The 71,699-nt window shown below is 42.8% G+C and overlaps 3 protein-coding genes across 6 annotated transcripts in view; 1 reads left to right on the top strand and 2 right to left on the bottom strand.

Moving 5' to 3' along the window:
• Idh3a (isocitrate dehydrogenase [NAD] subunit alpha, mitochondrial) overlaps positions 1-25,587 on the bottom strand; it is a 29,696-nt gene extending 4,109 nt beyond the window's left edge. Inside the window, exons 1-9 of the mRNA XM_037412186.2 lie at positions 25,442-25,587; positions 24,149-24,292; positions 22,397-22,569; positions 21,498-21,627; positions 19,165-19,298; positions 15,336-15,438; positions 7,441-7,505; positions 7,249-7,330; positions 3,178-3,330 (exon numbers count right to left, since the gene is read on the bottom strand). Coding sequence (XP_037268083.2) covers positions 3,178-3,330; positions 7,249-7,330; positions 7,441-7,505; positions 15,336-15,438; positions 19,165-19,298; positions 21,498-21,627; positions 22,397-22,569; positions 24,149-24,292; positions 25,442-25,468 — 1,011 coding nt within the window. The 5' untranslated portion in view covers positions 25,469-25,587. The remainder of the gene's footprint in view (positions 1-3,177; positions 3,331-7,248; positions 7,331-7,440; positions 7,506-15,335; positions 15,439-19,164; positions 19,299-21,497; positions 21,628-22,396; positions 22,570-24,148; positions 24,293-25,441) is intronic.
• A 194-nt stretch (positions 25,588-25,781) lies between these two features.
• Positions 25,782-31,800, top strand: mRpL24 (mitochondrial ribosomal protein L24). Its single transcript, XM_037412188.2, has 5 exons — positions 25,782-26,159; positions 26,489-26,584; positions 26,757-26,857; positions 28,255-28,391; positions 31,624-31,800. The coding sequence occupies exons 1-5, from the start codon at positions 25,887-25,889 to the stop codon at positions 31,758-31,760; spliced, it is 744 nt and encodes a 247-aa protein (XP_037268085.2). The 5' UTR covers positions 25,782-25,886; the 3' UTR covers positions 31,761-31,800.
• Positions 31,801-42,314: 10,514 nt separating this feature from the next.
• On the bottom strand, positions 42,315-64,727 carry LOC119160148 (katanin p60 ATPase-containing subunit A-like 2). 4 transcript variants are annotated; one of them, XM_075865216.1, is made up of 17 exons: positions 64,589-64,727; positions 64,048-64,105; positions 63,914-63,984; positions 63,674-63,834; positions 63,545-63,584; positions 62,443-62,578; positions 62,041-62,097; positions 59,919-60,014; positions 55,574-55,672; positions 54,884-54,947; positions 54,233-54,351; positions 53,989-54,083; positions 53,701-53,808; positions 53,119-53,299; positions 51,605-51,707; positions 50,691-50,819; positions 42,315-42,447 (listed from the first exon to the last, which is right to left on the bottom strand). In XM_075865216.1, exons 2-17 carry the CDS (start codon positions 64,099-64,101, stop codon positions 42,443-42,445), a joined length of 1,518 nt encoding a protein of 505 aa, XP_075721331.1. In that variant the 5' UTR covers positions 64,102-64,105; positions 64,589-64,727; the 3' UTR covers positions 42,315-42,442. The 4 variants fall into 4 exon arrangements, with proteins under 4 accessions (XP_075721331.1, XP_037268753.2, XP_075721332.1 ...); XM_037412856.2 differs by lacking the exon at positions 42,315-42,447 and having other exon boundaries at positions 50,524-50,819; XM_075865217.1 differs by lacking the exon at positions 42,315-42,447 and having other exon boundaries at positions 50,524-50,819; positions 62,443-62,521.
• Between the last annotated feature and the right edge of the window lie 6,972 nt (positions 64,728-71,699).

Genomic DNA, 71,699 nt, shown 5'->3' with positions numbered 1-71,699 from the left:
TAGACCATTATTGATGATGAGTAAATCAATGAGTGTGCTGTTTACCCATGGGTGTGGCTAATGCAGAGTACGTTGACATTTACAAGGTGAACAACGAGGTGCACTACATGCTATAATGAGTGCTTAGTTCATTTATAATGCCAATGCATGTGTAGCTAACCATGAAGAAAGTGGTCATTCGTGATATGTAGGCTTGTGCGAATATTCTAATGAATAAAGGGTATTCGAATTTAAATTATTGAAAACTTCGAAGCATTCGGAATGAACGAATATGTGTACATCAATCCACATGTAACCACCTAAAAAGGTGGTTTCACTGCAGTGTAAGAATGCTAAGCCGTGAAAGCACCTACCCAAAGAAATTAGCTCTGCCGCGAAGCCTCTCTTCCAATTCAAAGGGGCCCGGCAACACTTATTGAGCATGGTCATAAAACTCTGCCGATCGGTAGTCCAGGCTACTGAGAACACGTGAGGCAAATATTATAGTGCAGCATGGGGCCTGATATTCACAATAATTCTCGAAGTCGGCTAAAAATTGTTCTCTTTTCTCAGCAAATGACACTACAAGCTCAAAAATCACTTGTCACAGTCATTGGCAGATTCAAGCATGGTGCACTCGGTCGTTATTGGGGCTGCCGCTTGTCCACGCGTACGTGCGTCATCGCACTGAAACGCCGCGGATTCGAAGAAAAAATAAAGGATAAAGAAAGGGTCACAAGGGTTACAAGGCACAAGTGACATTTTTTTGCCCCGTGCCATCCCTCTCTACTTAGCTTCCAGCTCTTTTGTTGAGACGAGAAGAGAGAATGCAATTGCAGCATGCGACAAATATTTGGAACTCTGCTTGTACTGGACTGATTCTAAAAATCAATTCATCATTTTATTAAGCTTGAAAGCTTGTTATGACGGCTTACGTGCTCCAAGTATGATGATGATGTTTGGTGTTTTGTGGCGCAAGGGCCATTTGATGGCCAAAGAGCACCAGTTCATGGGACTGCTCTAAGTATAGTAAATTTTAAAATGTTACGTATTTTACACGTTATCACTCGCATCCTATAAAAACTGAAATCCCGCTACTACTCAAGGTTGTTTTGACTTCGCTACTTATAATGAAAAAAAAAAAAAAAAAAAAAACCCACTGTGCAGGTTAGTTAGGTCATGATAAATATTTCCATTTTTTCTTATATGTAATACATTCCATTTGAATTCGATTCAAAATTATTCGACCAAAGTCACTATTCACTTCGAACCTAAAATTAACTATTCGCACAAGCCTAATGATACGCAATCAATCCAATTACATTTTTCATTCAAGTACTCTTCCATGTATCACTCTCTATTAATACAAATATGTGCATGTACTTCACTGCTTTGCTTTCTCAAAATTAAACATCTTATTTTTATGGCTAAGAAACAATAACAAGATGGGCACCATGCAGCCAAAAGGTTCAGCAAGTTCTTTGATAGTCTACTTCATAACATTCTTTCAAGTTTTACCAGTCTATTAGTCTATTTTGTGCTGCACAAAACAAAGGCAGCAACATTTTTCCAATACAGACACTTCGTGTAGCTTAAAACCATAGCTTCCACATCTATATCTTTCATATCATTGGGACAAGCTTTCACAAGAAATCTTGGAGGCGTTGGAAATAGCAAGGCTCGGCAGCAGGTGTCTGAGTTGCCTTGACAGGCAAAGAAATCGATTATTGGTCAAATGGTTGTATGCGCAATGTGTATGGTTAGCAGCGGCAATGTTGATAGTTCGTTCTTTTTATGACAGGTTATCATGGCTTTTATCATTTTTCCATCTTTATTTTGTTATAATATATAGCATTATGCACTGTTAACAAACTTTGTTTTAAGTCAGCACTGTGGTTTGTGTCCTGCTTTTTTTTTTAGCACTGTTTTTATATTTGCCATGTCGTACTAACACACCCAAGCATCTACTTTAGTCACAGGATAAGTATGTATGCGCAGATATACAATCCACGAGTCCTCAGCAAAATACGAAACCATTAAAGGGGCCCTGCAACACTTTTTCAAGTAGCCATGAAATGCGTTCACTAAAGGAGGATTGCCTTATGAATTCACTGCCGAAAAGTTTTTTAGAATTCGTCCAGTACAAGTGGAGTTACAAAGATTTGTCGCAAGCTGCAATTACATTCTCTCTTCTCTCATCCCGACGAAAGTGCTGGGAAGCTAAGCAGGGAGGGATAGCACGGGGAAATAAATGCATCATGCGCGCCTCGTGACCTTGAGCACTTTTTCTCTCTCTCTTTCTTTTATCGAATACATGGCCTCCAAGTGCTATAGCGCGCATGTGTGAGAAAGTTACAGTTTAGTGTGGCGGCCCCACAGTGTGACTGAGCATGCCATGCTCAAATCAGCCAATGGCTAATACAATTGCTGTGACAAGTGATTATTGAGCTTGCAGCGTCATTTGTCAAGAGAAGAGAAAGCCATTTATAACTGACTTTGAGAATTTCTGAATTTCAGGCGCGTGCTGCATCGTAATGTTTGGCTTGTGTGTTCTTGGAAGCCTGGACTATAAATCGGCATCGTTTTAGTGTCCTTCTATTAGTGTTATTTTAGTTTCGTTCTTCTGGTGCACGTATGCGGGCATAGGTTCGAATCTTACTTCTGTCTCTAAAGGAGCAGACAGTCTTGTTGGCTAGAGCTGCACCAACTAATAAAAATCCGCTGGTGGTTTATTTCCAGCTTTTTTAAAGCACACACAAAAAAAACTCAGTGCGACGTATAAGCACTGATAAGATGCAATCTGGTATACTGAATGTACTCAAAAAGTGTTGGAGGGCCCCTCTAATGCAGCTGTTCAGAACTGCACGTGAAATCGGATATACGCAGGCTGCAATAACATGCAGCACTCGATAAGTGGAGTGACTCCCGATGTCCTGAAAACGAAGTTAATGAAACCCTAGTGGCCACTTCCCTCTAAAACCACCCTAAAGCCACCTTATGATGGCTGCATTTAACATTTTGCAGCAGCATCGGTGGAGTTTGAGAGCATTTTTGCCGTTTTGGAATGGCTTGGCATAGCAGTTTGCTGATGCAGCACTTTGGAGCCACTGGTGCAGCTATACTGTGCCTCACTGATTTAAGAACCCCATGTCTACGTGTAAATCTGCTTTTGCAAGGTATAGCTCATTGATCTTTCACCTTTCCTTCTCGAATTGTGTCGAAGCAGGCAGCCTCGATGACATCAGCAAAGTTTGTGAGCTTCATGTGGCGCAGCATCATGACGGCACTGAGCAGAAGTGCAGTTGGGTTAGCCTTGTTCTGGCCAGCAATGTCCGGTGCTGTTCCATGGACCTGTAAACCATTAAAACACACACTTCCCATGAGTGACACTGAATTGCATAAGCATGGTATGTCATAAGTATAACCAACTGAATAAGTACACCTTTCCTACAAGTACATAAATAAAAGCAGTAACTTTCTTTTCCTCAAACTTAATTAAAACCAATTTTTTAATTATTCCAGGACTGTGTTTGTTGACAACCTTCTCATATGTAGTAACGTAACCAGGCTTCCTGGATGTTAAAGCAGATTAGTTAGAATTAAACAAAATATGTCAAATACAAGGTATGACTTAGAAGCGCTTTTCTTTCCCGAATGTGTGTGTGTGTGTGTGTGTGTGTGTGTGTGTGTGTGTGTGTGTATGTGTGTGTGTGTGTGCGTGTGTGTGTATATATATGCCAATGAATAACCTTGAATTCAACCAAAGCATGACAGCTAACTTTAACACAGAAATGCATGGACTATCCTTGAGTTGGTCTTATAAAGAAAAAGATTAGGTTTAACCACATGTGCAATCAGCACCAGGAGCACTTTTTGTATCCTGTACTTTGGCATAAAGAGATCAATAAAGCAAGCCTCTAGGTGTGAGATGGTCTAAATGAATTTGGAAGACCAAAGAAGGCCAAAGGGTGCGACATCAAGCGTCGTGATAAATTGGTAGAGTGTGCCAAAAAACTAGTTTATGATAAACCACTATCTTGTGGAAAGTGTTATGTCAGGCAGACGGGCCGGTGTGTAAACAATAAATTGTTAGATCATAAGGCATCTTTGGGAAGGACACCTGGTTCAAATCTTTCGTTACACTGGAGGGAGTGCGGCTGCGCGCTCTTGCTGTCTGGGGGCTCGCAAGAATAAAAGGCAAGATTGCACGAGAAATAGAGGAGGGATATTTTATTAATAGATTAGGTGACACATGCGTGGCGAGGCCCTCCATCACGTTACATGACACCGAGATGGATTACTTGAGTGCATGCCACTAAAACAATTTTTTTTTTTCTGGGAATATGACATGTGACTGTCGACCTGTATATATATGTGTGCGCTTTTACGAATAAATTTAGTTGATAGTTTGCGCTTGTCCTTCTCTTGTGTTTATTTGTGCCATATCTCGTTAAGAATGAACGAACTCGCTCAAAAGTCACTCTGCAAAGAAAACATTCAAGACAACAAAGGCAACACCACTCTTTCATCTCAGCAAAAGGAACTGAGGTCTGCTGGCATACTCCTTTCAGAGTGAGCACGGAAATCGGATCCTGCTTTACAATAGCACTTTAGTGTGTTCTTTGCAACATTATCACATATTGATCATTGGTTTAACTTTGTCAATTCTAGATACAAATAGGCATGCAAATTTAGTTAAGTAAGGTTTCATGGCCCAAGAGACTTTACTGTGCCAAAGAGGGTGAAGACAAAAGTTTTACTATAAGCAGCTCCAGCTGCAGTGCTTAAAACTCATTCAAACACTCTATCACGTAAAAAAAAAACAAATCAAACCGGTCACAGGTTGCACAGCACATGACCCCCTAAAGCAAACATAGGGTTAAGTGACATGTTAAACTTATACAGCAAGCACACTGAAGTGCTTTTGCCTACGTCCTCCCATATATGGACACATAACCAATATGTGCAACACTGCTGGTGGTTCATGGCATTTATCACATCTCGTCTGTTCCTCTTCTGGTAATAAGTAATTATACCTGATGTGAGCGTCTCCCGTTCGAAATCGACAAAGTATTACTAAGACGAACCATTCTGATGGTAGGGAGATGATTTAGACCCCACCCAAAAGTTTTGAAGAAACCCGACGTTTCGAAACCGACTTGGTTCCTTCCTCAGGGGTGACTGCGGAGACTCCGTAGCAGCGGCATCTTCAAAGCCCTCGCGGGGTGGATAATGACCCCCCCCCTCTCTCTCGTTTTGCCATGGCACGCTGTCCATGTGTATACACTGGGGGAAGGGTTCTGAGAGAGCGGTTGATGTTATGGGCTGTCCTCTGTAAGTGCCACGACTTGAGTAATAACCTTCTCCTCCAGTTTGGCTTGCTTTCAAGGATGGCCGTCGCTTCGAAATTTATCCGGTGATCCAACGTCTCAGCATGTACGGCGACTGCGCTGCGCTCTTTGCAGAACTTCTGCACATCGTTAGTGTGTTGTTTCAGTCGTTCCGGTAGATTTTTCGTTTCACCGATATATGAAGAGGGGCACTTGACGCACGGAATTTTGTAAACGACACCGGGGGTCCTGTCAATTGTTGGCTGGTCTTTCGGGCGGGGGAGGAGGCGGCCCAGCGTACACGAAGGCACGTGCGCAATGTGAACCCCTTCCTTCTTGAAGATCCGCGCCAACATCTCGCTGGTTCCCTGAACGTATGGAACCGGTACGCGTTTCGGGGGGCTGACAATTAAGGTTGATTGAGGTTTTCGTATCCTCTGTTGTTCTGCGCGGCAGGTGGCGGCTTGAATGAAGTTTTTTTGGGTATCCGTTTTTTCTGAGGTCCGCAATTACGCGGGCCTCTTCTTTCTTTCGCTCTGTGTCGTTGGTCTCTTCTTTCTTTCGCTCTGTGTGGTTGGAGCATAAGTTCTTAGCTGATGGTAGCATTCTGATGGTAGCCTCTCCTCGAATTATCCTGGACAGCTCTGACAAGTTGGAGTTTATTGTACCATTTTATTTTCCATTCACATAACCCATTACGGGTTGGTACCATACGATGAGCTTGAATTCAACACTTAACAGATACGTTACCATTTTCAGTACAGCAGACTCGCAGTAAACGGAAATCTGTTAAACTGAACTGCTGCTTAAATGTAACGCGTGCTCCAGACGAGATTGGTATCATGCTTGCATTCTCCTCCCTTGTTCACCTCTCGGTAAATGGAACTCTTGCAAAACACAACCTATTTTCCAGTTCCTTTCAAGTTCCGTTTATTGGGAGTCTGTTATACTGAGATGTTTCACTGCTGCTGCATACTTATTGTACACTCCTTATATTTCTGGGGATCCCAATATGACTAGGAACACAGCAAAAGCCTATTATCTGACCTTTACTTAGGCATGATATCAATAATGGCTGCTTGTACTGAGAGTGCGCGTTCAAGGTCTTGAGAGCACCAGAAGAGTCTGTCAAACCATCAATTTCTTAGTGTTTGGCACTCGCGATCTTCCGTACTGCCATCCACAAAGCATAATACTCAGCAGTGCACACTTAGACTAACAATAAAGCATGCAAAGCATCAGCAAAAGCATCCCAACACCCACTAGCTCTTGCAAACATTTTTTTTATAGCTCGGTGTGGCATCTAAGTACAGTTGACAGGTGTCGTTTTCGAATTTATACAGAGTACTTTTCTATACCCAGCATTGTAGACTCTCCCGAGTCTGTTTGTATTATACAAAGTACTTTTCTATATCCAGCATTGTAGGTGCTTCCGAGTCTGTTTTGCAGTGAAGCTGATATTCTGTCCCAATTGCTGAAAAATATATTCCCTCTCAATCTTGCAAATAAACGGTGTCTTTATGAATTACTTTGGTCATGTAAAGAGGCAGAACTGATAAGGCAAATCAAATATTTTAAGAGAGTGGCGTGTGTCTGTGTGATAGCGATGGGCTGCGGTATAAACATGGATAATAAGTCTTTGTTGGTAGTTAGCGTTTGGGCATTGTTTTATGCTTTCGTTTATGTCCGTATTGCTTGCATTACAAATTGTCACCGATGCGAACCCAACAGCCCAGATAGCCACAATTTTTCTTAATTCTGCATTTTTTTATTATCTTCAGAAACGAAACAGAAGGGAAACTGTTAAATATTATTCTTACATGAAGTAGAGCTTGAGTAGAAATCTGTTGCACTATTGTCAGTCAAAATTAACGAACTACACTACTCTGAATAAAAAAATATATATACAGTGATAAATGCGTCCCATAAAATGCCTCACCGATTCAAAAATAGCACCATCGTAGCCGATGTTCCCACTCGGTGTCACTCCAAGCCCTCCAACAAGACCAGCGCACAAATCACTGCAAAAAGAAATACAGTACAGCTGTAGCGATCCACTCAGCGTGATCATATAAAGTGTATGTGGAAGCATGCGCAACCGAACAGCCCTCATGATCTGGCCCACACTTACCTAAGAATGTCGCCATAAAGGTTAGGCATCACAAGAACATCAAACTTGGATGGATCCTGGACCATCTGCAAATTTATAAAACGTGCAAGTGCAAATGAAATTATAGTGAATGTCTGTGTTTCCTTCTCACACAAGTAACACACAGCGGTGAGCACTGTTAGGGTGAACCCGCGAGCGAGTGGCCGATGGCACTGTCAGTGCCGGGTAAGAACCATAACTATCATCTTCACTGTGGAAAATAGGTAGGAAATCTCAGAACATGCCTAGACCGTGTAAACTCCAAGTTGACTTGAAAGAAGTATCATGTGAATGGAGTACAGAGTGAACACGCGCAGCAGCGATACCCTAACATGAACTTTATCAGTATCACGGTAACTTGTAGGAATTGAGGCTAGTCTGTCGCCATTATGCGAACTTGTTCCACCTTTTTCTGTCGTTCTCATGTCCTAACATGACTCTCCCCTTTTCGGCAGTCCGTCAGTGCTGGAAGAGCGGGAGTGACGTTGACCCCTCTCACCCAGTACCGGATCATACTGGATCTCGACTGTGGCACCACCTTGCAAGACATTTTCACGCACGTGCACTCTCGGCGTGTCACCCCTTTTGCTCATTGAGACGTGCTCGCGGCACCCTTGGTGTTGTACTTTGGCCCAAGGTGTGGATAAGCCACATTTGCTTTCTCGCCGCCTTTTGCAGCGGGCGCTTTACTGCGTTTTTGGTGTTGTCGCAGGCAATAAAGTGTTGCGACTTGATTAAGAGCAGTACTGTGTACTTGCTGCGCTGCACTCGATGCCTTAGCTGTCCGAATACGCATGTGCAGAGGCATTAGTCACGCAAGGTGACGCTGAACGCGGCCCTGCCGCTTGCTAAGACTGAACCCATGCTAGTGGCCATACCCCTGCGGGATAAGTGTACCCTACAAACTTTAAATTGTAAAAATAAATCTTAGTCACACAGGTACAACTTTGCCATTGTGGATTTCAGATAAAAGGATAAATTGCATTGTCAGCAGCATTTCAAGCCTTCATTATGAAGTTATGGACTCTTTAGTGTGAAGCTGCAGACTCGGTAATGAGGCTAAGGAGCCTCAATCACATATATACATACTTGCCAAGTTCAAGGATCCTGAATCCGGGAGATTTCCGCAATGGGGGGGAGGGGGGGTGCGCTGAATTATTCTCTCTTTTTTTTTTTGGCACCACAAAACCCCAAGGTCAGACGAACAAACAAAAACAACAGCGCAATAAACAAGAGGGGTGAAAAGGGGGGTTTCAATTGCAAGCGCCAACATCAGCGTTGCGGTCTGGGAGTGGCCGAACACACGAGGATAGGGTTTCCCACTAAGGTGAGTCTCAAAGGATCAAACACAACTAGCAAAATCTATTTTTGTTGAAACAACTCACGTAATTCTTCACACCTTAACGGACGGGACGGCGCAGCTGGCTGCCGCAAAAGTGCGTGTCAAAGCTTTGCTCACTACTAGATTCTTTTGACAGGAACGCCAAAACGCGTCTGGCCCCTTTTTATTGAGATATCAATAATATGGACAGTTCGCTGGTGTTTTGCTGTCGCCGGCACCGCAGTAATTCACGCATCTATAATATTGTCACAGGTAATGGGTATGAGCCAATAACTGTAGGTGGAATCCCTTGGAAGTGAAGAAGGAAGAGGGCTTTTGCTTCCTGGTCTGAGGGCAAGCAAGACTTGATTCGTCGCTGTCTGTTATTACGTTCGCGGCACTGGTGGAGGTGCTGGGTAAATGCGCCTCGGCTGCAGATTTTCAGCCGACACATTGAGCTACTTGGAGACAGCTACAGCTCCCACGACAAGAAGCAGTCGCCCCCTGCGAGGACTATCTCCCGAATACGGTCCCCTCTCTCAAGACGAGATGGCAACTTCAACTACCAACCAGGCGAGTCATACCAACGACGCCTATTCTTTTCTCCCGCATGTTTTTCATGCGCCGCAAACACCACGCTCATTTCATGGAGACATTTATGAAGATGTTGATGACTGGCTTGACCACTTCGATCGAGTTGCCAACATCAACTAATGGGATGAAGCTCGCAAGCTGCGGAGAGTTTACTTTGCGTTAGAAGACTGCCAAAACGTGGTATGAGAATCATGAGGGTTCCTTTGCGACGTGGCATGAGTTCAGCCGACAGTTTCGTGATGCATACCGCAGCACTGAAAGGAAAGAGAGAGCAGAGCAGGCTATCTCGTCTCGGAACCAACGACCCAACGAGAGAGTTTAGATGTTTGTCGAAGACGTGCTTTGACTCTTCAAGCATGCTGACCCTGCAATGTCCGAGGAAAAGAAGGTGCGGCATTTAATGCGTGGGGTAAAAGAGCAGCTCTTCGCCGGACTCGTGTGCAATCCACTGACGACTGTGGCAGAGTTCATATATGAGGCAACCACAATGGAGCGTACTCTCCAGTATCGGTCGTCACAGTATGAACGCCACGACGTGACCCCTGCTGCATGCTCTATCGGGGCTGACAGCGAGAGGCATGCCCTCGCAGAGTTCATAAAAAGTGTCGTGCGGAACGAGCTGGCCAACTCCAAGCAGCGGGACCCCAACCACTCGTAAGTGCTCTCGCAGACTTAATCCGAAATGAGATCCGACAGGTGGTCACCCCACTCGCGCCAACAAGGCCTGAGGCCCCTGTGCCGACTTATGCGGCGGCTCTGCGATCTCCTGCACCACATGGCCCTGATCCCACCATGGGGACAATGAATCAGGCTAGCCATCGATTCCAGGGCACCTCTTCGACTCCGCCACCCGCCTCAAGGTTTCCGAGTGCACCAACTTATCGTCCGTCTGGATCGCGGCAGAACGCCACAAAGGCCAGCGTGTGGCATATGTCAGATAACCGTCCACTCTGCTACCACTGTGGCAAAGCGGGTCACGTCAACCGTAATTGCCAGTACCGCCAACTTGGTTTCCGTGGCTTTCACCCTGATGCTCGGTGCCCGCGTTACGGTGAGCGTCCCCGCGACATCGAAGCGTACCTTACAGGCCAGCAAGCTCCTCGCCTTGGTCAATGCCCCCAATCACGATCACCATCACCTCGCCGCCCCACGTCACCTAGTACTCCCTCGTCATCTTATGCTCCTTTCAGAGGCCGGTCACAGAGTCCCTACAGGGGAAACCAGAAACCGCGGCTCCTGGGGGTGAAGCCGCGTCCCAACGAACTGTCAAAGAGCCTCCCTCGACGTAAAGACCCGACGAAAACCGTCCTGATTTTCCAGTCGTTTCCGAAAGTTATAAGACTGTTTCCGCCGACATCACCGTACACGTCGATAATCACGTCGTCACTGCCCTCGTCGACACCGGCGCCGATTACTCGGTTATGAGCCGCACCCTGGCATCCCAACTGAGGAAGGTAACTACCCCTTGGCAAGGACCCCCGTTGCGCACGGCAGGGGGCCACCTCGTCACGCTGACTGGAATGTGCACAGCCCGTGTTTGAGTCTGTGCTTTGACGTTCACAGGGTCTTTCCTCGTATTACCTGCGTGCTCCCGTCCACTCATTCTGGGACTGCACTTTCTTCGCGAACACGGCGCAATTATTGACCTACGAGACTTGCAGGTGTCGTTCGAAGACTTGTTTCATCCTGAACCGGAAAACGCCCGCTCATCGAAGGCTGCCCTACGTGTATCCTCCGAATCTGTTACTCTGCCTCCCCAGCAGCCTTTTTATCAACGTTGAATGTGACCAAGACGTCCCCGATGCTGTAACTGCAGAAGGAAATTTGTCCCTACTTTTTGCACAACAAATCTGCGTTGCCCGAGGTATTGTTCAGCCCAGTAGAAAGCAGGCTTGCCTATTAGTCGCGAATTTCAGCGAGGAGTATCGCCGACGTCCCTGGTCCCTCAACATTATCTGCTCTTTCGTCATAAGACGATTCCGCCATGACATTCGCAAGCACTCTCGACGTAAACCAGGGTCTACCGTCCGCACAACTGGAACATCTTTTGAAGCTACTCGGCTCATTTCGGGACTGCTTCGCTACGACATCGAAAGTTAACCAAACACCGCTTGCCAAGCATTGTATCATCACCGAGCCTACCGAGAGACCCATTCGACAGCATGCCTACAGAGTCTCGCAAAAAGAACAAGACGTTATACGCCAACAGGTCCAGCAGATGCTCAAGGACGATGTTATCCAGCCATCGACCAGTCCCTGGGCGTCCCCTGTTGTGTTAGTAAAGAAAAAAGATGGTACCCTGCGATTTTGCGTCGACTACCGAAAGTTGAATAAGATCACGAAGAAAGACGTGTATCCTTTACCACGAATAGACGACTCGCTGGACCGCATTCGCAATGCTCGTTACTTTTCTTCCTTGGATCTACGCAGCGGCTATTGGAAAATATCTGTTGATGAACGCAACCGCGAAAAGACCGCCTTCATTACTCCTGACGGACTCAACGAGTTCAAGGTCCTTCCCTTAGGCTTATGCTCGGCGCCAGCTACTTTTCAAAGAATGATGGACACGGTTCTTTCTGGGCTAAAATGGCAATCGTGTCTTGTCTACCTTGACGATGTGGTCGTCTTCTCGGACACGTTTGAGCAGCACGTCCAGCGCTTACAGGCAGTTCTTCAGGCGATTCAAACAGCTGGACTTTCTCTCAAACCTGAGAAATGCCACTTTGCATTCGAGGAACTGAAATTTCTTGGTCACGTTGTCAGCCACGCCGGTATACACCCAGACCCTGAGAAAACGAAAGCTGTTGCCGCATTTCCTGTCCCAACGAACAAGCGCGACTTCCGCCGATTTCTGGGACTCTGCGCATATTACAGACGCTTCGTCAAAGGCTCTTCTAAAACAGCTGAACCGCTAAATGAACTTACGAAAGACGGCGTACCGTTCGTTTGGGGTCATGATCAGCATCACGCCTTTGACACACTACGAAACCATCTCCAAGCCCCACCTGTACTCGGTCACTTTGACGATAACGCTGCCACAGAGCTACACACGGATGCCAGCAACGTCGGACTTGGAGCTGTACTGGTTCGATGGCAAAATGGCGTAGAGAGCGTGATTGCCAATGCAAGTCGAACACTATCATCTGCAGAGAAAAACTACTCTGCAACAGAAAAAGAATGCTTAGCCGTTGTTTGGGCTATAACAAAGTTTCGCCCTTATTTATACGGTCAACCATTCAGGGTAGTTAGCGAACACCATTCTTTATGCTGGCTCGCCAACCTCAAAGACCCTTCCGGTCGTCTAGCACGCTGGAGCCTTCGGCTGCAAGAATTTGACATTAGTCATTCACAAGTCAGGACGCAAACACACTGATGCTGACTGTCTCTGACGTGCGCCAATTGGAAGTACGAACGCGGACGTTGAAGAGGATGATACATTCCTTTCCTCTGTATCAGCTACCGACTTGGCTCAACAACAACGCGATGACATGGAGCTAAGCCCGCTGATTGACTACCTCGAAGGCCAAAAACGCAGCCTTCCTCGAAACTTCGCACGTTCGCTGGCCTCGTTCTGCATCAGGGATGGAGTCCTCTATAAGAAAAATTTCAACCATCCCCAGGCTACTCACCTACTGGTTGCGCCGACCTCGCTTCGGGACGATATTTTACATGCTTGTCACGACGAACCATCATCAAGACACCTTGGCTACACGCGCACATTGGAAAGAATTCGTCGCTCATACTACTGGCCCCGCCTCGCGAAGACAGTCAAGCAGTAGGTCCGCACAAGTCGCGACTGCCAACGCCGTAAGACTCCACCTGTCTGACCAGGAGGACTACTACAGCCTATCGCCACGCCGAAGACACCGTTCCATCAAATTGGCATTGACTTGCTCGGCTCATTTCCCACCTCTTCGTCTGGAAACCGATGAATTGTGGTTGCCACCGATTATTTCTCGTACTGCCGAATAGCGTTGTGGTATGCGTCCAGTGTTTCTTTCTTGCGTGAAAGCCTGTGTACAAGAGAGTACAACCACTATATGGCAACTTTGCAATTGTTGGTGTAGTTACCCTTTAACGCCGCCTTATAGGAAACAAAGTCCCTGCCCGAAGCTACCGCAGCCGAAATCGCACAGTTTTTCGTCACTAGCATCGTACTTCGTCACGGAGCGCCAGCTGTGATAATTACTGATCGTGGTACAGCTTTCACCGCAAGAGATGCTCCAAGAAGTGCCGAGACTAAGTGGTACAGAACATCGGAAAACCACGGGTTATCACCCCCAAACAAGCGGACTCACTGAACGGTTGAACAAGACCATTGCAGATATGCTGTCAATGTATGTGGCCGTTGATCACAAGAACTGGGATGATATACTCCCTTACGTAACTTTTGCTTACAATACAGCAGTCCAAGAGAGTACAGGTTTCACCCCATTTCGCTTAGTTCATGGTCGAGAGGTCACTACAATGCTCGACGCAATGCTCCTTCCCAACAACTTGAGCATGTTCAACGCGGACGCTGCATTGTTCGCTCAACGCGCCGAGGAGGCCCGTCAACTCGCCCGATGCCGTATTCAGGCTCGCCAAACTGCCGACGCACACCGCTACAACCTTACACACCGAGAGGTTACCTTCCAACCAGGGGATGAAGTCTGGGTGTGGACTCCCATCCGACAGCGTGGTCACTCTGAAAAGTTGCTTAGGCGCTACTTCGGCCCTTACAAAGTTCTGCGCCGACTCAGTGACGTTACGTATGAAGTTCTCCCTGTGGGCACCTCAAGACGTTCCCGTCGGTTTCCACAAAGTGATGTGGTGCACGTGTCAAGGCTCAAGCCATATTTCTCACGTCATCCATTGAATGTTGACTAACTTACCATGCAATGACTATTTTTTTGTCACTTTAGTTTCTTTTTGATTGTCTTGTGTCCTAACTCCTTTCTTTATTGAGTACTTCTATGACACCAGCCCATTTGTTCCCCTTACGACGGACTTGTTGGGTTCCATGGTAGCATCTTTTCTTTCTCATTTTTTTCTCAACGCTCATTACCAGCATCGAGCCGATGCTTTTCGAGGAGAGGGAATAATGTCACAGGTAATGGGTATGAGCCATCAACTGTAGGTGGAATCCCTTGGAAGTGAAGAAAGAAGAGGGCTTTTGCTTCCTGGTCTGAGGGCAAGCAAGACGTCGATTCGTCGCTGTCTGTTATTACGCGGCAATATGTATAGTATATATGAACACTCAAGAAAAAAAAAGAAGAAAAGCTGCCTGGATTTAAGGACATTATGCCTAAGGAGATAAGAGCAGCATGCTTCCATGCTGCCGTTCATTCCAGGGGAAAGAAGTGAGATCCCCATGCCATGCTCCGTCCCTTGTTTTCCTTATCTTCAAGCACGCTATGTTCGCTGTTCTTAAACTCCTGGCCCATAAGTTGTTCCGGGGACATTTCTAGCAAACACAAATGTTGTATAGACCATGTTACTAAAGGTGCCTTGTTTTTTTTTGTTTTTTTTTTGGGGGGGGGGGGGGGTTGGCACCAATGTGAAATTTGAAGACTGTTATGAGATCAACCAAGTTAAAGAACAATATGCCTGAAAAAATAGAGCAGCGCATCCCAACTCTGCTGTTTATTCCAGCGAAGAGAACCAAGATGCCCATGCCATAAGCCATCCCTCCCTTTTCTCTACTTTTAGTGTGTTATGTCCACTGTTCTTAACACTAGTCATATTAAAAGGCAACTGAATTATTTTATCCACTCTCAATGAAATGCGGTATTTCAGTGGAATTACTGGGCTTACAGTCGTCCAACAAAGCAAGAGGCAAATATATTCGGAGAGGCGCTGTTTTAGCCCCAGGTAAATTTGTACAACTGCTGTTAAAAGTACCACAGATCCGCAATGTCTCACCCCCTTTTTTCTGATGAAACAGACCTGACAGAGACATAATTTGAAGCCTGAGACTCACATTGAGGCACAGTGTGTCGAGGTACATCTCATTGTACTTGATGGAAGGGTTTCTCTCAGCAGCTTCTCGACAACAGTGTAGGAAAAGGCCATCAGACATCCGCCTGCATGAACGTGAGGCAGACAGAAAAAAAAATTTAAAAGACAGGTTCAATCCCCGATCACTCGCCTGACATACCAAATATTAAAGTCCTAATCACTGTTAACATTGTCCAATACAGGGCATCAACAAACACATTGCAGACAGTTGAAAAAAAAAAATGATGCTATATTTTTTCTCACTGCTAAGCTTGACACAAAATGCACTAACCTGCCAACTGTTTTCAGTTGCATAATATAAAAGTTGTTGAATGTTCAGATGTTCCCCCACAAAAAATTATTGGCAGACTATTTGGTTGTGACCTACAGAGCCTGAATATGTACAGGCATCTACAGTGGCACACTCTTGCTAGGTCAGCACCATTGCCCATGTTTCCTTATGCATTTCTTGAAGTGATGATTGTGGGGGTGCTAACACCCTCTGTAAAGTTGCTTGGGCCTCGTGGCGCACACGTGTTTTGTAGATAGGCCGCATTGAGGATTGATAACCAGGGTAGGTGGCACAGTGATCGCATGGGATCGTCACCGCAATCATCATCATCGTTATGGTTAGCGCGGTAGCACTAGAAGTGACGCCTGGCGGCGAGGCGAGGTAGCCTAACAGAAATGATTGGCGAGTCTATTTGGTGTGTGGTGGTTGGCGCGAACGGTCGTCTTTCGGCGGCGGGACTGTGGGGACAGCGCTGCGGGCAGTTTCCCCATAAGCCCTCATGGTCAGTCGAGCGTTGGCGGCACCGCGGCTTTCGCGCTACCTTGTGTTTGTTGTTATGTTTGATTGAGTGTATCAGAATATTGTGTATGGTCGTGTTTAGCACATTGATCAGTTGTGATGTATTTCGATTTGGCTGACAATATCGTTGATGACAAAGTAATTGAAAATAAATGTGTTGTTTGACTTGGGTGCGACCATGTCTGCTGTGTCTGCACCAAGAGCGTGGCGCTCTCCACCTTGAAACCCTACATGATAGACTAAATTTAAACATCTGTTAAAATAACACATGATAGAATAAATTTAAACATCTATAAATACACGAGTCATGGTAGTAGAAGTGGCTGAATTGTGAAACAACAGGCTACTTTTGTAAGCACTTTTCTTTACTATAATTTCTATTATTGTTTTACTTTCTCGCGAACACTCATTATTTACCCAACCAAAAAATTTTTGTCATTGTTTGGTTAAGTGGGCGGGTTGGTTTTTGGAACTAAAAATTACAAAAACATCAATTTTGTAAATGCTCATTTTTGTTTCTGCAAGCATTTTTCCATCTCTCTGCAAATTTTCGCCTGAACACGTGTAGCTGCAATGAGACAAGCTACGGATAGGGGACGTTAATTGTGCATGGTACGACTGTGTGCTGCTGGAACATTAGCTAGGCTTCTGCGTCAGCCGTACATAGGATGGACCCTCTACAATATTGAGGCCTGTTTATCGCGGCATCTATGGCACGTACAACAATCATTCCTTTTGCATTGAAACCACAATTGTGTAGAAAATTGAAGTATGGAAATTAAATTTTGTGCACAGCCCTTTTTAATTACCTAATCACCAAAAGTGCAACTGGAATGCAAGTGCTTTTCAAAGTGCAAAGTTCATTCTGCATTAAAAATTTTAACAATTTCCCCAAACCCTAAAAAGATCTGCTAGTTATATTTCAATCTTAATTTATTAAGCTATGTTTATATTTCAAAATGACATTTTAAATTAGGCACTTTCTATTCTACCATGGCCTAAAAAAAACGGGGCAGGGGTGAATTCGAGTTATCTTGGATCAAAGTAAGTTAGTAAAGATTGATCAAAGTTGATGAATAAATAAAGAAAAAAATAGATATCTAAGCTGTCTGCGTAATAATCAGGAACATGACGGGGGTAATATTCCAATAAGAGATGCTGAGATTTCGATATTTTTCAGTGGTGCTAATGTGTCTAATGTGGCAAGTCAAACAATATACCAAATGCTATATTCATAGCACTACAAAGGTGATGTGTATAAATTCATGGAGACGGGCATAGAACCTGCACATTCATTTATTTCTATATATGGTGATGTATTACTGAGAGAATGAAATTATGTACGAAGTCTACTCATACATAGTGATGAAATAAAATCTGTGACCAATAATAACCTTTTTTTTTGACATTTTTCACCCATTTTTTACTAAAGAAATGTAATATAAGCAGTCGCTCTTTTTTTAGATGCGAAAGCATCTAATGTGAGGGGCAGAGTCTGTTTTGCAGTGTCCCCACCCACACTGCCCATCCACAACTCTCTCTCATTCTCTTCCCCTATGCAGGTGTGCACTACACACCTCCACTCTCCCCCACTGCTCTCCCCCACAGGTGCAGCGCTGCAGATCGTTAAACATAACTGTCTCTCACTCTCTCTCTAACACTACACCGGTAGGTGGCGCAAGTGTCGCGGCACAGTATAAAGCGAGCCTTCGATGTGCTTCCATCATTCTTTCTCTGCAACAGTGTGCGAAACGCCACGAACAACGTCAACGTCGGCGCTAATTGCAGCAACAGCATTACCGCCGCGGAGCAGGGAAATGCTCGGGAAGCTGACTGTACACGTCAGCACCGGACCCCAAACTTCGGGCCAGGGAAGCCAACGTAAACCTCAGCAGGAATTTTCCATGGAAGCAACATGAGCTCAACACGCCGAAGTAGAACGCTACACTTCACCAACCACAACGCCATCGTCTTTAAAATACCGCATGCACCGACGCTAGCAATCACATACAATCTCTAATTAAAGACGCAAGGTCTTGCACTAACGTCTCCTCTCTTCTTAATACATTCACTCACTCTCAACTTTCATCGAGTTGTGTTGTCAAGTGAAACGAAGCCAAAACTCGATGTGCACCCTCCGCAATGTTTTTGCATTCGATCATCGCTTGCCGTACGGGGAGAAGATGAGTAATTTTTTTTATTTCGCAAATGAGTTGATTAACTCTGAAAGCCCCATATCCGTTCAACCACAAGACAAGTGCATGCTGTCAATCCATGTGCTCCTTCACACATTTCTCTCCACAAGCTCGAGCTGAAAACTATTCTCATGGCGAATTCCATTGAGATAACAGGAGTAGAGGGGCAGTGAGAACAAGGCCTCTCGATCTGCCACTGGAATGCAGCACACTCCCGGGGAGCAGGTGAGAGGGTGACGAGTGGGGAGACCATGTGATCGAAACATTCCAGCCCCGGCATATTCTCTGCGGGGCAGCAGCAAAATACATGTGAAATCGGTCAGCCACTTGTTCTTCATTATTCCACTACATATTATGCTTGCGCAACGACACATTCCGCAGACGTCCAACTGTCATTGTCGCCACCAGTACAAATTAGCAGTGTGAACCTACACATGATTGCTACCATTGCCGCCGCCCTCGCCGGCTGAAGAAAAATTCGGAGACTGACGTTCAAAGGTCATGTGACTCGTTGACAGTACCTACTCCGCTCTTCAGGCGAGAGCACTACAAACTGCTCCTGGCTGCTCACGGCGCAACAAAAGCGCTCTCGCTTTACCAATAGATGACAATGCTCTTATACTCCTGTTTGACCACTGAAACACGCTGACTGTGAAGCCAGCACTTTCAGCATACACTTGAGTGCTCATGCTCTCCCAATGAAATCCGCCATTAGTAAACAGCAGCTACAGCTGGGACGCAAATGCAGCATGTTTTGATGAGCCTACTGTTGTAAGCTGATACTGCAAAAGTAAAGGAATGCTCACATGATGTTAGCTTTGTGCACAGCAGTAACCATGCTCCGGTTATTTGCTTTGGCATACTCGAATGCATAGTTGGCAATGTTTCTTGATGCAGGCTCGGTGATCAGCTTGATACTCTGCACCACTCCTGGCACAATCTGCATCACAATGTAAAATTCAGAGTAAGTAACAATCTCTTTGGAAGGAGGGCTGTAGGAAGCACATGCGTTGAATGATACAAGCAGGAAGGCTAGTTGGTGCATTGTGAAAAAAAAAAAAAAGACGATGCACATGAAGGAAATCACAATAGATGGGGCAATTAAGAACTAATCATTCTCATCGAATGTAAATAAATACATGGCACACAGACACAATGGCAAGAAAAAAAAACTGCGCATGCACACATAAAAATTGATTTAAAAAAAATTACGTATATACACAAAGCAGATGCTGATGATGGAGCAAAGCACTGTGTAATGGATTGTGAAAATCCATGAAATAATTATACAATGTTTATAACACACATATATAAATGTTCATTGTTTATGACTACGTAGTTTTGGATTTTAATTTCCTTAAAGTTTGAGTGCTCTGTGATCAAACATAAGAAAAGACTAGGTTGTGCAGCCGCTTTCTTGGCCTTTGGGTCTGCTAGTTGTCAGTGTTCTATTTTCCCGAACCCTTCAGGTTCCATTTACAGAGAGTCTACTGTATTAAAAATTTCGAAGTATGTGAAATGAAAGAATGAATTTATATTAGCATAAAACCTGTTGAAGAGGTGGTTTCACTGTAGTGAAGGAGTGCTATACCGAGAATACACCTGAGGAGAATTCGCTTTGCTGCAAAGCTTCACTTCAAGGTTAAACATTTTACTCTGACATCGATTCGCCATTTTTAAAGTTAAAACGCTTCTTATACTGGCTTATACACTCTAAGTGTAGTAATTTTAAAAGGTAAGGTACTTTACAGGTTGTCACTTGCATTCTACCGAAAGAAAAATCCTGCCATTTTTCAAAGTTGCTTCCGTTTCTTTGAACCAAGAAGATACATATTTGCACATGTAATGTTTAAATAAGAAAAAAAAATTGTGCAGGATATTTGGATCATGACAAATGTGCTGATTTTTGATTGATTGATTTGTGGGGTTTAACGTCCCAAAACCACCATATGATTATGAGAGACGCCGTAGTAGAGGGCTCCGGAAATTTTGACCACCTGGGGTTCTTTAATGTGCACCCAAATCTGAGTACACGGGCCTACAACATTTCCGCCTCTATCGGAAATGCAGCCGCCGCAGCCGGGAATCGAACCCGCGACCTGCGGGTCAGCAGCCGAGTACCTTAGCCACTAGACCACCGCGGCGGGGCCTGTGCTGATTTTTCTTTACATGTGATATATATACGGTATGAATTTGCTTCAAAATTATTCGACCAAATCACTATTTGCTTCAAACCTAAAATTTATTATTTGCACAAGCCTTTTGATAAAAGTCGCACGAAAGAAGAACAAAGACGGAATTAGCAGAAAAACACTTGTACTACGTTTAAGTACATTTTTTTCTTTTGTACAAACACTTTATTACAGCACTAAAGATTAACGAATTGTCCCTCTGTTGCTGTTCCACTTAACAAAGGGGCAACTACATTAGCAAACGTTCTTCCATTCCCATATACACAGAATGTTGTGACAAAATCTGGCCTAAACCTTCGTTGCTAAGTGGATCCCTGCAGAAATCCCAGCGTTCCCTATATAATGTGTTTGGCAGTACTGTGCCATTGCTGAGAAGAACATTAGCATGTGTGTGCACATGCTTTGTACCCTCTCCTCCAAATAAACAATAAAAAGAAGAAAAGGGTAACTGCAAAAGCTGGGGTGATATTTGAACAGGAAGGTGGGCATGCTGAATTGGGCAAGTCAAGAGGAAACACTCGATTAAAAAAAAGCGTGGGATATTCGTTTCAAAGGGTATAACAGGAGGTAGGCATTTGAGTGAATTGTGGTTGCTTCACAATGATATGCCGATTCTCCTGCCCGTAATTTCATGGTGATAAGCAGGGTTAAAATTTCTTAGAAGTAAGGCTTTCTTGTTTTTGGTTTTCGTTGTGTATGTACCGTATCTGATGCATTCAAGATGGATTCCTTTCATGTGCCGTATCATAAAGAGTATGTCTGAATAAGTCACAGTGAACTAGATATGTTTTACACAATGTTGCTTTTGCACTAAACGAATTTCCAGCGTTGTACCTTTCTCATGGGATAAGCAAATAAAAGTACCTATATTCAATGTCTGCTCCCCAATTTTCTACACTGTAACCCATGAAATAAGAGGCTGAGGGGATTGTACAAAGAAAACTCACCTCATGTTCAATGCCACTGTATTCTCCCTCTGTGTTTTCACGGATCGTTACAACATCCACATCCTTGTATGGTGTTTCAAAGCCCTCCAGTGAACGGCATGGTCTCACATTAGCATAAAGACTAAATGCCCTGAAAAGGTGTGAACATAGCATAAAACCATGAGGCATAACAAAAGAAATGAAAATAACAGGAGCAAACTAAATATTAACACAATTTGGCCAGTCTTTTCAGCTATGTTGTTATGTTTCAAAGCTCAGAGTCTGGTCACGTTTACAGAAATGTAGTGTTTAAAAAAAATGGGACAAAATAAGATGCAGCTATGCACAGACGAATTGCAACACTACCGTGCGTACACAGAGAATCTGTTTCTCTAGAGAAATTTAGTTGAAAGTGGTGTCCTGTATGTGCATCGCTCCTTCCATAGGTGTAGTAGTCTGCATCTTTCACCTAAGAACAAAGGTTTTATAGTTTTCTTGCACTTGGGCAGTGTGGGAAAAAAAAAGTTATGAAACTCGCACTTGCTTCCTCTAAAAGTGCATGTAGCTCTTATTTCTTCATTTATAACGACAATTTAGTAACCTTATTAGATGCTGTTTAGCTATTCCAGAAGCATAATTGACTAACTTGCAAGAACTTCGCATTATTTAGCGCCCATTCAGATAGAACTTCAACAATGCTGGCAGTAGCCTTTCCTTAGACCTGGCGAGTTGCAGTGGCCAGTAGGGGCCAGGAAAGAGGGTCTTTCACATGATAATCCGTCAACTGCATGGCTTTATTACAGTCAATTATATAGGGAGTATGCTCATACAAATGATTTGAAAGAAGCACAAAGAAGCAACTGTGAAGTACACAATTATAAAAAACAACAAAATACAAAGGTAAAATAGACCACACTTACTGTCTCAGTGCGAGGTTGAGAGAGCGATGGCCTTTGCCAATAGGTGTCATCAGAGGACCTTTGAGGCCAATCTTGTTCTTGTTCACAGAGTCAATGGCTTTCTGTGGGATGCCAAACTTTCCATCCGGCCCCTTCACTGGTGTGACGTCCACAGTTTCCCATTGGATTGGCACCTGAGAGTACAAGCGAATTGTTACTCCTTTTCGACGAGTAACTGAAGTGGCAGTTCACTCTGCTCTTACGGGAATAAAAAAAAAGAACTAGTACAACTTCCCCCTTCGCTTTGCCTCCATGTCATGTATTCCCGAGTTTAACGTCCTTGAGATGAACTTCCATACCGATGTGCTCCGCTATTGATCGTTCTGCATACTTCCATGCACTACATGTACTTCCTAAGGATATACCTCATTGTAAGACATTCTTCAAGTTGCCATTCGGTTCGCATTACAAAGCTTGCGGAGCTATATAACACTCTCTTCCCCCTCCCTTTAGGTGATTTTGCCTGCTATCATAAATTATTAATTCTTGCCAGAACCATGCCAGAACCATGACATGATTATGACAGATGCCATAGTGGAATATTTGAGAAATTTCGACCACCTGGGGTTCTTCAGCGTCCACCTAAATCAAAGCACACGGGCCTCCAGCATTTCACCTCCTCCGGAATGCAACTGCCATGACCAGGATTCGATCCCGTGGCCTTTAGACCAGCTGCCGAGCACCATATAATCACTCAACTACTGTGGTGGGTAAGTTACCACAAGATTTTTTTCGTGCCCATGTCTTGCTATTTTTATTTTCCATATGCTTTGATCTGCAAGTAGCTCATATTTTTTGTGCCCGATTCATGTATGTACACATATATTTTGTTTTGCGAATACAGTTATTGTTATTTTCAAATTGCCCTCTTGCCATAACACTCATCTGCTGCAATGGGTGAATGAAATAAATAAAAACTGCCCAGCCAAGTGTTGCTGGGCGGTTTTTACTGACAACTACTAACAAATTTTGTGTAGCATCGGAAGCCGAGTTCATTAGTTAGATGAAACTGCCCACAATGCTACCTACAAGGAGCCCCCCCCCCCCCCCTCTCTCTCAGCCTACAAAATTATTTGCACAAATTAAAAGAGCTATCAGCTTTTGCAGGACACCAAGTAAGGAGCACCTCCAAAATCAGATGATGCAAAAAGCCGGGGTGTTTTCTAGACAGAGTGGACCAAGAATGAGTTTAAATGATTAGAAAAAAAAAAAAAAAAGAGGGTGACCTTAATTTTAGGTCTGGCAGTCCCAGACCACCAATTTCCCATGGGGTGGGTGCCCTCCCGAGCAACTATTAACTTCATTCGTGTCTGTAACCAGTAGGTGCCTGCTGGCAGCAATTCTCTGCCTCCCACAGCAGCGGATGCTCAATTATTTCACCAAGGCAGTGGTAGGTTAAGGTATGCCCAGGGTCCTTCGCAGAACCTTGTGCGGCTCCCCTTCGAGATGAGTACCGAGAAACAACCGAGCGCCAGGACGGTGTACTCCTCTACCCATTGGAAAAAAACAGGTGAATTTCCAGTCGACATTGGGAATCGAATGCAGTACCTTCAGCATTGGAAGCAGACACTCGAACCATGTAGCCACTGCTGCAGTGAACATGATCTACCGTGTGAACATAATCTTACACTGAAGAGTTAGCAGGATTTGAGTGGTGTTACATTGAATTCCGTTCTATACACAAGATGAAGCAGCTCAGATTTGAATACTTACTCCGGCTGTTTTGAATATATCTTGTACTGCACTGGAGATTTCAGGACCAATTCCGTCTCCAGGAATAAGTGTCACCGTGCGAATTTCAGTGGATGCATGCCGCTTTGCAGATGCTGCTCCAAGAGTACGCTGAAGCAAGGTCTTCTGCAATGAGTGAAAAAACATAACAATAGTAAGGTATTCCATTTCAACATCACAGCATGTCTTTTTGATTACACATGATGTTTACTGTTATTCAACAAGACTTTTTTTTTTCATTATTCACACATGAAAAATAAACTCAGCGAGCCATCTTGTTCGTCATGTTGTGCTTGATCACTACCATGAAGTTGAGGTCCCTTTTTGTCACATTAATTTGCTTTCCAATTCATCCGTCTCAAAGCCAGATCTTTATCACCATTCTCAGAAATTCTGCATTTTAATAATCTGCCGTCAGCAATTACTAATACATCTACTAGCTGCCAATGAGAGGTATTGCTTTTCTCTATTACATATTCGGGAATGGAAGGTACTCAACGGAAACATTTTCCTTTATCAGGCACACAGGTGATAAAAGTATATTTTCTGATAGATTAACCACGCTCGCCACTACTGATCGGTGCTACAGTAAACTATAACCTCTGAAAAAAGAAAAAAAAACTAACGACAAAACAATTTAGTGAGCAAGAACAACTGGTTCGTTTTCGCTCTGGCATGGCGTGCCAGATGTATGACCTACTCGTCACGATCGCTCGCAAAATACGCCCTTCCCTAACGCAGCAGTTCAGGCGAAGTTATTTCAGCGAAGCGCGCATATCTCATCATCACCGCCAGCCGACGCAACGGTGGTTGAAGTCATCCCGATTACGTAGGTCGGAACGTAATTACCTGAGCGCCGCTTGTTGTCTCATGAGGTCACATAAAGTTCGAGGCAACAGTCAAGCAGCCAAGGCCGCTGACCTTGGGGCGGGGTTAATCACAAAATCGTGAATGACTAGTGCGCGTCCATCACTCCGCGGTAACATGATCGGCACAAGTATGTGGGGCTCCATTTACGCAACAGAGCGCATATAACAAGTGATGAGCAACTATAAGCGTTTCGATTCTATTTACCACGAGAAAACATGTCCAGGGAGCAAAAATTGCGGACAAATGTCATAGAAAAGTCACAAAGTCACCATAAGGTCAGCCGGTTCGAGAGAAGGCGCTAGGATAGTTTTATTTGTGAGTTAAAAGTCGTCACGGCTGCATTAAATGCAACTCGGCGTTAGGCGTCGTAAAGACAGCGAGTGTAAGCAGCCAAAAGGTACTCACCGAGACATTTCTTAACACACCGGGCATCTTTAGCGGCGAAAGCTCCCGAACTGCAAGAGCACGAGTTAAAAAAGAAACTTGCCGTCCCCTGCCGTTTTACTTCGCGCTTTTGCTTGGCTACAAAAGTAACTACAAGCTACACACATTTCAACGCCATTGCACATTTAAACCAATTTATTTTACAACGCAATGCAGTGAATGAAACCAACATCAGTAGCACTGCTTTATTGAATTCACTTATTTGTAACATATTTAATTGGCCTGCTGTTATTTTGTAACTTGTGAGGCCTGTTTGGATTGTTTAGATGTCCTTAGCCGAATAGCAGTCATTTTTCATAGCTGGTTCAGCAACACTGAAACAAGCATGGATAAGGTTGCTTTGCTCGCCGCATGAAGCGCCTGCATTTTCATTTATCCTTCTGAAAATTCGGAATTACCTGTAGAAATGCGGCTGACGTCAATTCTTCTGAAGGCATCTAAGCTACCGAAGGACTATGCAAATTTCCCGGAATCGTACGTGAAGCGAGTGATGGCTCAAGTGGAGTGGCGAACACCCAAGGGACCGCAGTACCGTCGTGCTGTGATCCAGCGCAAGAAGTACTACTTCGGATTGTCACGTCCCTGGCAGGCGGACTTCTGGAAGGAAAACATGCCTGGGGTCCCCAGCAAACACGTCTATGTCGAGCCTATCGTGTGGACTGTTTTTAGAGGCGATCGGGTGCGTCACTTCTGAAAATTTATCAACTTTGCGTCGTCGCTTGTCGATGATCGCGTTGTAGTTTCAGTTATTCATTGCAGTAACGTCGACTTCCTTCATGGTATTGCAACAAACTTATTTCGGTGGGTTGCATGGATGGAAGAATAGGAGGACTGGTGATTTTATCGTTTGTGGGGGCGTCCGCAACTAGCAGTTTCTATGCTTTATTTTTCAGATTGCGATCTTGCCCAATAGCTGCACCTCGGAACAGATGTGCTTTTAATGTGGAGTTTGGGTTAACAGGTATAGTTTAGTGGTGCTCCATGGCGTTTCTTCTTTATTTTGCACAGGTTGAAATCCTTGTTGGAAAGGACAAGGGAAAACAAGGAATTGTGAACTACATCGTCAAGGAACGAAACTGGGTTTGTGTGGAAGGGCTGAACTGCGTAAGTACAACCTCAGTGACCTGGAAGACGTAGTACTTTCCGTCTGCACTTGTTCGACCTAGTTGCGATTAGATGTTGGAGTATCAACATAAGTTCTGGAGAAGCGATGGCATGCTATCAAAATGTACGGGGCATTACATTGTATTCCCTTTCATGTTTTTTTTTTTTTCAGGAGTTCAAAACTGTTGGCATCGGTAAGAATATGCAAGCCCTGAAGACTGAGATGCCTCTGCTTGTCACATGCCAAGTTGCATTGGTGGATCCTACAGATAAGTGAGTGTTTATTTGTCAAGCAGGCTGGGTCCACTGTATAAGAGGGACATATTTCTATTATTTAAACAATGCAAAATATGAGGACGCTGAAGAAGCAAACGAAGCAAGCCACACTCGCAGCACTTTGCATAGTATTTGTGTGTGCTTTTACGGCATAACTGTTGTGGTCGAAGCTTGCTGTGTGTCATACATAGACAATTATCATCATCATTGAACTGACACATTCTCAATGACCGCCAAAGCATTTTGTACACGTGGTTAATTAAGAAGCCGAAACATGCCCACCAATTCCGCTGTGATCCAACCTTGCACGACTTTGTGGAAGGTGCACTAATTTTTTTCGGCATTCTCATATTTGCTGCTGCTTTCTGTAATTATCATTTTAAAAAAATATATCATGCTAGTCGACGCCCTCATCTTGCTAAGGCCAACTCGGCGTGTTATGCGACTCTCTCTGTACTTCAAACTTTCTGTTGTCTTCCAGTATCCAAGTTTAACTCTTATGTTTGTTGCATCAGTGTGTTGCCTATAAATTGTGGAGCATCCAACTTTCAGTGACATCAGTCCTATTCTGTGACAATTTCTCTTTGCTAACTTGTTCTGTCAGTATCTAAAGGTATGTTAGCATGTTTACATAATTATGAGTACAAATTGGAGCAACTGACTGGAGGAGGACAGAAGAAAGCACACAAAGTGCTGAACTCCCAACAACTTCTTTCTTTGGAAAGCCTTCGCTTTTATACAGTTACACACTGCTGCAACAGCCATGCACAGAACATCATCTTTTAAAGAAAAAAATATTTCCTGCCCAAATAGTTTGGCATGTGGTGCGATATCTGCATTTTGTGAAAATGCTATAATATGAGTGTTTTGGTCTACACCCACGTGTGCTATGGTAAGCGGAGAGCCACCCTTCATATCTGTATAAAAGCAATGGCTTTCCAAAGAAATAAATTGTTGGAAGTTCAGTGCTCTGTGACCTTTCTTTTGTCTCCTCCTGTCGGTTGCACTGATTCGCACTGATAATCATGTGGCACCAACACGCCCAATTCTTTTGGTTACATTGTTTTCAGCCATATAATTGAGGCTGCAATGCTGACAAAGGCCTAGCACTGTGAAAGTGAATCTAATCCTCTCTTTACTGATTTGCTTCAAGGAGTATAGCAGATAAGCAGCTCACTGGCATGGTATGCATGATGATACATGCAAGGTTTGTGAAAACAAGAGTTTATGGAATCACTTTATGTGAAGTGTCTGCTACCTGCTGTTTAAATAGGAGCTGGATGATATTGACCTTCACAGATGCGACATAGGTATAGCGACTTCACATTACCTTTTGCCAAAATCTTATGCGACTCAAGAAAGTATGTTCTTGTCTTCTTACTTTTCTACTTCAGCAAGCCAACAAAGGTTGAATGGCGATACACAGAAGATGGTGAAAAGGTCAGGGTATCTGTACGTTCTGGCCGAATCATACCCATTCCCCTGATGGCTGAAGAAACATATGATTATAAGTCCAAGAGTGCTTATGCTGGTAAGTAAATTTTAAGACGTCGCCATCACAAAGCCATTGCATTTATACCCAAATTACTGATCTAGCAGATAATTACCCAGTTTGAGATGATTGGAAAGTGCATGTCAGTTTTAGTTATTGGTACTTTGTCATTAGCATAACTTGAGTGTTTTGATATTGAATCTTTAGTGACATCTTCTGTATGGTCGACTTGCTGAAAGTGGTACTAAATTTGTCGGTGTGATATGAAGTAAAGTTTTTTAAGAAGGCTCTGTATGGGGCCTTTTTTTATCATTCTTCAAGACATGCACATGGCACTTTCCAATTGTGAACATCTGCCCACTCCAATTACAATAGTTTTTCATTCTAATAATTAGTGTGGCATGTGCAAGTTTGTTTTTGGCAATTGTTCGCTGCTAACGCATTTCTTTGTCTGCTCACCTGTCTGCTACTCAACTTTCCAAGCAAAATTATTGTCTCAGCATTGAAAACATCTCATCCACAGCATATTCTTGTTTGAGCATATTTTCAAGTGCTCTATATCTTGTTCACAAAGATTTTTTGAGACACTGAAGCCACGTAGAAACATTATTTATCCACAGACTGAACAAGCAGTCACAGGTTGATGATCAGATGTTGCTTTTATGTGCATGTCCTGGCGTGATGTAGTTTCATTCTTCATGCTGGGGGACAAACCAAGGATAGAATTCAGTTTTGAAAGTGGGTTTTCCTGATTCCACACCTCAGGCTCACCAACATTACTAATGGCATTGGTGATGTTTGTGCATAGATTGAATGACATTGATGAGAATGGGAACTAAAAAGTTTTGGCCTTACTGTTTTACTACAACAAATGATCTCAGACTCCATCCTTTTCCTGAACCAAAACAAACTTGTCCAGCTCCAAAGCAGCTCCTAAATAGTTATTTCTGCTACAGATCTGCTCCAAATAAACTTTTTTTCTGCCCCAAAAACTGCTCCAAATCAGAAACTGGCTGGATCACCACGGCTGTGCATTAAGTAATTGTGAAAGGCACTTCATGGAAAAATTTCTATACATGGAAAATTGCTTAAAGTGAACGAACAACTTTTTCTCATTTAGATGCTTGTTTCACTGCCACGCCCCTTATAGGCCTTTTCACGAATGGCTTCCTGGACGCTATCATAATCCCATCCGAGCTGCTCTAAGTAGGGATGACCCCCCCATGAGGCTGCGAGATTAGTCTTCGTGCTCCCTTGCGCAACCCAACATGGAAGCATTCTTTCTGTCCCTTGAAAAGGCCTATATATATTATCTGTTATGTGTAGACATATTTTCCTGGTCTTTCGGGGTTCCAGTCATTAGATTATACTTCATGTCATTCAGGAATCAAGTAATCATTCTGCATCATAACTTTTTTTTTTTTTTAAAGCCCCGCCACGGTGGTCTAGTGGCTAAGGTACTCGGCTGCTGACCCGCAGGTCGCGGGATCAAATCCCGGCTGTGGCGGCTGCATTTCCGATGGAGGCGGAAATGTTGTAGGCCCGTGTTCTCAGATTTGGGTGCACGTTAAAGAACCCCAGGTGGTCAAAATTTCTGGAGCCCTCCACTACGGCGTCTCTCATAATCAAATGGTGGTTTTGGGACGTTAAACCCCACAAATCAATCAATCAACTTTTTTTTTAAAAGAAGTATAACTCTGGGGCATATCTTTAAAGGGACCCTGAAACGGTTTGACAATTTTTTTAAAAACACATTGGGCCAGTAGACTAAGTCCCAAGGATAATTTGTTGACCGATTTGAGCCCTCTGCTTAAACTGTGTAATTTATTACAACTTTTAATGCTGTGAGTTGCTCCCGATTGCTGCGACTCGGCCAAACGCGTTTTCAACCGCCCATACACCAAGCGACACGCTCTGCCCCACTGACGTCATCGTTTCCAGCTGATTTGATTGGCTGTGGAACGCGCAGCATGGACTGCCGATATCAGATCAGCAGCGGGGTTTACGCATATGCGGTCTCACGCCACATCGTGACGCAGGAGCCGTGAAGGCTGAGCTTAGCCCTGAGCGCTCGAAGGAAGAGTTTAGGGCAGTTAAAGGTGAAAGCGGATCGGAGGAGGAAGGAAGGTATTTTCTTTTAGTACTCATAGCTCCGTTAATAATGGGTGTTTCGAGTGAACTCTGGTGCCAATGATTTGCTCCAGTAGTCTTATAATCAAAAACAGGATGTGAAAAAACCGCTTCAGGGACCCTTTAATACAGTCAAGTCCACGTATAACGATACTGTTTATAACAATATATTGAATATACCCATGAACAATGATAGCACCGTCCGCATTTGATTGCTTTCCATGATAAAATAAACTACTTGTTATGATACTTTAGTGTCACGATATAAAATATGGTAATTGAATCCGGCTATAGCATGCACCGAAAATGGCTCTCCGTGTAAACGGCTTGCGCCACGATGCACCTCGCATCACGCCCACTCTCTCAGAAAACAAGTCGACTGTGTCTTTTACTAGAGGAGGAGGAGCTTTCCCTCTGAACTGCCCTCACGGATACGCGGCTTCGGCCTCTTCCGCACACCCGATAGCCCCAACGTTGCCTCGCACCGCACGCTCGCTTGCTCGCCTGTTGTGTACACCATGCTTTGACTGACTTTATCATAACTGCCTCTAATTGAGCATCCTACCTAGGTACTGTCATTGCAGGAGGCCTAATGGATGATACAGTTCCTTCGGGACTTAGTTTTTGTGAAAGACCCCTGTTCAGCTATGTGGAGAACTAGATGCTCTTGAGAAAGATGCACACCAGCTTCGCAGGAAGCAATCAAAGCTGACAGCCCTATGGATTTATGGCAAACAAGTGCATAGTTGCATTACTTTACTTGCATTCAAATAAAATGTTTGGATCTCTTTTGCTTTTTTTTCCTCTACCCGCTTATAACAATAATCAGCTCTAATGATGGTATTTCTTTGGAATTTGGATATCATTATGCACTGTACTTTAATTGCCATTTACTGCACGAATTTACCTGCTGCAGTAGATATTATGAGCTTTCTGCAAAGGGTCGTGGCTGCATGTTTGATACACTGCAGCAGCGTAATCCAAATGTGTACAGAAACATTCACCTGCTTAGAATTGGCTACTCTCATAGCCTTAGTATTGTCTTAGAGTCTTAAGCCCTTTTATGAGATCAATATTTCGATAGCATTGTTCCTCACTGTGAAATCTTTTTCAGACCAGTAATGTTTTTTTTTTTTTTCAGAGCAACCGAAAGACACCAGGGCAAAGGAGCTTGAAAAGATTACCTTTGTTCCAAAACTGATGACATTTGAACAAGAGATAATGAAGGAACTTGGCATCAAGGAAGACAGAATTCCCGCTAAAACGTATTGGTATTAGACAGTATGGCAAGTGTGAATAAAGTTATGTTTTAACATCAGTGTGGCCACTGTCATGTGACAGTGCTTTTTCCGGTACTGCTAAACTTACAACTGACCTGTTATTATAGCTATATTGTAACAGCAGAGCTGTTTTATGCCGGCCTTCCTTCATAAGCCGAGAACAGAAAACTATCATCATCACTATCCGTCTTGTTCCTCCCCGTCTTGTTCTTCCCCTTCTGCTCCACAACCAGAGCACGAGTACGAGTACGGAACCACTGTGTTCTCGCATCCACTCGGCTATCCAAGAACACTGGCAGAGCCTAACATGGCATGTGTATACAAAGGAGCTGGCAAAGGGAAGTGAGGAAAAGGAAAACAGACACAAAGACGGCTCCGCACTTCCTTCAAGTTCAACACCTCTGGTGCAAAACTGACTTAGTTTTAATGCGATAGTGTTAAATAGCTCGTGTTGCAGAAAACGTGCCGCCGGCGTCTGCCCTGTTGGTTGTGAGCGAAAAATCGTCTGTGCGTCTGTGACCGAAAAATCAAGTTACCGAGATAGCCGAGAAAGGCCACCACTTGTCTACGCATGCGCGCGCGATCACATTGAAAAAGCCACACATTCGAAGAAAAAAAAAGTGCTCAAGGTCACGAGGGGCGGTAGTTTCTTTGCCCTGCCACCCCTCCCTGCTTAGCTTCCAGCGCTTTTGTCGAGATGAGAGAAGAGATAATGCAATTGCAGCTTGCGACAAACCTTTGTAACTCCACTCGCACTGGACAGATTCTTAAAATTTTTGCGGCGTTGAATTCGTGAGGCAATAAGCTCTTCTAGTGAATTCATTCCATGGTTACTTAAAAAAGTGTTTCAGGGCCCCTTTAACGCATATTGTTCGACAGGTGTCACGACGAAAACGAGCCCATTCGGCGATAATAGCGCGTGCTGGTCCAATCTACTGTGTGCGTGTGTGTGTGTGTATATAACAAAACATATGAATAAGTATGCACTTAGTGGTTGAAGAGTGCACTAGGGGCCGGATTTCACTATCGTGTTCAACTATTAAAGGCGAAGTTTAGGGGTCCCCCAAGTTTTCCTGCTTTTTATCTTTTGAATTGCCTCTTATGTTTCTTTGCTTTAATATTGCTGTTCTACATTTATTTATCTTTGTCAACGTTTCAGCCTTGTTTCGATGGCATAGGACGTATGCCCCGAGTTGGTAGAATAGTTGCACTGTTTTCTCCACTTGGAAGCATCCACTTTGCATCTGGTACTGGCTGCTTCTGTGTTGACTCTGTATAGCAAAGCAGAATTTTATTTGCACACTCCTTGGGCAAGTTATCTTTAGTCTTTGTCGAAATGCAAATGAGCAAAGACCACTATAAAGTTTGTAATGAAAATTGACACAAACAGCGCATGAATTGGTCAAACGGTGTAAAAAGCCGGCAAAAAGGCATTGAGGAAAGAACTATGTTAAAATGGGTCCAGCATTTGTGGGAAGCCTGTCAAGACCCATCCACTTTATGAGAAGATGAATCTCTACACTCTGTAATACTCGGTTATTGCCAAACATCTGCTAAGGTGTTTGGCACGAACCTTCATCAGTTACTACTGATGTACCTGGAAATGTACAAAAATATTTTTCAAAATGGTTTCCTGGTGACCTTGGCCCAGACAGTTTAACGAAATACTTGCTGTTTTTTTGTTGGTGCATTTAAACATTTTTTTCTTTTAATTGTGCACTACCGTGACTGAGTTTATGCGTAGATGTTCAAAGGTCTGTATTCCTTCCAATGTCGCATCAGCTACATTTAGTCTGCTTCTCTTGTATATCCTAGAAAAAATATCGCTTCTGAGTGTCACCGCCATCTTCATCGATGGAGGGTGGGAAGGGACGGGGGTTAATCTCCTTTTCCCTGAACGCAACTGCCGGACTTTAAATAAAGTTAATTAATTCTGAATTGTAGCAATATTTATGCCAGCACACCTTTTTTTTAATGAACATATATTGGCAAAATTTGCATAGTATGTTTTAGAACTATACACACAAAACATTTTTAGTAAGGTGTTTTTTAACTTGCATAAATCTTTGAATTCACCTGTAACAGAATAGCACAATTCTACTACTTATGATGTTGAGGTGGATAACACAGTAAGGAGAACGTTATTCGGGGAAGGCCTTAGCATTTATTGAGACATTTCACTACATATACATGTAGAAAAAATAGAGTTGCACCATTGGCCTGAGTAAGCATTTTGCTGCATGTTTGTTAACATTAACTTCAAACTTCATGCCTTGAAAACTCATTAAAATATTTAAAGTGCAATATTCACCCTAAAATAACAAATTACCAACTGCATGTGGAAATATTTAAATTGAACCTTTATTTTGTAGAAAGCATGGCTCTCGGCTGCTGTGTGGGAATAGGTGGGGAGGAAATTAGGAATATTTAAACTTATTAATTCATGTGTCTTGTTCTCCACTGTATGCAGTGTCCGTTTCTTCAAGCAGTCTGGTATTATAATGCTGCTATTATTCATACAATATCAATTTTAAAAATTTTGTTAAGGCAGAAATATGTTTTACAGTGAAAAAAAAAAGACAGTGGTTAGACGTGCAAAATGTTTATTGGTTGTACACTGGTGTGGTTTGTACATCGAAAAACACGTGTTGACAACAATGCCACGAAACATTCACCCAAAGCCATGAATGTGCGCGACAACGCCAGTGGGGATGGACACTTGTGCTCAACTGGGAGAGGTCCTTTTGAGAGTGCTGAATTACAAAAGTTTTTGTGAAATATACCTTGAGCACTGAATGCTGCATTACAAACAGTTTTAACATTGTGACACAACATTTGGTTTGTGTTTGCATTGCAATCGTGCAGTGATATGAGGAAGGGAATCACAAAAGACTGCTGAAGCGAAAAGCAGACGAGATGTGCTAAGAATAGGCTTGTGCAAGTATTCAAGTGCTTCGAATATTCAAACTCGCCTCGATTCAAATTTAAGTTATTGGAAATTCGTAAGTTCTCGAAATGAACGAATAGATGTGTATTAGTCCGCATGTGGCCTCCCTGTAAAGCTAGTTACACTGTAGCAGAGGGTTGCTATGCCACGAGTATATCTATCCAGAAAAAATCCTGCCATGGAGCCCCTTTCAAGATTAAATGAACATGCTACCCTCACATTAATTTACCTTCAAGTTGAAAAGCTTGTTATGCCAGCTCGTGTGCTCTAAGTATAGTAAATATTAAAACGTAACTTATTTTGCAGGTTTTCACTTGTATTCTATTAAAAGTCAAATTCTTCTGCTATTGAAAGTTGCTTCCACTTTCTTTAAACCAAAAAGAATGACATTTGTACATTTCTTGCTCCAATTAAAAAAAAAAATATTGTGCAGGTTAATTGCATCACAATAAATATGCTCATTTTTCTGTATATTATGTGATATATACCATTTCAATTTTATTCAAAACTATTTGAACCAAATCACTATTCACTTTGAATTTGCTGGAGACCTAAAATTTACTATTTGCACAAGCCCATCTAAGATGTTGAATGCACTGAGGTGATAATCGGCATCTTTCAGCGGAAACAAGATTTTCTTTTCTTAATTAAATTGTAACACGCATCGGCACACTTGGATGTTGAGAGCACAGCTCTGTTAACTTCTGGCTCCACTTGCAGCTTTCATAGGTTTACCGTCACTGACACAAAAGGTTTGTCATCACAACACGCTGCCTTCTGCAGCAACATGGAGCACACCCGCACAGGAGACTATTGTACAACAGCGCAGGATTGAACGCTCACGCGATACATACTGATTGGGTAAAGCTGGCAGTTACGCACCAGTGGGCTGCACAACCATGGCACCTCAAGAGAGGAAATAGTAGCGGGAACCAAGATGAACACAGTACTCCTTTCTTAGTGTCATATCATGTACGATGTTTTTGAGTGTATACGCTGCCTCACGAGCTCTTAATATATTTTCTTGAAACTTGGCATGGTTCTTGGCACAATCAAGGTTCCAGAAACACTAACAGGGCTTTTTGTATTCAAGCAGTGTGACTTTGTCGCAATTTTAGCTTGTCTTCCAAATGCTCATACCCTACTATGCATTTCTAGTCACTCTGAAGTTGCATTTGATCGCCAAACATATAACTAACCCTACCTCGACTTTCTGATCAAGTTCTTAAATATTTCTAGTGGCTTATATGTGCAAAAGAAACTATACATCTCGTCACATATGCCAGCCAATCTGTGCTTGTGTTTTTATTGATGCATGCTTACCACTTAACTTCAGCTTACATAGAACACAAACATTCAGCTGCATCACATAGCTCGTGTGTACTGCAGTGGATGCATTACGAGCCTCTGAATGTGATGATTTTGATGAGTCAATGCAGATAAAGCGTTGAAATTGAAGTGGGGACAATGACAACCAAGAATGCTGTTTTAATCTCTCTTAACAAAGACTTAAAAAATGACTTAGTATAGCAACTAAGTGTAGGGAGACTTCACAGTAAATACTATATGCAAACTTGCTATATAGGATGAATCAACAGGAAATTCACAATGTAATGTTTTCAAGGAAATACACAAATGCATCTTGAGATAAAAATAAAAGAATTGATGGCTGTCCTTATTGGAAACGAAATAATTTCTGAGGGGTGATACACCAATGTTATTATTAGGCTTGCTAACATGGAGAATGAGTAAATATGAGAACACCAGTGCTTTTGCATTTGTCACTCATTTAAATGTAGCTTTCTTGGCTGAGATAAAGCCATGACCAAAGAGCTAATGCATGTGCTATAACCTGAACACTTTGAAGCTAGGAAATAATCACTAGTTGTATCATCATCATTGATACTGCACTTTGTAAATAGTAGCATGTTGGATTGATTGACCATAATTGATTACTTACTTCAGGCATTACGATAATTTCAGCCATGGCAGGAAGCAGTGCCGGTGGGTGTAAAAGTATGACTAAACAAGAACCTACATCACAATGGAAAAGATTTGTAGCATGAATATGCATTATATGAGTGGTTTTATACACTACTAGGGTGTGGGAGGCAGCTTTTAATTTTTCATACTTTATGCTATCATGCCCTTGAATGCACGCCACTCACAGCTTCTAGACTACATTACCAGATAGACACATTGTGCATGTTCCATCAGTGTGGCGAGTGATTACTTGATAGAAAGTATTGTCACCAATCTTGTCTCACTCAAGGAAACCTTCCGCAGAACTGCTCGTCAAGCTAGGACAAAAAGAAAAACTGCTCCAACCCAACCTCTTCGTCCTCTTCCACACGAAAACCACGCGAATTCATGCGGCATTAAAAAGCGGCTCAATCCCAACCTCTTCGTCCTCTTCCACACGAAAACCACGCGAATTCATGCGGCATTAGTCCCCCCTTTTAAAAAGCATCGACTCGATGCTTCTAAATAAAAAGAAGAAGAAAAAAAAAAACCCATAATTAGAACACGCGTTGACGCAGAGAATGACAAAGTGAGTGCCAGGGAAAACAAAGAGGGCGCACAAGCACTTGGACCATGCGCGAACACAACAGCACCAGTGGAAGAGTCAAGAAAAAAAAAAACACCACATGAGATCACTGTCACGTTTGCGAAGTAACTCGCAAGCACAGAGACTATTGTGTGTAGTACGGCTTGAGTCGTACGACATGCACAGTTTCGGGCCGATGTTGTCGACGTGACGACACTGTGCCGTCCGGAAGTACTTCGTATGTAAGGTCACTCACACGTCGGATAACCTTGTATGGTCCGAAATAACGGCTCAGAAGCTTTTCAGACAAGCCTGGTCGTCGGACAGGAGTCCACACCCACACTCGTTCACCCGGGTGGTATGCGACGTTTCGACGGCGAAGGTTGTAACGTCGTGCATCTGCGTCTTGTTGGTGACCGATGTTCACGCGAGCCAGTTGACGAGCCTCTTCGGCGTACTGCGTGTATTGCTCGGCTTCTGGAGAAAGAGCATCGCTATTATCGTACGGCAGCATAGCGTCAAGCATCGTTTGTACGTTGCGTCCATAAACAAGGTGGAAAGGTGAAAATCGGGTTGTTTCCTGCATTGCCGTATTGTATGCGAACGTGACGTATGGGAGGATATCGTCCCAGGTTTTGTGCTGCACGTCCACGTACATTGACAGCATGTCCGCTATGGTCTTGTTGAGCCTTTCCGTCAGTCCATTACTTTGTGGGTGGTAAGCCGTTGTTTTTCGGTGACTCGTGCAGCTCAGTCTGAAAATGTCCTCTAGCATTTGTGCCGTAAATGATGTTCCTCTATCCGTAATCACACATGACGGCGCGCCGTGCCGGAGGACGATGTGCTGCACGAAGAACTTCGCCACTTCAGACGCCGTGCCGCGGGGTAATGCCTTTGTCTCAGCATACCGGGTCAAGTAATCGGTTGCCACTATAATCCATTTGTTACCAGTGGCCGACAAAGGGAAGGGTCCTAGAAGGTCCATTCCCACGAGGTCGAAAGGTGTCCGTGGTGGTGTAATAGGGTGGAGAAGGCCCGCAGGTTTCACGGGTGGCGTCTTGCGACGCTGGCACTCGCGGCAGCCTTGCACGTAGCGGTGTACACTGGTCGAAAGTCGTGGCCAATAGTACTGCTGGCGCACTCTGGCGAGAGTCCGCGAGTAGCCCAAGTGTCCCGACGTGGGCTCGTCATGGCACGCGAGGAGGATGTCATCCCGCATGTCGGCTGGTACAACGAGGAGGAAGGCTTTGTTGCTACCTCGAGCATTTTTCTTGTAAAGAATGCCCCTCCTTAGACAAAAGGATGACAATTCGCGAGCGATGCGCCGAGGAGTGTGAGAATTTCGGCCTTCTAAGGAATCAATAATAGGGCGCAATTCCTGATCGGCTCTCTGTCTAGACATAAAGTCAGAATCACTGAGGGCTCCGAGAAAACCATCAGCATATTCCGAGTCCATATCAGGATGTCCCACGGGTGCTCGAGAAAGTGCGTCGGCATCTTCGTGCTTGCGCCCAGACCTATACACAATCATGATGTCAAACTCTTGCAAGCGCAAACTCCACCGAGCGAGACGACCAGACGGGTCACGGAGATTGGCCAGCCAACACAGCGAATGGTGATCGGTCACCACCTTGAAGGGACGGCCGTAGAGGTAAGGTCGAAACTTTGCCGTTGCCCACACGACTGCGAGGCATTCCTTCTCTGAAGTGGAGTAGTTGGCCTCGGCTCGAGAGAGAGTACGACTGGCGTAAGCTATGACATGTTCTACGCCGTTGTGCCGTTGTACAAGGACAGCGCCAAGTCCGACGTTGCTTGCATCCGTGTGAACTTCGGTATCAGCGTCCTCATCAAAATGCGCAAGAACAGGTGCCTCTTGCATTCGCTGCCGTAACTCTGTGAAAGCTGCTTCTTGCTCTGTAGTCCAGGCAAACGGTACATCATCTCGGGTGAGTCGCGTGAGCGGTTCGGCTATCGTCGAGAAGTTGGTAATGAATCGGCGATAATAAGCACACAAGCCGAGAAAACGCCGTACCGCTTTTTTGTCTGACGGCACAGGAAAGGTGGCGACTGCTGCAGTTTTTTCTGGGTCAGGCCGCACTCCATCCGCACTCACAACATGTCCCAGAAATTTCAGCTCATCGTAGCCGAAATGGCACTTCTGGGGTTTTAGCGTGAGTTCGGCCGAACGAATAGCTTCCAGAACCATTCTTAGACGCTTCAGATGTTCTTCGAAACTCTCGGCAAAGATGACCACATCATCAAGGTATACAAGGCAGCTTTGCCACTTCAAGCCAGCGAGGACGGTATCCATCATTCGCTGGAATGTTGCGGGAGCCGAACAGAGGCCGAAAGGAAGAACTCTGAATTCATAAAGCCCATCGGGAGTTACAAACGCTGTCTTCTCTCTGTCTCGCTCATCGACCTCTATCTGCCAATAGCCGCTCTTCAAATCTATCGATGAAAAATACTTCGCGTGTCGTAGCCTGTCGAGAGAATCATCAACCCGTGGAAGCGGGTAGACGTCTTTTTTGGTGACGCTATTGAGTTTCCTGTAGTCAACACAGAATCGCAGCGTTCCGTCTTTCTTCTTTACTAGAACGACTGGCGAGGACCACGGGCTGCTCGACGGTTGTATCACCCCGTCGTCAAGCATCTCCTTTACCTGCGTCTGTATAGTCTCGCGTTCTTTAGCCGAAACACGGTAAGGTTGCTGGCGGATTGGGCGAACATCATCGTCGGTAATAATTCGGTGCTTTATGAGGGGTGTTTGACCGACTCTAGATGAAGAGGCGAAGCAAGATTTAAATTCCTTCAGCAGGGTATGCAGTGCGGCCTTCTTCTCGTCCGAAAGCTTCGAACTGACGTCGATGTGGTCCAGAAACTTATCTCCATCAACCATTTCCTCGGATGCGAAGCACTCGGTGACATCCGCTACACGGTCTCCGAAGGCCACGGTGGTGCCGCGGAAAAGATGTCGGTGCTCGAAGTTAAAATTTGTGACGAGTATCTGCGACCGTCCGTCACGCACACGCAGAATGCTTCGCACTGCACACACACCTTGAAGCAGTAAAAGGGATACGTTGCTCTCGGCGACCACGTCACCGTCTTGGAGGTCTTCACAGGTGACTTCTACGAAAGCAGTCGCTCGGGGAGGCAACGTCACGCTTTCGTCGGCAACACGCAGCGCAGGTCTACGACAGCTATCAGCGCCTCGATCGGTTGCAAGTTGCGTCGAGAAAGTCACCATTCGCTCGCGGAGATTTATGATCGCGCCATTCTCTCGAAGGAAGTCCATTCCAAGGATGAGCTGACGAGAACAGTCGCGTAGTACGAGGCAGGTTACCACAAACGTTGACTCGCGTATTTCCACTCTTGCGGTACAGCGACCCAATGGAGTAATAACGTGGCCTCCAGCAGTGCGAATACGCGTCCCATTCCAAGGTGTCATCACTTTCTTAAGACTGGTTGCCAATTTTCCGCTCATAATAGAATAATCTGCACCTGTGTCCACCAATGCGCTGACCTGAAGACCGTCTATCAGCACGGGAATGTCGAGTGAGACTCGGCCACTGGGTTCAGACGCACAATCCGGCATTTCTCTCGCACTGCACTCAGACGTCAATTCAATGTCTGCAGCGTTTTGTGGAAGCGTCGATAGGAGGTCTTCCGCACTTTTAGTCCCAGCGACCTCGCCCCCGAAGGTCGCTGCCTTCAGTTTTCCCGACGAGGGCTTGGGGAACGTCCCCGTGCCATCGTACTGAGACGTGGTCCAATAGCTGCGGGTCGTCGTGGAGATGGAGACCGCGATTGACGCCGTGGGAAAGGCAGACGTTGCTGCGCGAGGTAGTCCTCAATTTCTCTTGGCCTCTGACCAACTAGGGGACGAGGCGAATGAATAGAGAAACCGCGCAGTCCAAGTTGTCGGTATGGACATTCCCGGTAGATGTGACCGGCTTCACCGCAATGGAAGCAGAGGGGTCTTCTATCCGACGTACGCCAAATATCGGACTTCCGCGGAGGGGCACGGCGACCGTCGATGTCCAAACCAGCATGCGCAGATTGAATTGAAACTGGCGGCATCGTCTGGATTGGGACTGTAGGGCTTGAGACCGGCATGGAAGTGCGCAGAGCTTCGGCATATGTGCGGTTCCCAACATCAGTGGACGCAGGAGGTGGTTCTAGATTTGTAACCGTTGGTTGAGGGCGACGGCTGTGAAGCACCTGCTGGACCTCGTCCCGAATAATATTGGTGATGCTGCTTACCTCCGGCTGTCTCGCCCCGTGTAGTTTCGCGATTTCCTCGCGGACGACGGAGCGGACGATTTCGCGAATCCACTCAATGCTGTTGCTCCCGAAGCTGGCGGAAAATTCAGTAGGTGATGCAGAATTCACTTGCCGGTTGAGTAGGGCTGACCGCTGATGAAGTACCCTCTCCATCGTAGTGGCTTCGGTCAGGAATTCTGCTACACTCTTCGGAGGACTCCGCACTAGACCAGCAAAAAGCTGCTCCTTCACGCCTCGCATCAGATAGCGTAGCTTTTTTTCTTCTGGCATTGCCGGATCCGCTCGCCTGAAAAGCTGCGTCATGTCCTCCACGTACATGGTGACGGTCTCATTAGGCATCTGGATGCGTGAATGCAATGCACGTTCAGCACGATCGCGGCGGTCGGGGCTCCGGTAGGTCTCCAAGAGGCGATGCTGGAACTCGCGCCAGGATGTCAAGACATCACTTCTGTTCATGAACCACGTTCGGGCGCCGTCTTTCAAACACGCGTAGACGTTGCGGAGTTTGGCGGCTTCGTCCCAGTAGTTGATCGCTGCGACGTGTTCGAACTCGCTCAGCCAGTCGTCCACATCCTCAAACAGCTCTCCGTGAAAGGGACTAGGCATCAGCGGGTTCTGGACAGTGCAATAAATTGGTGCCGACGACGTAGGAGTTTCCATGACGCCTTGAGGCGAAGTCATAGTCGCTCTATGGATAAGCTGTGCCGGTGTCTCTGGTGGTAGGCCTCGTTGGCGGCGGCTTGTTCTGTGAACTGGCGTGTCCACGGGCACAGGGCTTGTGTTCCGGCTCCTGGATGGGCTCTTGTGCATGGGGTGCGTCGTCAGTTGTCGTACCCAGCAGCTCCACCAATCTTGTCACCAATCTTGTCTCACTCAAGGAAACCTTCCGCAGAACTGCTCGTCAAGCTAGGACAAAAAGAAAAACTGCTCCAACCCAACCTCTTCGTCCTCTTCCACACGAAAACCACGCGAATTCATGCGGCAGTATGTTCATAGAATTGCCTAAACTTTTTCTTTACGACTTAGAATGGCCTTTCTTGCTTTGTATAATATCTAGGAAGGTGCTAGAAAAAAAGCCCCCTCCCCACTCCCTCGAAAGAGCTTGCTTGTCGTCGGTGCCCATCACTAAATAGTCCTGGCGCCACTGCTGTATAAAAGTATCATCGAACATCCTTTGCTTTTGCAACACTGTTAGTGTTGCAAGGGCAACACTAACACTTCACTACAGTATAAAGACATGCTTAATCTCATTGATACTAATAAATTATTTTTAGAACATTATAGTAGAAGAAATACTTAGAAGATTAAAGATAGTTGCCCCCACAGTGCAACTGCTTTTTGCTTCTAATTTCCTGCTTCTAATAAAGAATGTAAAGTTCAGTAATGTTATGCCAAAATAAGTGGTGCCAACAGTGCTACTTTACTAGAAATTTCCATCTAATAGGAATTTCCAGCTAATTGCTCCTTTTTTTAACCTTCCGCACACTTGTGTGCTCTGAGGTTCATGTCTGACAAAGGCAGCCGAGTGTGACAGACGATTAGAATGTGACAGACGATTAGAATGTGCCAACTGTAGCTTCCCCATTTTTTTTTAGAAAATCGGGCGGGGTGCACATACATATCTTTCAAAATTGTGCACACCTAATTATTACAAATAATCTATCAGAATTTACCATCAACAACACGTGCCATTTTGTTTTAAGGCTACTGAGCCTGATATCGACTGATAGAATATATATAAATATAGAATGAAAACGCTGTTCTCTTCTTGAGCAGTCACCCTTACATGGCATATGAAACGTCCAAACGGCATGTTGCCCCCTTATTTCACTCAACCCAACTAGCTTGCAAGGTTCTTTTCGAGCTTTGCTTGTGAAATAGTGTACCAGTCAATGCAGTCCAACATAGCTGTAATGCATCAGGTTTTGTGATCACAGCTAGTCTCTAGTGAGATCAAAAATGCCTTCCTTTGTTTGACCTGTTCCTGATAAACTTTGTAAAGTATCTGATAGCAGGGAACAGGGGAAAATCGTGCACTACATCTTTATTGAGAAGCCGTGTCCTTTTTACTCTTAATTCAAGTATACTCAAATCTCCAGGATAAGAGAAATCAAAAAGCAGGAAAAGTGATTCTCAATTTTCTATATATTTCACTGCAGTGAACTCCATGGGTAGATTATTGTGTGCCAATTCACGTACAGGGACAAAATCTACTGAAATGTTGTGTGTACCTCATTTATTATACAGACTTCATATGTGTAATCTTGCTCACTTAACTACTGTTATGTTTGTCAGCATGAACAGATTTATGGTGACTATTCATTGAAGAGATATCTTGCTTTTTTTTGCCATTATGGGGAACAGCTAACCATTTAAGGTTCACCAACGGCCACCTGAATGCTTAAACAGATGTGATCAAGCAACATCACACAGATATGCTTTTGTTGCTCTGTACTTCTGACATCTTTTGCATGCAATCCATGGTTGTAGCAAAATCCTAAGCTAAAGTGACAATGTGTATACAATGCACTTTAAATGCCACCGTCTTTGTTAGTTTCTGTGTTTTAAGCTTTTTTTCAGGCATGTGCAATTGCTCATGCAGTAACAAAAGGAGTCATTATTCACACCTGCCTGAAATCAGCATGGACAAAGCAGCTACACAACTGGAGCTGATACTGTTACTGTATGAGCTCCAATCAGCTTCTTGATTGCCATGCACATGCGAGGTGTTTTTCACGTAGTGCAAGATCAGTAGTTGGGTGGGTTGATAAGTAACCCGTAAAAACACAAGTGTAAATAAGACTTAGTGGATGAGTGTTTGTGCATGTGTTCTGCCTACATTAGTGACTTTTTATGTGGTCATGAAGTATGTTGCCCTTGTATTTAGGCAGTAGGTGAACTGAGCTGTTGAACAGTAATGAGCACATAGCTCAACCTTGGCACAAAAATAGCTTTCACAAACACAGGCACTGTGACAATTATGTGCTTTCAAACGAATGCAGATTCTACAGTTATGATCTGCTGTTTTATGAATGATGCACTCATAGTACTGCTCTCATGCTCCAACAGCTATTGCGAACACTTACAAAGATTGGGAGCACAAAGCAAACAATAAATTGCATCGTAAAAATGTAACTGTGAGCATTCAAGGCTAACAGCTCTGATCCTAAAGAACAGCGCTTCAGCAAGCAGCTGAGATAAAAAAAACTGTTACACTATGTTTTTTTTTTTCGCTCTCTCTTGACCAGTTTGACATCTTTTCTGTAGATGCAGCAGGTGATAGAAGGCCTGAAAAGTTTGGCTTTTACCTACCTGGAAGCTGCACCTTCACATCTTTGCATTATACAAGTGTCCTATGCTTTCATTGGCATCATCAGCTTCTTCTATGTCCACTGCAGGGTGAGAGCTTCTCCCAATGAACTCAATTTTACACTGACTTGCACGAGCTGATTCGATCCCATTCCTGTGAACTTTTTAATTTCATCAACCCGCCTGACTCCCTCCCATCCTAAACAGGGCTTCCTATTCCTTAGTGTCGTTCTTACTGACCATTGGTTATCTACTCTGTGTAATACATGACCTGCTCATGTCCATCTTTAATGTCGACAAGGATGTCGGCTACTCAAATTTTGTTCTGTCATTCACTCTGTTCTCTTTCTGTCTCGATGCTTATGATATTGATAACATAAAAAAATAGCATAATGTTAAAGCCATGTCATTACTGTTACACATTTGCATCACAGTATAGCATGTTCACATGCAGGCTTTTGGAAGAGGCACATAACCTTTCACATTATATAGCTAGTGAAGACTAAGCCAAAGGACTAAGTTTTTTATTTATGCCAATGACTGTTTGTTTGAACAACCTGAGAAAACGTTAAATGTTGGCACTTTGTGTTAGCAAGAAGTTATATACTTAAAATGAAGTTATATGTATGCCAAAAAATTTCCTTCTTTGTCTTACTGCCTCTATGAAATAGACTGCTGGACATCTACCGACCATGTAAAATTTCATGTGCAGAGGAACTTGAAAAATTGTTTCTTTTAATGGCTCTTGTGCAGTAGTACACCCACACTGCTAAAGAAAGTGATGATTAGATGATGAATTTTTCAATCTTGTACCTAGAATAAGAAGCCTTTTTTTCTCTACTATAGGCTCCAAAGCCTAAAGGAACAATAGAGGTTAGCTCCATGATAGACTTCCTTTTAACAATGACTAGAGAGAGCTCTGCATCTACAATAACTAATAGTTATCGTAAGGGTGGTTGTAAAACGTTGAATTGTACAATTCTCGTGCCCATGGTGTTTGGCACATTTAACTCTTTTTATACGGCGGGGAAAACAGGTGTTTTATTTTTAGGTTACGCTTTTTCTTTTTTGTTGAACAAACTACTGCACCTAATATTTTGTATGATACATCAACACAAAATAGAATGAACATTTTTATGCATGTAAGCTTCATTAACAAGATTAATGCTATGTGAGTGATCTAAATTACCAGATTCAGGATTGCAGGACAAAATTGGACATTGTTTGTGAGGACATGTTTCCGTCTTCTAAAAAAAATGTAACCGGAAGTATAAAAAATGTACTGCCATCTAATAGGCACCACCCCAGTAAAATTGAATTTTTTTTTTAAACATGCCTTTGCCAACAAAAATCTTAGTGTAAGCATTATAATTGGACGTGTCATGTGGCAAAGCAGTGCCTTGATGTGAAGTATTGCGTAACGTCACATTTCTTGCAGTGTAAACTCACGTTTTCTGCTCGGTTTTTAGTCTCACTTGTATTTCTTGGTTTTAATTAGTGTTCATCCTAGCAGGCTGGTGCTCTAATGAAAACTGGCACTGTTTTATGCAGAAAGCAAAGCTAACTGATTTTCCGGGCTGGTTTGAATCGTAGCTGCTCTCAGAACCAAAGTTCGACCAAAAAGCAGCATGCTGGGATAGACAACTGCGCCACTTCGAAGTGTGTTAAAAAATGAAGAACATGTGAGGAAAAAAAAACTACATAAAAAAAGAAAACTGTCATTATTCTTCTTCATAATGGAGAGCACACTATGTCTATGGAAGTTGCGGAATTTCTCAAAAACAGCAATTCAAACCATCAATAGAGGGCTATCGATGCCCTATTGGTGCAGTATGGAAAGAGTTAATCTTTGCAAATTTTTCATACACTAATACCTTTTTTTTAAGTGCAGTGAGGCAGTGAAATTCTGGGCATGTGTACAACAACAGCAAATCTTAACTGAAGAAATAGCTTTTTCAAGGACAGTTGCACAAGAGTAGCAACGCCCAATTTTTAAGGCTATGCTTTTGCTTACCGCACACTTGCAACAGCCAAACATACATCGTGGCTGGAACTTCTAACTCTTGTGTTTCTAGTAGAATACATCTTTAAAACATCCATTTTGCAAGCAAACAAAGCTGTCTGAAGAAAGGACAACCTTTTGGCAAATTCAAATACCATATCTGAATCCCGTGTTAACCAAACTGCTGTACTAACAGATTTCACAGACAAGAGTGCCAGTGTACTGTTCTGTTGCTTTTGTAGGAAACTGTATAGGCTTGCCAATGTTTCCACTGAAAAGCTCCGATAAAGCTACCAAATGTGACTTGCTGTAGAAGAGACAGTTGTAACAAATACCCTTTGTAAGTCACTCGGGAAAAAGTACGAGACCTAGCAGCAAATTTCACGCATCAGACAGCCTGTCTAGTCACAATAGTGCATGTTCCACCTGCTGATACAGTGCAAGATCGTGCCTTCCTCACACAATTCAAGCATGGAGCAGTTCACGACAAACTGGCTCCGTGTGTACCAATGAAATAGAACACAAGAGAAATAATTGCAATGAAATATGGGCCTCGCTCGAAATTCATGAATGACACTTGCAAGTTACAACAGAAGTTCTTGGCTGACAGGCAAGCTTCACGCCACTAATTTGTACTGTCTGCATTAGAATGTGGCCTTTTTTATGCCTATGCTGAAAACCGTGTATGCTTGTACTTTTCTTACTTGGAACTATCTTGTTCAGGTGGCATTTGGCGCACTATAACACACACTCTGGCTGTAGATGCCACAAAAGTGGAGAAAGAACAATAGTATGCTACAGCTTTTTCGCATAACTGCTCCTGAATCGGCTTAGTTCTTACTTGACGAATTATGCATTTGCCACTGAGAGGATCTTAAACAGGCAGCCAAGTAGCCATGCTTAGCATCAACTTACTTGAATATAACATTTGTACAGCCAGCTAGATATTATAGAAAACATGCTCACAGAGAACAACGTTAACTTGTGTGCTAAGCCCTACTTGCATAATCGCACTGGAACATTCGGCGAGCCAGCTTAGTTCTTTTCCACTGCAACTCTCTCAAAGTACTGCAATGGCTGTTCGGTAGAAAGAGCCTTCGTAGAATGAGCGGACTGCATGAGCATCTTTTCACACAGCAGAACTTTCTAAATGACCACTTGAACTGCTAGATAGCCTACTAGTGTAATCGCATTTGGCAATCTTGAAAGGTGGCTACAAATTAAAATAGGTATGCTGTTGATTCTTGACAACCTTGTACTGTCACTGTCAGACTCCAACCTAAAACACCTGTCAATGGCTTGCACAGAAACAAGTCGCACGAAGTTAAGGCCCTTTTTTGAGAGAAGAAACTCTTTGTAGAGGGTAAAGAGCTTGCTTAGATGCCCTCACAATGATGCAATGAGGGGAATAAGGCTATACACAAGCTCTATGAAAGCCAACAGACAATGAGATTCTGTCTGAGAATCTCTGCCCCATTGAGATTCTGTCTAATAGTGTCATCAGCTGACTTGCACTACAAAAATAATGCCCTATCATAGCTGGTGAAACAAAGAAATTTAATGGGACATTAAGGGCTGTGCAAGTCGTGCCTAAAAAAAAATAAAAAAATGTGAGAATGTTCAAAAACTGTTCAACTAGTTCTGAGAGAATGCTGTAGCATGCGTCTCCTGATAAATTTTTATCAGCCGGGCTGCGTTAACATGCTCCTAAATTTACGTACTGAAGCATTTTTGTGTTTCTCAACTGTCAGAATGGGACTGCAGCTAAAAAGAGCTATTTATACAGTGCCATTCTTATGCATCCCTTGTATGTTACACACAAACTAAAATGAACCTTCTCAACAAGGCCCCTATAATTCTTGCATCACTAATACAAGTTATGGTGTATCTCAAGCATGCATGCTTGGTCCTTCAACTTTTTACACATAGCAACAGTTTGCAATAATGTTACAGCAATCAGAAAAGGCAACTGTCCACTATGCATAGAATATGAAATGCATCCAATAATGTGCAAGTATAATGTTCTGCTATATTTATTGATGCGGTGTACTATTTTACCCACTCGCAAATATGGCATACTCATGAGATACTCCACCTTAATGGCCCTCAGTGTAATATAATTTCATAGCCTACTAGAGTCTAAGAAAAAGAAAAGGAGACTGGGGTGGCAGCTGACAGAAATATCAATCAATAATCTTCAGGTTTTATCAAACAATTTAAGCTTTTATAGGCACTTACTAACGAGCTGCTTTTTGTAAGAGTGAATGGCCTTGCGCATATGCTTCTGATGAGTTAGTATTGTACTACATTTTGCTCTCTCTTTTTTCCGGCAGCTGATATCAACTATGTGATCTAAAGCTAAAATGTAAGCTTTATGTTTCCCCTGAAATGTATGCACGGAAATGACATTGGAAATTTTACTTTTTGCTACCCTTAGTAAAAGTGTGATGATCGAACCTTTGGCCTAGTGAGGATTTATAGTGCATAGTACCTAAATGCACTTCATAAATGCATTTCAAAGGCCATAAATTCCAAGCATCTCAGATTCCTAAACATACCAGTAGTAGACAGAGCTCATCATTAAAGACCAAAATGTAATCAGCTAGAAACTCGGGCACAGCAGCGACTCAACTTTGACAACCAGTGATGGGATAACTACAGATGTACACTGTCAATTTTTATGAAAGCGAACACGTGAGCATGTGGCCTGCACCTTCCAGCGACTGCTTGTTAAGCGGGAGCAACTTCAGCCTCTTTTCACAATGTGCGATCAAAACGACCAGTCACTGACTCATTCGTGATATGGCACGATTGGGACCCCCTGCCCCTTCAATGTGATTACTTTCGCCTTGAAGGTGCAGGGGTTGCAATCGTGCCATATCACGAATGCATCAGTGACTGGTCGTTTTGATCGCACATTGTGAAAAGAGGCTGAAGTTGCTCCCGCTTGAACACGCTGCAAGCAGTTGCTGGAAGGTGCAGCCCACATGCTCGCGTGTTTGCTTTCATAAAAATTGACCGTATACCCGAGTACAACTCATCTCAATGGACGAAAAAAATCACATTATGACAAGTTAGAGCTGCGCAATGTCGAAGCTACAGAACACCTGACTACATGGCTAGTACCAAAAAGGTATACAATGAAGGCATTTCGTGCCATTACCCAAACTTGAACGCCGTTGTGTGTGACACACTTCACATTTTGTTGCGTAGCTCGCACATATCCTTATTATGACCATAAGAATGTACTTCACAGTTTATGTGTGCCAAGCAACCATACTTTTCTTTTTGTTGGTACAACATATATGTATAGTACATTTTTTCTTTAACGGGGCTACAGCAGCAGAGTTTCTTATTAAAATTATTAGAAGGTATAAAACTGGCAATGGTAGTGCTACCAAATAATTATGCTTGTACATGGAGTTCCCTAATCTTAAAGAATGCAACTTGATATTCTCATGGAATTATTCATTATGCCTTATAATAATTGTTTCCAGTCAATAAAAGTTTTGCATCTGCAAAGATCCACAATCATTTCAAATTTTTACACTTATAACATGATTTTGTGATGAAAGTGATAAATTTGCAAAGCCAACAAAGCCTTCCAAAGCCAGAAAGATGAGAATTAGGAGAACCCACATACTACTATAATGCATCATTCGCATACTGTCTGAGCCACCACACAAGATAGTCCTGTAATTAGTATTTTAGTACAAAGAAGTATTATCTGATAATTTAACACTCTGCTGGCTGTAGCAGTTGTTAGCCGTAAGCCGAGTTGCCTGCTGTGGGCTATGCAGCCTTTGCGACATGAGAGCACATTACGAGAGCGACGAACCATACTCTTGGTGCCAGGTTTCAAACTTTGCTGCCAGTGCTTTGCCAGTGGGCTTGGTCTGCTTGATGGCATCCAAAATGTCCTCTGTTGACACTGGCTCCGGGATGATGCGGTCAGTTCCATCTGCTTCTGCAGTCAATAACAATGCACGTTTGTGTACACGAGTTTTAAGTATATCATATACTCACTCATTTTATATTGATGGTCTGGTATCTTTCCTGATCACGAGACCCACAATCCTAACTCCTAGATTATTAGAAATAACAGCAGTAGAACACAGCCACATACAGTTGACATTCTAAACCCACACGTGGTTATGACATCAACTCTGAGCCACGAGCAGAAGACAAAGAAGCGAAAAGAACGGCAAATATAGAACTAAAATATTTTTTAGACCCAACATCCCTTATAATACTGTTTCTTTGGCATGTTATCCATACACTTACAAGTACTATATGTCTTTGGGGTCTACATCGAGACAACTTTGTCAGTAAGCTAAAAGTTTCAGAAATACACTCTTTCTGTGAGTGAACACCTAATATGTACTTGTTCAAGATTCTCTAGACTCACCAAGTATGAAAGTAATGTGCTGCATTTTTTTTAAATGGTGCCCTACTCACTCAGAATAACTTTATATTAAAAAAAAGAAAAAAATATTCTTCAGCTGCCACCAAGTAACTATTACAAAACAAAAAAGGTTGCCTCTTATTCCTGCCATTATAGACTAAATTATCACAATAGTAAGTACTGGTGTAAAAAAAAGAAGAGTTCAGCAGAATTTATAACAACAAAGACATTTTATCACTTCACTGAAGGAATGCTCAACTTAGGCTGTACCATCTCAAATCTCAATGCCATAATGTGTTAAGACAAATGAGCACAACCAGTGGTACTGCGAGAGCTCAGGTGTTTACCATTATCACAGCATTCAGCAGCTTCCAATGCTTGGCGGAGGGACTTCATCACTGCTTCTTTGCAGGCTATCTTGATGTCTGATCCTGAATAGCCTTCAGATGCCTGTCAAAGGGTAAAGGCACAAAGAAATTGAATAATTAGCTTATTTAGTTGTCGGTTTTTATCATTCATTCCCATGATCAGAGCATCACAGAGAGTAGCATAAATACTACTGACTGGGTTTCAATGATCTTTTTTTCAACAGTGATTTCAAACTTTGCAACCGGAAATTCGTTTTTCTCAACCCTCGAGGACTGCTGATGTCACTCAGTGTTGTACAAAGTTTTGCTGCCATTGAACATGATGTTGTGTCAATGTAAAACAGTGACAACCACAAAGTTGACAGAGGTTCGGCCATCAGAAAGGCTACATGTGCAGAACTGACAATTGGGCGAGTTGGATGCTGGTAAACATGTTGAGTGGATTGAGCACGACACAACCAGGGCAGAAGTAAATTAAGGACACAAACACCAGCCCCAGTCTCACAACTAACTTTGTTAGCAGAGAAAGACATAATAAAGTACAACCTATAACTACATGAACACATGCCAATGACATCAAACAGAGAATAAAAATGACAAGATTAAAGGTGGGCTAAACAGAACTGTACCAAGTGATAAAACTATTCAAGAAAAAATTTCTCTATCGTGCAGGGCAACAGAGGCAATATTTGCGAACCTTGTGTATATTTTCACGCATGCGGATCAGGCCACCAGAGAAATTATGGAAGCTTTTTACGTCCATGGAAAAGGCCCTAGTTGTGTAAGCATGCCTTCTACTGCCCTGCATGACAGAGAAATTTCTTTCTTAATTAGCTTTCTCACCTGATACAGTTCTGTTTAGTTCATCTTTAATCTTCTGATTTTTATTCTCTGTTTGATGTCATCGGCGTGTGTTCATGTAGTTATAGGTTGTACTTTAAAATATGTCTTTCTGGGCCAATAAAGTTAGTGGTGAGACTCGAGCTGGTATTCGCGTCCCTTCTTTATATCTGCTCTGGTTGTATCGCACCCAATTCACTCATCATGTTTAGACAACATGTGGATTCTTTATGTACTTGTGTAATTTCGAACACAAATTGGCAGTAATAAGGCGACTGACAAAAGTATTTGCTCCACTTCTAGCATATAAGAATACATCTGCCATCCTGGGGCTATTTATTGCAAAAGCTATATTATTCATCGTTCATCTTGTCTCATTATATATGATAATTAGTGGCCAATACTAGCAGTAACAGTTGCATAGGGCTGTCATGGCTAATGAAAAAGAGCCAAAAAAAAATAACAATGAGAAAGACTATGTGAAACGTGACCCTTGATTTAACATTGCACTGATGCAAATGCCATGACAATTAAGTGCACTTTTTTATAAGTACGTAGTGATTTTTTCACTTCACGTACATACATACGCATCACTGCACAAACTATGGCAATAGGTTTCTGAGCGAGATAGGAAGAGAAATATACAGTCGCACCTCGCTGACAAGGTTGTAGTCGATGTCAGCAGCCACGAAGCAACTTTCTCGGCGGCCACCGCTCTTTGCACTCTGTCCACCTTCGAGGAACTTGTGGAACAAAAACGTGCGGGCCTCTTTGCCGGGCAGAGGCACCAAGATGCGTTTTTCGAGTCTTCGAAGAACGGAATGGTCCAGGTCCCTGTTCTCAGAGACGGTTAAAGGAAATATTCCTTATGTGATAGTGTGCAGTTTTAAACCTCTATCTGTTGTACTGTGGAATCGCACCAGACAGACACAGTTAAGTACTTTAAAAGATAAAATGAAAAGACGATTCCCATAAAGCTGACAGACCTGATAAAGCACCTGAAAAAATCTCTACAGAGAGGTTGATTGATTGATATGTGGGGTTTAACGTCCCAAAACCACCATATGATTATGCGAGACGCACTCTACAGAGAGGTTGACAAAAAGTTAAACTTCTGGTGTTAAGCCACCGTGACATACCACTAAAGAGAAATTTTTAGTTGCATCTCAGAATCTGCAGCTAACTTGTCACTTGCTAAATTTTTTTTGTGTTCTAATGAATGATGACTTGCTCACCATGGGGAATTGGAAGTAGCCAACACAAACACGTGATCCTTGGAGTTGCTCAAGCCATCCATCTGTATCAGGAGCTCACTTTTCATGCGGCGACTGGCCTCGTTCTCGCTGAAAAAAAAAAATGAAAGAAAATGATCAAGAAACTATCAAAGCAGCAGGTATGGAAGGACAGCCTAGCTGCATCTCATTTGCACATCAATACTCAGAGGAACAGTACTTTCAGAATATGTACCTAAGCATTTCCTGTGGTACTGAGCATTGAAACCACGACAATCAGGGGCAGGTTACCTGTTTCCAAGTCCACCTTTAGCCCCAACCAGTGCGTCGAGCTCGTCTAGAAATATGGTCGCAGGCGAGTTGTGTCGAGCCAGTTCAAACAGCACCTGTATGCAAAGGGGTGCCTCTGGTTATGGCAGACCAATCCTTTTTGTCCGAACAACATAACCAGGAACGCTGCTCATCGAGATATCAAGCACGTAAAAATTCAGAACATGGGCATTTAGGAAGTACTAGGAAAAAAAAAACTGCTCACCCTGACTAACTTTTCAGACTCTCCTCGCCACTTGCTGACCAATGTTGACGCAGTGATATTGAAAAACGTAGTCTTGCATTCTGTTGCTACAGCTTTTGCAAGGAGTGTCTTTCCGGTGCCTAAAGCAGAGAATTTATTAATGACAAAACATATCAGACCAAGGTGCTGCTTGCTTTGTCTTAGAGCACTACGCGTATAATCTTAATGAAGTAATTTTCTTCTCATTCTGCTTGGACAACTAAAATCAACTCTCAAACATTCAAATGAAAGCTAAATTCTATTTGCACAGGTCTTTTGACAAGTTAAATTTTAATGCCTTCAAGTGAGCAGAGTTTCAGCTTGTGAAAACTGTATACATTCTTTTGTAGTATCATCATGCTGTAAATCAATTTCAATGGATTCCAGGCACCTTCTAATAAAAGTAAAGCCCGCGGTATGTATCCACATTGGCAGTCATGAAAGCAGCCTTAATATGGGACTGTATAATATGCATATCTGCTGATGCAGCCCAATGCCATGCGGAAAGTATCTTACATGTGATCACGACCTTTTGAAACCATAAATTTCATTATCTTTGTCAGTAAAAAGATAGTAATTCTAAAAGAAAAATTGGGGGTACACAATACACCAACATGTGAAAAAAAAATCCACCTGGTGGTCCGAAGAGCAGAAGTCCCTTCCATGGACCCATTATTCCAGAAAAGATGTCTGGATACTAAGCGGCATGCAATGATAATAAATGCATCACAGAATAAATTACTCATTGCAGTGAACAGCAGTTCGTAATCAAATGTGGTCATCATGAAATGTTAATAACAATACCTTCGGCTCACACTTCAAGCTTTGTAAAACAACACACCACAGTGCTTTTCAATATGTGTGGAACAGGAAACTCAACAGCGGACAAGAGTTCCCAACAAGAGCGAAACATGCTCACTCTAAGCATTGTCGAACCACAAAGTAATCAATATGTTAAAGAAAATCAGTTTACCATGTCTTGAAGTGGTCATTCTAGTGCACAGTTTATGCATGCACTGTTATTATCTATGTACTATTTGAAAAAGAAGTTTTCCTATGTTTTTCAATTTTTCCTTATTAGTGTAACAGGTTTAAGTAATGACAGTCTAGTATGGTCTTATCAGAACTATCACTAAACACCAAAGACCAATACAAGCTTTATTGGTGTCTCAGGCCTATTGTTTGGTAATATAATAGAATGAAATAACAAGTAATCATATATTTTTAAATATTTCTACGAAAACTTTTTCATAGACTACTAATGAAGCTTCGCTGAATACAGTTTTTACTTCCGCTATCATGACAAATACAGGCTGAACTGACCTTCATTGGATAAATTAAAGCTTCCTTGATAAGCCGCTTTGCTGACTCAAGACCAACAATGTCATTCCAGTGGACATTTGGACTGTCCACATAGACATCCTGCAAAAAAAAAAAAAAAAGCCACATGCATCACAAAACAATGTCACTGCTTTCTTTTGTTGAGCAACCTTTTTTAGTAAATTGCTCAGTGTATTATTTTTGTTTAATGAGGAATTTAATTTTGAGGCACTGTGTGTGTGCATATACTGTTTTACAAAGTCCGTACATTGTAATGATATGAGAGAATTTTTATGTCAAGTTTTTAACTCTTTCGTTGCCATGCAAAAATGGATATTTTTTATATGTCTCAGGAATGTAGTTTTTGCCAGTTTGGAAAGTACTCCAGCACGCATTGCAGCATACCAAATTTTGCACTAGGAAATGCAATTTCCATAAAATATATTTTGTAGAGCAACAAAGATATTTTCAAATGAATAAAAATGTGAAAAGTGTGTAATTTTTTGTAGACAGCTGGTAAACAGTGCAATATAAAACACTATATAAGCAAAAATATTATAAACAAGGAAAATTAAAGATATACATTTTGAAGATAAATCACCCAGGAAAAGTATAAAAAACAATAAATATTGTAGAAAATATTTCTACTCAAACAGACTAAGAAAATTGAAACCGAGGTGCTGCCTCATCGCTTGTGCCATGCGGTGAAGCATTGCACGGTTTTTCGTGTGACACAGGTGAACTCGTACACTTTTCTCAGTAAATTTTCGTTTTTTTTTGCGATAAGAGCCTGAAGGTGTTTCAATATAGCATGGATAGCCGTGCTGTGAATAATCTCTCTATAAATCAGATGACCAATGAACTTGACTATTTCGTCTAGCATCACCTCTCTTCATGAGCCACCTCACTCCGGATAGGTTGGCGTTCCAATATATGCATCCAAGCATTACTCTTTGCATTTTTGCACATCGTATAAAAAGAAATATTGCACGCAGTTTTAAAACGTTTCGCACTGCTTCGTAGTAAAAGACAAGGGCCACTGGGGTGTTCTCCGGTGGCCTTCTTGTCATGAAGAAAAGCTCTGCAGCCAGTGCCAACACATCACACACCAGTGACGTGTGGACCTCGCACGTAACCAGAGTTGCTGTAAGATTGTGCGCAAAGGTCAGCTGCTACACACTTGAGGTGGAGGAAACAACGTGAGGCTGTAAACTAAACAAACCCGTCAACGGCTGAGGATGTCTCAGGCTGACGCAAAACATCGTCGCCATCAAACTTGAAGCTATGGTGCTGTCATCCTCGAAGCTCGTCTTCACTCAATTCAGGTGCGGTTGCAAGACAGTTTTGAGTGGCGTGTGCTTTTTGCAGCACTGGTGTGCCCCCATGTGCGCATGATGACTATGCCATAGGAGCGACTAGAGACACCAGTCGCGGCCCTGTGTCTGATGTAACAATACAAGCAATACCAGAGCTGTTTAAAACTGACTGAAAAGGTCACCTCCACACTTTAAACATGCAGCGGATCTCCAAAAATATTTTTTGTAGAATAAATTTTTCCCAACTTTTAGCAACAGCTCTCTATTAAATAGCTGGCATAAATTTTTGGTAATTATTGCTGCTCAACACTATCAGATAGCGAAGCTGACACCTTAATTTGATATTTGACTTGCAAAAGTTCTTTTGATTAGAGAACTTTGATGTTATTCTAGCATAACCAAGATGGGCACGGACTTCTTCCAAGTTCGCCAGCCAAGTGCATTTTCCCCAGAACACATGCATATTGGTTTGCGCAAAGGTCTGTCAAAAATCAATATCTTGCCAAAACAGCCAAATTAAAATTGATTCTGAAAGTTGAGTAGCTAGACTAACTACTAAAAAGTGCTGGGTGCATGAGAAACATGTTAAACATGCCGACTGACGATCCAAAGCGTCGATGACCGGTGATCAATTTGAATACGCATGGTAATAAAAGAGTTAAGGAGAATTCCGTGGCAGCTAGTCGCACTTCAATTTTGAACATACCCTGCCCTCATGGTATTCGTTAAAAAATAAATTACTGTAAGGGTAGTTGATGCACGGTAATTATGACAGAAACAGTCATAATTACGAAAAAAGGGAGGTAGAGACAGAGCTGAGGGTGTCATCTTGAACTTGCTACAGACCAAATTAGACTACATTCTAAAGCATAAAAAAAAAGGTAGAGAAAAAGATGACACCAAAAGCCTTAGTAGCTGACATGTTCATAACATAAAATCACAGCGCATGCAATACCCCAGGCTCCAACCTCGTGAATACAAAATTTTCCCTCCCCTAGGACAGCTGAAATTTCCCTTTTTCTACCAAAGTTTCCCTCAGTTATATAAAATAATTAAAATTATTCATAATTTCTTGTGTGACCGGCACTTCTGTTATTTAATCACCATTTGTACTGACAAGATTTTGTTTACCATAATTTTAACCGTGCATTATTTAAACAAAGAAGTAATGAGTAATCACGGTAATGAATTACTCTTCATATGAGGCGCTAGCTTGTACCACCTTGCTCTGAAGTTTGAACATTTGCACTCTCGCAGCACACTCAGCTTCTGGGTCTTTGGTAATAAACACGGAGTGTGCACTCACAGAGGGGCTGCTCAATCAAACTATCAGCCTAGCCAGGACGATCCATGCTGACTGATATGAAGCAACGTGGTGCTCCGCTTGTCTAATGATGCAAAATAGGCCATGTGTAGGTACAAAGTTATTTGAAAGAACAATAATTTATTCGTCACTTTTGTTCATATATTAGGACAGCCACCAAATGCAACATATGCTAGAGTTTTCAAACATGCGATAGACACTACGGAACAAATTTTTTCTCCCAACACGTTAATGTAGCTCCCTACGTATACATTGATGCATTCCACATAGGCAGCTTGTAGCATGGAGTTTTACTAAGCTGCCGTTTTGTCTGCAACATTCCAATGAGACAAGGAGCAATAAGGCTAATATTGAGATGAAGGGTATTCACTAAATGCGAGTGCTTATAGTGACTTATGTAAATATACGGATGCATTCCACAGTGCAATACAACAATCGGTCAGCTGCTTACTTACAAATTGGGATCACAGAAGTGTCTCTAGGTATTAAAAAAACGATTGTGGTCAATATATGACAGTATTAGAAAAAAAAAGAAAAAAATGTAATACAGTATCTATTTAAGGGAGCAGACTGGACTTTGGGACCAAAAAGTGACAAAAAAAATTAATTTTTTAAAATTGACATATTTGGTTTCTGCAAGTATTTTTCTATCTCTCTGCTAATTTTCACACACTAGGACGTGGAAACTTTTTTTTGTAATGTCATTCTAACTGTCCAGATTCTTGGTGCTGTTAACATGCAGAACCTGCAAAAAAATGGGGAACCGACTTTGAGGCCTCTTTCTAATTTGCCGGGACCTATGTTAGAAGCTCTGCTATGAATTTCTGAGCACCTTTATGAGGATTGCAAAACATGCACACCATGAATGTTGCTTTTTTAAGAAGCTGTGTGTTCTCAGTTTTCTTCATTTTTCTCAAAAAAGTAAATTTACGACTGTTCAATTTTGAGGCCTCAATATCTCTACAGGTAGGGCAGGAACAACAATAATTCTTTTTGCAATGTGAGCCTGTATGTGTGTAGAATGCAAATATGGGGGCAGAATTTAGAGCACAAGCCTTTTTAATTAATTATTCATCAAAATTGTAATACAATTACAACTGCTTTTGAAAATAAATAGTTCATTTTGCTGTAAAATATTCTAGAAAGACCCAAAAACAAGACTCTTACATACTTTCAATCTATAGTCATTAGTCTATATTGGCATATCTTAAATATCACTTTTAGTTAAGCACTTTTATTTCTATGGCAGCCTTAAACAACAGGGGGTGAACTTAAGTAATCTCAGGAACAAGATGAGTTACAGGAAAACTAATTAAATATTTGAAATCAGCAGAAAAGACTGCACAATTCTGTGCAGTTTGATCAAGATCACTGGAGAAATAAACAAAAAACGTCTAGTACCAGTCTGCCTCCTTAAGTGCGAGAGGTTGCCTTGAAAATAAAAAAAAAAAACAATTTTGAAAATGAGATGAGGAAGAACATCCAAGCTTTTTCAAGAAATGGCAGAATTACTTTTTTTTTTCCCTCACAGACCTAAATATTACCTTAATGCAGGAAATTTCCCTCAAGTTGGCAGCCCTGGTGATGCCCATGCCAAGCTTGATTGAGCTATATGTTATTATATATATGTTATATGTGATTAAGCTATATGTTATATGTTATTGTGTAGGAACGTTCGAGTTCCCACACAACCTTATTTTTTCCTCACCTTTGAAATGATGTCAACCAAGTTAAACCATTCGCTTCCCAAAGTGGCACCCATAGCTTGAGGCAACTTTAGCTGCGGTACACCTGGTGTACAGATCTGCGTAAGCAAAGCATCGCGTTTATGGCCATTTTACAAAGCATGACTGACAAAAAGCTTACTGCACAGCACCACAATACCTGTATAAAACTGACCTAGTTAATGCTATCTAACCATTTCCCATCTGTGAAAAAAAGAACAGAATTGTGCCAAACTTTCCAAACATTTCCCCCCCTGAATTTGCAGAACTTTTTTCAGAATAAAATGATATAGCTACATTAATTAAATGGGGTTTCTTTATTTTACTAATGGCATAAGAAACAAAGCTAAAGATGACTTCATCACATGACAGTACAATAAAAGATAGCAACAAAATGAAAACTGAGAGTCAACATGGACAAGCGCGGCTATCTGGTGTCAAGAAACACAGTTATGATGAGTATAATCATGATTTATTTCATGTGGAACAAGTTTTGTTGATCATTTTGTTACAAAATCTCATAAGACTATCCTCTTTCTTGGAAGGGAAAGAGATAACACAATTTTCAAGCTGCCATTTTTTTTTATCGTATGGACAGAATTTATCTGTCCATACAATGTCATCTACTTTGCCAAAAAATACTATATTATGAAGTGTCACACCTTGAATTTCCCATATGGCAATTCATGCTCAAATACCATAACAGACCATCGATAACATAGCAGGCAGCACAAGTGCTTTTGTGTTGCTTAGCTCTTAAAGAGTTTGTTGAAGCCTGGACATCCTCAGTCATTTTTTTTTAATTTATGCAAACAGGATACAGCTTGGCAAGTTACTGAAACCTATACTTTAAACAGCATTATAAATTAGGCCATCTTTACTGGCCTGACAAGCTTACTATGGTACTGGGAATCAAACAAAAATCTTGACTCGATTAGTAAGTACCCTTTATTATCACCTATATTTATTTTGTAAAAAGAATATTCTGCATTTTGCCTCCATCTAATGTCCGTGTCTGGAATCAAACATTAGCTGCAATCTCAGACTCGGCAGTGTAATGCCACAGCTATGAAGCTACTATGGCAGGCGCTAAACCATAAGTTTAGGCTAGTGCAAATATTCATATGCTTCAAATATTCACACAAATATTATTGTATTAGAATTTAAATTGTCAAAAATTTTGAAGCATTCAAAATATACGGATAGGTGTATGTTAATCTGCATGTAACTCCTCTAAAAATGGTTTCACTGCAGAGAAGTGCTATGCCGAGAAAACATCTATCCAGGGGATATCCGTGCTGCCGCGAAGCTCCACTACAAGGTCAAATGAACACACTCTCACAGCGATTCATCATTTTATTTTTTAAGTTTAAAAGCTTGCTATACCGGCTTATATGCTTTAAGTATGGTAAATTTTAAAACGTAACATATTTTAGAGGCTATCACTAGTGTTTACCGAAATCCTGCTACAATTAAAAGTTGTTTCCACTTCGTTCGAATCAAAAAGAATGAAATTTGCACAGGTATTCTTTCAAATTTTGAAAAGTTCTGTACAGGTTTGTTAGGTCATGAAAAATATGGCCATTTTTTTTTATCATATGTTATAAACATACTATTCCAATTCGTTTGAAAATTATTCATCCAAAATTACTATTCACTTTGAATTCCCTTTGAATCTTAGGTTCCCTCAGGCCTCACCTCAGGTTTTTCATATTAATCGTATTCCCTATTTGCACAAGCCTACATAATTTAATTATAAATGACATTGTACACTTGAGCGCTTGTCCCACGGTATTGGGTATTGAAGTAAAACAGGCATGGGTGGGTTTTCTTTCTACTCCTAATGAACAAAAAACTGCTTTAGTCCAAACCCATTCCATCGCTCCCAAATAATAATTTTGTCTGGGGTTCTGTGTGCCATCATATGATTATGAGGCATGCCAAAGTGGAGGGCTCAGTAAATTTCTACCCGCTGGGTACTAGATCTTACTTGATTCTGCTGGCACCTCCTCCACAAAATAATAACTATGAAAAATAAGTGTGATAGAAGTGCTGGTTGATTAATCCAATCCTTTAATTCAAACCTGTTGGCAATAGGTCACTAACCTGTATTCCCAGGCGCCTGTCAATGGTGATGTTTTCCGGTCGAAAGGTGTTTTCTAGCTGTGTAAAAATTGTGAAAAAATAAACCACACAATAAATCGGTTGAAAAATAAATACCAAAGAAAATAAGGAACACATCACAGGTTCTGTCGCGAGTTTGAAGAAACCACCCATAAAATTTACAATGTTTCTGTAGAAACCTAGTTTAAGAGAAATGTTTTTCTTTATTTTTATTCAAACAGGACAACGATAAAGTACAAAACAGCTTAAGCAGAACCATGACCATTTAGCAGGTGTGCAGTGAAATGAATAGCATGTTTGAGACTGAAGCAACTAAGGCAACAGGTTTTAGCATTCAGCTGTAGGTTCGTACGCAAATAAATCTGAAGAGAGCACGGTTATTACCTTCCCTTTAGAGAGCTGCGAGTCAGATTTGTGCTTCTCGTCACTACTTGCACGATGAAGGCCCCGTATCCGAAATGTGCTGCAAAAAGACCCACTCCCATTGTTTGATGTTTGAGTTGACTGTCCCTGAGTAGAACTGAAAAATCACAAGGAAGAGCAGCACAGTGATCAGGAATTTACAATTGTAAAGCCGGTAAAGCTAGTCCACACAGATTCAAACTGTGATCAGGTTCCTTTCCGAGTGAAAGCCTACTCGACAGATGGGCCAGCACCGAGATGTAAAAGTACTGAAAAATTGTTCAGTTGGTATGAATTCATTATGGAAAGTTTTGCAGCACACACACAACAGACAAGGACATGATAAAAAAGTCTTGATTGTTTGCTTTCTTTCTTCACATTCTTTTCTAGAGTGTGCACGCTGAGAAACTTTCCATAAAGGGATGTTTACTTTTTGAGCGGCAGCATGACTTTTACCTTTCAATATTAATTTGAACCAGCTTTCTCTATGCTCAAAGTTTATATGCAAGCTGTTTGTCAGTGACACTTGGCGACCTGAATTTTAGTGTGCAGTGAGCTGTACAGTAATTAAAATAAGGTAGTCGCTTGGTTGTGGATAAAGTAATTTTTTGAAGTGGACACTGAGATAAATGACAACCACAATTTAGCGCAACGCAAGGGACTGTAGCACTGAACACTGCACAAGATAATGTTCAGTCGATTCTTCAGCTCAGAGTGCATTATGCTGTCTTTCAGCTCATATATTCAATGCAGACAAGGCCTGCTACAACTGATTCTTCTTACGTACTTGATTTTGTTCTGTTTTATTGTCTGCAAATCATGACATGTGAATCCTAATGATAGCAACCAGACTGTTGCTTACACTACTGATTAAGTGTAAATAAAAAAAAAGATGAGGAATAAAAATTGTTTCATTATCCCCATCAATAAACACCATGGTGATTAGATGCACATCAACAAGAGTCCTTGGTAGTGAATGTTAATAAAACTGAGTGCAGGAGTGTGTGCCTCAAAAGCGTAATGAATAAAAAAATGGGAGACGCTGACCTCAAAAAACGGTGAAAACAATGCAAAAATAACTCACTGCCCACGTGATGACTTTGACTGCTTCTGCGTGCCACTCTCTGCATGAGAAATGTGCAAATTAGGAAGATTTCGTGTCTCGAATGCACAAAACTATCCATGGGAAACAAGAAAGCAGCACGCAACACACCTTCCAGCTTACGAGTGATATGTGGCTGTTTCCTGAACTTGACAAACTGGAATGTTTCGTACTCTTGAAGTATTAGCTCCAGATCAACATTATCACAGAGTACGTATTGGTCAAGTTTCAGTGTTGATTCAGTCTTGAGACTTTCTGCAGTTGTCATGAGCCTTAGAGACAAAAAAAAAAGCAAGGCAGTTATAAATTGCTGGTCAAGTTGAGGCAAATAGTTGAAGCAGAGCTCCTCACCCTTCGTGTTGAAGGTAGTGTAGGATCAGTATTAGAAGGTTGCGCTTTCGGACGGCCGATTTCTGTTCTTCCTGCGCATTTATGACACAAATTCATTACAGCCACACCCGCAAAAGAATCGATTCAGTACTTACAGTGTCGGCGATGTGACCGTCCACGAACGATTTTGCTGTTTTTGACTCTGCCATCTTTCTGCAAAAAAAACGAGATATCAGCACGAACGAACTTTGCAGTTTCCGCCACAAACCTCATGGTGTAAGAAAACTTCACCGTCCTATGCTCCATAATAGAACTAAGCGAAGCAAGCGGCATGCCTTCGTTAAGTGGTCACGGCAGGACTGAGGCCCTTTCGAGCGACCGATTCGCGAAAGTGGCTGACGTGCCGACCTGCGCCGTTTTCTTGCTCATTTTTGTAAGCTCCTAAACCGGACCGAAGCCGTTATTGCAGTGCGTGAGAGACAGACGAGCCGGTCATCTGCGCTCGTCCACAGAATTATAAATAGAACGATTGATCGCGAGAGCGTGTGCGCAGTATTATCGCCCACACGAACGCCTTTGACAGCGCTGACCATAGCCAGGTGTCGAGTGGCGAAGCCACAGAACACAACGCGCACACCTGAGTTGAGAAGTGACCGCGACGCTGTACGTATGGATTTTGACGACAGAACTTCGCACCTGTTAGCAGCTGATGAGGAGCTCGTCTCAGATGATCAGCGGCCCACCGTCACCGTGGCGCTTACGCTACAGCACAGCTGATCGCTGCGCATCAACGCCATGACAAACAAGGTGCAGCCGAACGCGCAGGATTATTTTTGACCAAATGCCCCGAAAGCCCATCAGTTGCAGTCGTCGCGTGCTTGCAGTTTACATGACCTACTACACTCCTGACCTGTTCAGATAGCGGGGTTCCTATGGGAGCGCGTGTCCCCGCTCTCGTTCAATCGCTCGCCGTAGGTGGCGCTACCTATAACCTGTTCGTCTGCTTCTTTACGGTTGTTTTGTAGGCGCTGGTATAAGAATGCCTGCTTTCTGTGGTGAACTGTCGGCATATATGTGACTATTTCTTCCCATACATTGCTGGTCAAGTAAGCTGTTCAGTGCGCTTAAGAATTTATAGCACACTGGTTGACAAACGTGGAAACCCGTGGATTTACATGATTTTGGACAGCCTATGCGTTGTCGCGTGCATTTTATTGCAAAAAAAATTCTGAATGTCTTTTAGTATTATTATTTCTGGATATTTCTAAATTGTGGATCATAAATTCGCACTACGAGTGCTTTGTTGGTTAAAATTTGACTACAAAGAGTGAAGGTGACGTCAGCGAACAGGTGCTGCCTAGCGCCACGCCGCTCGTAGGTGACGGCCCTAGCGGCAGAAGGTATGAACTAGAACGTGGGCGCTGGAAGAGGTGCTCTCTGGGCAGGTCAGGAGTGTAGTAGGTCATGGCAGTTTAGACAACGTTACATAGATGGCAGAGCTAATCACGCCCTTCTACATGCTCCCGAAGTGCTTGTAGTTATACAGTTCATATTCTTTGAATTACAAAGAATGTGTGAAAACTTAAGAAAAAAAAGTTAATGTGGCATCAAAAGACAAAGTAACATAAGAAAAAAATTAACTCGGCTTTATGCGATGCTTGTGGCGGGAATTTCAAGTTATCCGAAGCGGTGTGCTCTTCGTAGTGCATGCGCGCTTTCTTTCTTTCTTTCTTTCTTTCTTTCTTTCTTTCTTTCTTTCTTTCTTTCTTTCTTTCTTTCTTTCTTTCTTTCTTTCTTTCTCCTGACATAAAGGTCGGGGGTTTCATTCCGGCCGCGGTGGTCACATTTCGATGAAGGCTGAATGGAAGAGGCCCATGCACTGTGCAATGTCAGCGCATGTTAATAAAGACCATATGGTGAAAATTTCAGGAGCCCTCCGCTGATTCTCTCATAATCACATCATGGTTTCGGGACGTAAAACCTCAGATATTATAATTTCCTTTCTTTTTCTTTTTGAAAGTGAAATGTGAGACACATGTCAACTAATCCTGACAGTTTTTATATTTCATGAACGTGTTGTCTGATCCTGACTCATGTTTTCTTCACTTGCGACCAGGCCTAGGCAGACATTTTTTTTTTTGGGGGGGGGGGGGGGGGGAGGGGCATCTTTTTGATATGAAAAAGGGGCCGAGCAGGCAAATGGTCATTTCGCGCTTCGTGTGCCATGGCAGAAAAAAAAATCGAGGAGGGAGGGGGGGGGGGGGGGGGCACGAGCCCGGTGTGCCACTACCTCCTTTGGCTACGCCACTGCTTGTGACTGCCAGATCCGTAAGAAGGCGCGTTTTACAACTAGTTTTTGGATGTAACATTAACGTGAAAACTTAATGTTAAACTTTATTCAACTTCTTAGGTATATAGACACCCGCAGATGACATCGATTGCCTAGTACTGTGAGAATTGATGCTAAGCTAATATAACCGCGAGATCGAGCAGAGTCGCCGCCTGGCGGCAACTGGCTGAAACGGTGAAGTGTGGATTACTCCTTGCGTCGTCTGCTAGCCACGTCGTGTTTCTATGTGCGCGTCCGTCATGCACGTTCTCAAAGTGTGGTTTGTCCAGCCATGTCTGCGTCAGTGTAACTGTTTCTACGTTAGCCGGAAACGACGTACGAAAACATTTTGTTTTGCTCAACTGCTAATGCACTGTAATAAGATCGGTGAGTGCAACTTTCCAGAGTGCTGTTTATTGTCGGCGTACCCTCCATTCACCAGAATAATTTGAGAGTGGGTGCCGCTTTCTGTTTCAAGCACATCGCAAATCGTCTTGGCGCCCTCCCTAACATGAGGACTATTAAATGCTGTGTCAACGCAGCGCTTTAGAGCGACTCTTTTGTAAAAAAAAAAAAAAAAAAAAACATCCAGGCTCTAGGTTATGCACTTGCGCGCTGTTGGTAGGTGTACAACTACGGCACTGTAGTTTACCGATCATGCGAGGAGCCTTGGTTGTGTTTATCTGGCCGTGGTACTACTACATAAAAATATTACTATAAGATAAACTGTGAGACTTCGGTACTTACGCTGTACTTAAAACAGAGTTACCGTGCGCAACCGTGTGCTTAGATTTAATAACGCTTTAAAGAGCCCAAACGTTGAAAATTGATTCAGACGGCATGGCTTATATATAATGTCAAAAATTTCATCTTTTTTAAATTGTTTTCGGCGTTTGTGTGGCATTGTTAGTGACCGACGGAAGGCAGTGGTCATTTTTTTTGTCTAAAAAAAAAAACATGCTCGTCCTATTAGTCAGGCCTTTGTTGTAGCACTCTCATGCACTTAATCTATCGAGGAAAGCTTTCTACTGAACTCTGATATAAAGTTTTTTTTTTATATTTTTACTGGTGCAAGATCATGTGCGTGCACGTGGTAAACGCAGTGCGGCGCGATACGCCATCAGCCGCTACGCTTTCCTGACTAGACTTATTGGCTGTCCCACATTTCATGGTGAACAGAATCAGAAAAAAAAAACACATGCATATACGGTGCGAATGGTGGTATTGAACGAATCACACAGATGTGCGGGCTTTCTACGATATTTCTTTCTCTCTTTTTTGTGGTATGCAGAAGACAAAGATGTAGATAAGTAGTTCAGTCACGCTACAGCAGTACGTAGCAGGCTGTACACAAGGTAACCATGTTCAAACAACACAGCAAAGGCGTGATTTATTGCGAAAGCGTGAAGAGAGTCACCCAGGGCGAGCATCCCTGTGAAAGGCAGAATGCTCTTTACTCGCGGGTAATGTCAACGTCGCATAGGCATCGTGCACCGATTCAGCAGAGAAGAGCGTAGATATTTAACAGTAAATTGTAGTCAACGCATTTTATTTGCCGACGATTGGCTCAGGCCGCACGCAACGAAGCGCCGCCGACCGCCCATCAAAACTTGTGCGGGACACTGCTGACACCAATGACTTGTTCCGAATCGCGTCATTGGTTGAAAACGTGTTTATTTTTGGGGGGGAGAAGGGGGGAGGGAGGGGGTGACAGTTCCAGGTGCTAGGCGAGCGTGATTGGATTTCTACGACAGCTGCTCACATTATTTTAACCTGAATTTCATCCAAGAGATTCCATGCTTGTGCATGGACGCTTCGTTCACTTTTCTATTAAACTGCAATATAATATTTACTCACAGTCGAAACCTGATTTACAAAACCCGGTTATATAAAAATTTGTAGAATTCCAGGTTCTAAGTCCCATGATGTAGAACACAGTACAACGTCCATGTAGGGAACGTTTACTACCACGTTCGATATACCGAGTGGCTCTTCCCCTGCACGCACGCTTCTCCTAACGGCAGTACGATCGTATCTCGCTTCGGTGGGTGGTAGATTCGCATCTACGATGCGGTGCCATCATGGTAGATGCATTTCGCAAGGTGGTGGGTCTCAGTAAAAGTGCGAGCATGGATAAAAAATTTGCATGGTATGAACACTTGTTGCAGCAAGGGCCTCATTTCCGCTTCGTAATAATGGATTTTTTTAGATGTTGTGAAGCAAACCAAAACATCGAAAATAACCATATCTTTACGCAGTGAAGCGCGCTACGTTGTGTTTATACCTCGTATTAAATTGCCAATAATGTCAAAACTTAAAAACGAAAACATTTTTGAAAGTGGGCTTCTCCCCACTAAACATCTTGTTGCGGAGAAGTAAACTTTAAAAAACGCTGGCATGCATGCATTATTCGCGTTAACATGAGTCAGAATTGGTAAAGCTTGATATTGAACCTCAGTGATCTTTATATATATATTTTTCTTGTCGTGAAGTTCCATTTATGCTACTTTCATTACGACGGAAAGACGTTAAAGCATTCCTCAAAGTTACATTTGCCGCATTACGTTTTTGTTATGCGGTAAGGCATACACAGCATATTGCGGTTTGCGTGAGAGAGAGAGAGAGATTTATCAAACGCTGACACTTCAAAAAAAAAAAAAACTAAGAGGATTCTCCAGTTTAAAAAGTGCACTTACCTTTGATAAGATCCACATTTTATTACAAATCAAACGTTTTCTTCGTCTGTGTTGTTCTCCGGTATCTTACTGCACAAGTCGCCCACGCCTACTGTGGTTAGCCAAGACGCGGACGGATAGAGCTGAATCAACATATTATATTCGCGCACCGTGCGCAGCACCTTTTACGCCGTAAAATTTCTTGACAGAATATGGTCAAGTTGTAATTAGTGTAGTTTAGTTTTACTGTGTGCAACCTTTTATCGCGTTGTTTTAACCCCATATTAAAAACGGTCGTACCTAACCTGATATGTACTTTTTTTAAATCATGGTGGTTGTAACAACGCTGCCCATGGCAGCTTTTTCTTGACGCTCAAGCGTTAAAGTTACCTACGTGTGTTCCTGCCGGTAGATATAAAATGTCTATCACCTGTGGCACATACCCGCATACCAGTGGCCTATACCCTCCCCCGGTTATGGTGGTCGTAACAACTCTATTAATAACTCCGGCAAATTCGTGGCCTGGGTCTAGGCCGTACCCGAGCAGGACCGCAGACCCCGTTTCCTCGCCTCCTCGCGGTCTTGCTGGAAGGCACACAGTTGATCCTGGAGATTGGAGCTGCGCAGCGCATGGCGCCGCAGCCTCATCTAGGAAGACTGCATTTTCCGCCGATTAAATTGCACATTCCCAGAGAATGCGCCTAAGTGATGCGTGAGTCCAGCCGCGCAATTTGCAAGTATCATCTGGATAGACATCTGGGTATATTCCTTTAAAATTAATAGGGTTGGGAAAGGTCTGTGTTTGCAATTGCCTTCAATCTGCCGCTTCGGATCTGTCGAGTTTGGGGCTTGGTGGTGAATAAATACGCCTAGATTTTTTTTATAAAAGTTCGTATTGTCCCAGTATGGGGTCATTCTATCCCTCTCTGTCCAGCCCTCCACGGGATGTCCATCCCCTTAATAGGACCTTTCTACGGGGGTGCGGAACGTGAGACCTCGCGCTACGCGCTGGACCTCCCCATCGAGGTAAAAAGTCTTGTTATCGTGAATTATTTCGTTGCACAAGTGCTCAACACAACGCGCTGAAACGCACGCTTGTTATAGCATCAGTACATTCAACTAGTATAAAAAGGCTACTGACAATCTTTTACGTCCGTCGCCGTGGCCTCGATAGACGTCGTGGTGTTGATATTGTCTCGCCAGCAGCATATGCCTGCTTGGTGGTGTTGTGTGCAGCATAGCGATTACTTCCGTTCGACGACGAAATATGGAGCTGAGAACAGCTGAGATTGCCGACATGCTGCCGACACAAGCTCTCCCTCTTTACCACGACACATTAGTTCCGTATATCACACGCTCAAAAATTTAATCTAGTAAAGTAATCAAGCATAAGTGTTATACATTAAATAAACTGAACTGAGTTATTTAGTTATCATTCTGCAACAGTCGTCGAAGGGGCACAGTGTGTCAGCCAGGGGCGTAGGCGAAATAAATTTTCGCGAGGGGTGGGGGGAACCTCCTTAGGGGGCACACCCTCGAAATTGTAATTTTTCGCTTTGTATGCCGTGGCAAAAAAAAAAAAATCGGGGCTTGTTGTGCTACTCGACTGTTATGAGCACGCCGTTTACTGGGCTGGCAATGAAAGAATCGGTGTCCTTAATCTTTTCAGTGACCTGAAATTGTCATGCGGCCAGAAAAGCAACGTGTATATGTAGGGTGGATAAAAAAAAAAATACCGGCATATCTAAAAAGCGAATGGTGATGAATGGGTGAAGTAGTGAGATCGTTTGGTGTGACCGTAAATCACGCGTGACATTGACCACTCATGCATGCTAATGAGTGACAAAGTGGTGTACAGTTATATACAAGGTTTATTGGTGATAAATGGCAAGTTGTGTTGAGTAGTGAATTTCGTTTCGCCTTCATCATTACTGTTTTGTATAGTGTCAGATCTAGCCTGAAGCTGGCAAAGACGAAGTTTGTGCACATTTCCCTTAACCTGCACTTTGTCTTCCCGCACTTGTCGTTTTCTCTACGACTTTTAGATTTCGTACCCATTTTTGTAAAAATATTTTTGCGATAATTTTAGCTCTGCGCAAATGAACAGCATCAACTACTTCGGGCGTAATTTTAACTGATTCACTGTCGGTGCATTCTTTTGTCACTGCAAATGAGAACTCACAAGTGCTGAGTACTTGCGAATCATTAGTTCCACCGCATGTACATTTGATTCAATTGGTTTGGGTTCCGGGGCATAAAAGAATTCTCCTCGATGAAATGGCGGATGCATAAGCTAAATCATCATTAAATGACCCGGTTATTCACTCATTACCAGCATTAAAATTCATCATAGAGGCTAGATTTAGAAGAAAAATGATGTTAGAAGAATTTTCTTTATCGTACACAATGAACACAGCGGAATTTCAACACCTTAATCATCGTCGGGACAATTAAACACGTCGCACGCGCGCAGATGAAGTCACGATCACTAGGCTGTGTTTTCAAACGTCTCATCTCAATTTTTATTTACACAGAGTTGGTCTGGCTGCTTCCCCTAACTTTTGCACTTGTGGAGTCCTTGAGAGAACAGAGCATATATTTAATATCTGGTAAAAGATACGTTGCATTGCGCAAAATTACATTAGATGCCGCCTTCCGTTAATAATATTGGAGTTAAACACTCCAAATGTACTTTATTTGGGGGCTTTGTGGCTAGGATTCGGTGACGGGTAAGTTGCCGATGTATTGCAGAAGTTTATTAAAGGTTCAAAGAGATTCAGAATGTAGAACCAATTATTACTCC

Source organism: Rhipicephalus microplus, chromosome 1 (assembly GCF_043290135.1).
Source record: "Rhipicephalus microplus isolate Deutch F79 chromosome 1, USDA_Rmic, whole genome shotgun sequence".
Classification (NCBI taxonomy): Eukaryota; Metazoa; Arthropoda; class Arachnida; order Ixodida; family Ixodidae; genus Rhipicephalus; species Rhipicephalus microplus.
Note: the sequence above shows the minus strand (reverse complement) of the source record. Positions and strands in the feature narration are given on the sequence as shown.

Excerpts from the sequence above, each read along its gene's own strand:
- mRpL24 (XM_037412188.2), top strand. The coding sequence starts at position 25,887 with ATGCGGCTGACGTCAATTCTTCTGAAGGCATCTAAGCTACCGAAGGAC. Across the intron at positions 26,585-26,756 it reads GTGTGGAAGGGCTGAACTGC|GAGTTCAAAACTGTTGGCAT; the intron begins GTAAGTACAACC and ends TTTTTTTTTCAG. Across the intron at positions 26,858-28,254 it reads TTGGTGGATCCTACAGATAA|CAAGCCAACAAAGGTTGAAT; the intron begins GTGAGTGTTTAT and ends TTTCTACTTCAG.
- LOC119160148 (XM_037412856.2), bottom strand. The coding sequence starts at position 64,101 with ATGGCAGAGTCAAAAACAGCAAAATCGTTCGTGGACGGTCACATCGCC. Across the intron at positions 60,015-62,040 it reads ACAGGCGCCTGGGAATACAG|ATCTGTACACCAGGTGTACC; the intron begins GTTAGTGACCTA and ends TTGCTTACGCAG. Across the intron at positions 54,084-54,232 it reads AGTCTGAAAAGTTAGTCAGG|GTGCTGTTTGAACTGGCTCG; the intron begins GTGAGCAGTTTT and ends CTTTGCATACAG.